This window comes from Camelina sativa, chromosome 7 (assembly GCF_030686135.1).
Source record: "Camelina sativa cultivar CO46 ecotype springtype chromosome 7, ASM3068613v1".
Taxonomy (NCBI): domain Eukaryota; kingdom Viridiplantae; phylum Streptophyta; class Magnoliopsida; order Brassicales; family Brassicaceae; genus Camelina; species Camelina sativa.
In genome coordinates this window covers 6935129-7003503 of record NC_141886.1, presented here as the reverse complement: position 1 = coordinate 7003503, position 68375 = coordinate 6935129, and the positions used below count along the sequence as shown (strand labels likewise).

The window sequence follows — 68375 nt, the reverse complement described above, 5'->3', positions numbered from 1 at the left end:
TTAGAGATTTGGTAAAAGAGAGAAAAAATTAGGGATTTTGGTTTCCCGAGTAAACCAAAATTATTTTGGTTTTGGGGGTAAATCGAAAATTTATGGATTTAAGATTGGTTTCCCTGATTAATTTGGGTTAATTTGGTTTCCCTTTAGAGATTAATTGGTTTCCCAGGTCAAATTAATTCATATTTTCTACATTTAGTCGCTAATTAGTCACAAATTAGTCACAATATTAATTAAACTAAAAGTTTAATTTTTAGTCACTAAATAACAGCTAAACAGTCACAATATATTTATACAGTCACCAATTTGATATAAACACATATTTACTCACTTTGATAGAAGCATATTTACAATTTAATATAAACACATAATTATCTATTTTAATACAATACATATTATTAAAAGTATTTGATACAAGCATAATTACACATATTGATACAAATTTTACACAAGCATAATTAGTTAGGAGGATCTTTGTCTTCATCTAGTTCATCGTCTGAAGATGATAAATTACATTGAAATTCATCTTTTGGTTCTGCATCTCCCACATCATAATCAAGATTTATTGGTTCATTTCTTTCTTCTAAATTATCGAAAACCAGATCTTCAATGGTAGTCACCAATACAACATCATCATTTTCTGTTTGCAAAAGAGTCGGTTCTTTGTTCTCATATTCTCCTGTAATGTTTCCCCTCGGATTACCTTTTAAAACATTGAGTCATTCCTTCCTTGGTTTCTTTGTGTATGGGTAGGGAATATAGCAAACTTGATGCGCCTGGGAGGCTGTTTAGGAATATCAACACAAATATGAGTTACACATATATATATTATCGACATTAAAAAATAATATATATATATATATACGTAATTAGAATAAATGGTTCGTATTTATTATATTTTCTCGATGAAAGAACGTCTACGACGCCACCATTGCTCATCCGAGTGCCTCTACCCATAACAGGGTCATAGCACTTACACTTAAAAAGTGTGATTCTCAAATTGACCATCCCCTCATACTCGAGTTCTATGATATCAGTTAAGGTCCCGTTGAAATCCGCTGCATCGAATGCATCAGTGTAATTTTCACCTTTAACACAAACTCCATAGTTACAAGTCTTTCGTCCAACACCATGATCACATGTATGAAACAAGTAGCCTCTTGTAAAATACATTGGCCATGTTTTGACCTTGTTCAAAGGTCCATGCACTATCTCTTGAACCCATGTAGGAAATGGATTTGTGGCGTTCCAGTAAGAAACCTACATCTATGTCACAATAAATATATATATATATATATATATATATATTTATATTAAAATTATTTATAATACATAATAAAAATATTTTTAATAAGGATTATATAAAGACATACATATTCTTTAACCCATAAATGATATTCGTCAGCTCTTTTGGTGGAGAGTTCTTTTTCCAAAAGTCATGGATATTTTGTCCCAATAAAATCCTCGAACATACTATATATATAAGACCAACACAAATATATGAGATTTTTTTGTGTGGATTATATATATAATAAAGTTTATTTTACTTAATCGATATAAATTGAATTATATACCTCTCAATTGGCTGAAAATAGTCACAATTCCGTAAAACATATGCATCTGTGCATTGATAGTCTCTTTCTGACAGCCATATTTCATTTATTTTTCCACTTGGACGGCCGATGTGAGTAAATATAGGAGGAACTCCAGGGACATGATATTCATGAGCTTCACCTTGATCAAATCGTGTAAACCTGACCGAATGAGAAAAGTAAATGACTTTCAAAATAAATGATAACAGTTTATCTACCTTGATTGAATTTAGAATTTACCTTGATTTTGTTTGTATATTTGCGGCGAAGTAGTGCTCTGAGAAATAAGCAATCTTGTCATTGATATAAGATTCAACAATTGATCCTGCTGCATATCTTTTGTTCTTTGCTTTCCTTTCAGTTTTTTAAAAAACCTTTCAAAAGGATACATCCACCTATATTGGAGAGGGCCTCCTAATTCAGCTTCGTAGGAAAGATGTATAGGCAGATGCTCCATCACATCAAAAAATGATGGTGGAAAGATCTTTTCCAAATTGCATAGGATCAGAATTATGTTATGTTTTAGAATTTGAATGCGACTTTTATGCAAAGTTCTCGCACATAAGTCCCGGAAAAATGCTCCAAGCCCTACAATATACAATGCAAAATATTGGGGTTAATTACTTTAAAATTACTATTAAATGACTTCATAAATATAGGTATATATGAAATTAATTAATACCTGATAATGCAAGGTGGACATTCCGGTCTAGGAGTTCTGCAAAAATAAATGGAAGTAGTCGTTCCATAAAAACATGGCAATCATGACTATTCATGCCTGAAAACTTTCCATTTTCCATATCAGCACAACTAGGTAGGTCTGACGAATAACCATCAGGAAATTTTACCGAATGTTTGACATATTCTAGTAAACTTGTTCTCGCTTCTTCTGTCAAAGTGTAGGGTGGGAAAGGAGCTTTACCATCACTATCAACATGTAACTGAGGCCTAGAACAGAATTTTTTAATATCCAATCTTGACAAGATGTTGTCTTTTGATTTACCCTTCACACTCATAAGAGTATACATGATGTTATCCAAAAAGTTCTTCTCTGTATGCATCACATCAATATTGTGTCGAAGATTGTGGTCTCTCCAGTAAGGCAGCTCCCATAATATGCTTATCTTATGCCAGTTATGTTGCTTTCCATAGCCAGCAGTCTTCTTTTCATGACCATTTCCACCAACGTCCTTGGTTTTTGGTGGTTTTACCTCATCCAAACGTTCGTAATAAACTTGCTCACCGGTCAACGACTGAGGTGGATACTCTTTCGAAGCATCTTCTCCCTTGAGAAAGTCTTTCTTATTCCTCCTTAATGGATGACCGTAAGGAAGAAATCTTCGATGACAATCAAACCAACACGTCTTCCTTCCATTAGGGAGATAAAACGACTTTGTATCTTCCATGCAAACTGGACAAGACAATTTACCATGGGTTGTCCATCCTGATAACATGCCATACGCTGGAAAGTCACTTATCGTCCACATTAGCGCTGCCTTTAGATTAAAATTTTCATTCAAGGACACATCATATGCATCGACTCCAGTAGACCACAACTCTTTTAACTCCTCAATCAAAGGTTGGAGGAAAATATCCAGACTAGCTCGCGGATGATTAGGCCCAGAATTCAAAATTGTAAGAAACAAGAACTCTTTGTTCATGCACATACTAGGGGATAGATTGTATGGAGTCAAGATCACCGGCCACAATGAATGATTACGAGATATGCCAAACGGATTGAACTTATGAGTGCATAATCCAAGATAAACGTTACGGGGTTCTTCTGCAAATCGAGGATTTTGTTCTTGAAAATATTTCCACTCCGCCGCATCTGAAGGATGACACATTTCTCCCTCCTTTGATTTGTGCTCAGCATGCCATCTCATCGCCGTCGCAGTCTTGTGGCTTTGGTACATCCTCTTCAATCTATCAGCAATAGGTAGATACCACATACGACTGTACGGTACTTTGGTTCTATGTCGGGGATCCTTAGGCTTCCATCTTTGAGCACCACAAAACAGACAAGCCTTTTCCTTTTCGTCATCTTTCCAGAAGATCATACAATTGTTAATACAAACATAAATTGTATAATATGGGAGACCTAAATTGCGCATTAATTTTTCCGTCTCGTAATGTGAACCGGTTGCCTGGTTTCCTTCTGGTAAATACTCATTCAACATTTCGCACACCGAATCCACTAACTTTTCTCTCATATTATACTCCGCCTTATTTTGCATGACTCGAGCAGCTAACGATAATTGTGAGTGACCTTCATGGCAACCATCGTATAATGGATTTTTTGCGCCTTCTAACAAGTCGTAGAATTTCTTTGAATGATTATGTATTGGTTCTTCTACATTTTGAGTACTACCCTCATGATAGTTATCATCTAAACCCACATTATAACGAAATGCATCATTCACCATATCCACATATAGATTTTCTACTACATTACCCACATCTACATTATCCACTTCTTGATCACTACCAACATAACTTGTTCCTATATCCATATTGATTTCTTTCCCATGTTTATACCAAATATAATAATCAGACATAAATCCATTGCTAAAAAGATGATTCCAAATTCTTTTTCCCGATATAAATTTATCGTTTTTACAATGACTACAAGGACAGTGTAACATACCCCCATTATTCTGTGCTAGAGTTTGACTATTTGCAAATGCCATGAATTGCTCCATCCCCGTTGTAAACTCCGCCGAAAAATTGCCCGTCACTTCATCGAACCTCTTATACATCCACTCTCGAGAATTACTATAATTGTAATTCCCAGCCATTATATAAGAATAATCAAAATATTTTATTTTATAATTTTTTTTTTCAAGATTTTTTCTTTTTCCTTTGCACAAATGTGTTTGTTTTGATCGAGTGAGAAGAGAAGAAGTGGTGAAGCTCGTATATATAGAGGCAATTTTGGCGACTAACAAAAACAGTCGCATAATACAAGTATACCAACCCCCAAACGAAATAAACGTGATTTTTAATACTGGCAGTTTACGACTACTATACGACTACGTGACGACCCGCCGAAAGTGTCGCGTTGTAGTCGCCAAATAATGACTACTAAGCGACAACCTGTACGACCCGCCAAAATTTTCGCATAATAGTCGCCTAATTGTTGACTTGAATGTGTCTACCGAATTAGTCGTAAATGAGAGACTATATAACGACAAGGCTACGAATGCATTTATAATTCTATATATTTGTCGTAAGGTAGTCGTTAAATGGCGACTATTTGGACGACTAATAAGTGTTTTCGCGATTTACCGACTACGTTACGATTGTTTTTATTTAGTCGTAACATAGTCGTAATATAGTGATTAAATAGTCGCTAAATTTAGCGACTGAATAATAGTCGTAAAATATAGTCGGGAATGGCCGGTTTTCTTGTAGTGAAATTCTGTTGAAATGACAAGAGATCCAGCAAAACATTCAAGGTTTTATTTTTCTTCCCCACAAATCACAACTTGAATGTTTGTGGTTTTATGCTAAGCTTTTTTTTTTTTTTTTGATCTAAGCATAAAAGCTCTGAAAAAAATATGAAGGTTGGAAAAAATTGTTATAACAAGAGGTTTACGGAATTGTTCTCTTGTATTATTCTCTATTCCATATGATACAACATATATATAGGGATACAATATTAGGTGTAGGGTTTACACTAATGGGCCGATAATCATCCATACAATAATACAATTATTCATAACACTCCCCCTTGGATGACCATTATAAAAATGTAGTCCCAAATGCGCATATGAGATGCTGCCTCATTAAAAACCTTACCAGGAAAATCAAGTGGGAAAAACCATAGTTAAGGGAAAAAGAGTGCAACGCGCTTTTACTCCCCCTCTTGAGTACATCACTTGAAATCTTTGAGATGACCGAACCAATATGATGAATTAGCTTCTTGAAAGTAGTGATTGGAAACGCCTAGGTAAATGGTTCACAAAATCTTCACTTTAACAAATTTGTAGGGCATGTATATCACCGTACATCACCATTCTTCTGCAGGTTGTTGGTCTCTTAGATGAGACATCTTGATCATTATCTTCGTCTCTTACGATCTCATCAATGTATGTCAAAGACTTTGAAGATGATAGTCTTTCACCATTGGAATCATAATATTCTTTTTCAGGTGTTTATCTTTCGCGTGTTCTTTGTTGTCTCGTTAAAAACCTTTCATGCAAAAACCCAATGGGATAAAAACCATGATAAAGGAAAAAGAGTACAACCACGCACATAATCATATTTCTTCCCCTGAAAGCATCATCTTCAGGTTATACATTATGATAACTTTCTGAACTGTTATAAACAGCACTTTCAGGTACAAACTCATATGGTCATCATATATTCTCCTGGATCATTGAACTTCAAGTCATTTGAACCCCTTTCATATAGAAGACCTATTTGAACTTTAAGCCCAAATCTTCTTTTACATAAAATCTTCCAAACAATCATCTTATACATAAGATTTATTTGTATGCTCCTTGTAAAACTTTCTCTTTAAACTCTTCTTATGGTACATGTAAGATACTTTTATCAACATACTTTACACTTGTTCTTGTATTCTTTTAACAAGAACCACTTGTAAGTGTAGAAGAGAGAGGAGACACATACAATTTTTCTTTGAACAAGAACAAGGTTGAGCAAATGCCTACATCCTCAAACTTTGTTGAAATATTTCTTGAACATAATTACAACTATTGTTCAATCTCGGATTTACACAACTCTAAGATCTTCTCTTAGCTTGTTCCCGATCTATTTTCAACCCACTATGAGATCACTAAGATCAATAACAATGATCTACACCCATGATTTTCTCATAGAGATAAACTTTCACCATTTTCTCCTCAAAGGTGTCAAAGGTCTAGAAAACTTTTCTCAATTTTACAATGTTCTCGAGAACAATAAAATATTGCTTCTAGCAATATGATCACTTTAAGAGAAACTTCTGATAGTTTGAAAACCTTCTCACTAGACTGAATCAAGTCTTACTCTTATTGTCAAAACTCATAAGGGATCTAAAATAGTTGCTTCCACCAAAAGAGAGTACATTTCTCATAATAAATATCAAGTATTTATGAAAATCATTGTACTACTACATGTAACTTTATTTCTCATAAAGATCCCCTTATGTCCCACTCATTTTACACTTTCAAGTGTAAGGACTACAAGTCCAAATATTATCTCTTCAAGAGATTTGAACTATTTCATAGTTACTTCTTTCAATGATTAACCAATCATTTTTTGTGTACACTTTTCAATAAAACTTTTCTATTAAACAAGGTTTATGATCCTCGATTTTATCCATAGTATCATCAACTGCAACACTGCATGCAAACATATTACGACGTCGATTTGCTTATTGGTTCCTTTTCATTCTAGACATGACTCAACTTGTTGAGATTTCCATTCATTATGATTCTCATGTACCTGAATCTCTTTCTTACTCATGTCTACATCTTTTTTAGAGATTTTTCATAACTCTTTGCTTCCTCGGTGCCATATTAAATTATGCTCCTTTTCTTTTCCAAGGATGCTTATATTTGGAACCATAAAGTCTATCACACTTCATACGATCTTTAGACTTAATAGCAGTTGATCTTATCCTTCTAGGATATTAATTTCAATTGGAGCACAGCTGGTATATGTGACTTTGTCACTCAAGGTCAGAAAATGCCTTCTAGCATATTTGCTAAACTTTGCAAATAATTACCTTTTTCAATTTATAGCGCACATTTCAAAGTACGAGGATCAAGATAATTTCTCTCAATATATATATTTTCCAGCTGTTTATTTTCTTCCCTTCATTTTGGAAAGACTGACTCACTGAAACAGTCTCTGCATCTCGAGAATTTGAGGCTCGAGATATTCAATCTTCAAAAGATATTCGCATCCAACATATTTTCAACATTCTTTCAAATCCCATCTTATATCACTGTGGTGGAGTAACCAACATGTATAACACATTTAGATGGAATAAATCTGGTTTCTAACCCAAACCAATTGTAATGGGGAGTACTCATGATTATTTGTTGGCATGATGCGAATTACTTGACATATAGAGTCATTTATGTCAATTACTTGGGATGGTTTCACCACCATTGTCAATTTACCAAATACTCTCGCAAACTCTATGTTGCATGTTAATAACAAGAATATATGGTGGATGATCAGTCCACAATATCTCTTTTGAAAGCCATGTAAACTCGGCTTGCTTTGTAAAGCAGCACACATAACAAATCACTTAGAAAACTCTTCAGGTTCTCTAGTAAATGTTTTTAGAAATTTCTGATTATTATTTTGCATCATTACTAAACCGGAATGGTTTAACCGGTCATGCCAAACAGTGGGATTTTCACAATGCATTTCATCTTCTAGATAATGCATGTAATCTCTAAAAAACTTTTTTTGTCTTGGGTAATACTTATGATTTCAAAGTATTTTCTTGGCTTATTGTCTCAACATGATTACTTTTCAAATCCTCAAGATTTGCTTTATCATATGAGTGATTAAACTCATTTTGGGTGTGAACATAATCTTATATATGTTCCATCACCTCTAGTGGGATTCACGAATTCTCCCCCTCGAGATGGTGGGATTCATGAATTCTCCCCCTCGAGATGGTGGGATTCATTATGTCTATCAATCTCGATTTGAATCCCACTCTATAATCAATAATTTTCTCAAATTGAGTCATGTATCATATCTTACACCCTTTTTGCTTTGAGACTAATTGGGAGGTTATAACACATTAATATCAAATTGTGTTCCCATAGACAATAGTATATATACTCTTCAAGAGCTTTCAATACTTTTTCTACTACTTCTTATTATTGTAGTAAAATAGTGGAAATTGTCTCACACTAACTTCTTTCATCATCATCATATATAGATGAGATAAGTACCTCATGTACTTATTATTCACTTATAGTGGAGATACTAGTCGACTTAACCGCGACCTTATATATATATCATACCCACATTTATAGCTACTTTTATAGCAACTTTCTTATCATTGACGTGGCATTTTCGTTTTTATTTGTATAAAGTCATATTCAATTCAATGAATAGACCAAGCAAAGAGGATGTGATTTACATACACAGTCACAAAAAAATAAGATTATAATATTTTTTTGAAAAATATTTTTCACTATATTGTGTCTTACATGACAACAATATTTTGTGACAAGTAGAATATATTTTCTCTAATATATTTCCAACAATGATATTATCTTCTATTATAATCTTGGTTATAAATGGAATTAAGTTGTTTATATATATTCTCTTATAGACTTTTAGTCGTTTACTTTCTTTAGATTATTCTAAAGAACTAGTAAATTTTATGGTCATATACTTGGACTTAAACTTCCCCATAGAAGTGATGCCAAGAAAATATAATCAATAATCATTATTTAGTAATTTGTTACTAGATTTTCAATTTATTCACCAAACAAGGTTGGATGACATAATTTAAAATATTTCATCATGATATTATATCTAATTTTATTAGATTTAAATTTGTGATTAAACAAATATAATAAATCACAAACATTATTATTAATAATAATCATATAAATGAGTGCTAAAAATTAAGCATCATTTGTTTATATATATATATATATTTTCTTATTCAAACATTTTATTTTTCTGTTTTACTAAAGATTTATTATAAAATCTAAAACGTTTTACCAAAAATATATAATTATATAATTATTTTATATATATTATATACTTGATCGACTCAAATTGTATTATAGTCCACGAAATAATGATCCGGTTGATCATGTTTCGGTCTTTAAATGAAGTTTTGAGTTTATCGATCAAATCTAAGATATAAATAAAGCAAGTAAGTGAAACTTATCTTTGCGTTTGGTCCTTCGCACTTCTCTGATGAGAGATATGGCCTCGTAACTGAGCTCCTTTTTAAAATTGGGACGACAGCGACGTTAGCAAACGGAGACGCGTCGGTTAAGTACTTGGGTAGAAACATAGCTCATGTTATTATTTCCTATCACCAAGAATATAAAAGTACTAGGCATTAGAGACATCAATAATCAACGATTCAATTAAACAATCAAACTATTAGCATGTGACACATAAACTAGGATCTATGATCAAACGTTGTATTATGAATCAATATCAAAGACATAAACAAACGATAATGATCATTGGGTATATCAAAGCATATATAGGTATGAAGTCTACATGCTCTATTAAGTATTGAATTAGCATAATACGACAACAAATTATTAAGTACTATCAACAAAATAATATGTTTGGTTATAGGTACTTAGCTCGATGATGGTGGCGTTGAATTTGGATAATTATTCAGTTGAGATGATCGGCTATGACATTAACATGATTCACCAATTGTTACACCGATTAACACCATCTCCAGATCTCTCTTAACATTCATTGTATTCTCCTACGAACAGTTCTCCGCTTCATGAAAATTAACCCAACAAATCGACTAACTAAAACATTATTTCATGAACACAATAAAGCATGAATCTATAAAGAATTGAACAAATAATAAAACTTCTAGCATGCGGCAAGTTGGAGATTTATGAATCAAACACGTATTACCAAAGCATATGTTACGGATTCCATAAAACAGTTGAGTGTGGTAAAATAATATATTAGTCAAATCAACGTGATACATAAGTCAATAATGAACACTCCATATATCATCATATTAAATGTTAAACAATATAAATTAATAGAGTATGAATCGATTGATCTCTTTGGACATGAACCAATCAATCAAAGTTATGTAATAGTAAATAATACTTAGGCTGCAAATGGTTGCTTAAATTTGAAGAAATGGATTGAACAAAATTCGATAGAATAATATTCAACTCATTTATCTCCAAAATAGTGGTTGAATAAGTTAAACATTTTTGCTGTAGGATTAGTTTATTTTTTCAATTTTTTAAGTTGAACGGGTTGAATAGTTTTTTCCAATCTCTTCAACATTTTCAATGCAAATGGTGAAAATTGGTTGAACAATTTTTTTCAACCTGTTCAATCTGTTCAATCCTGCAACCATTTGTACCCTTATATTAACAAGGGTGGTAAAGATAATCGGAAAGAAGATGCCATCGAGAACGTCTCGGCTAGGTTTTTTTTTTTTTTTAAAGTTAGGGTTTAGAGCGTGCTGATAACATGTTATAACAAGAGGTTTAGGGAATTGTTCTCTTGTATTATTCTCTATTCCATATGATACAATATATATATAAGGATACAATATTAGGTGTAGGGTTTACACTAATGTACCGATAATAGACATCCATACAATAATACAATTATTCATAACAGAAATAAGAATATTAGCTTGTATGAATGATTGGGCGACACATCTCTCTAACTATTGTGATTTTTCATATAATATACACTGGATAGGCCACCAGTTTGCGGTTCAGTTGGTACAATCCACCTGTCCGGTTATAGTTAAGAAACCACTCATACAAGTTGAAACAACCAGATCCATTTTTTTTTAATAATAAATACAATATATAATTAAGCATCCCATACTACTTAATTAAACCAACCCAAACCAAACTCATCATTAAATCAGCAATAACCATTATACACAACTGAAACATACCAACAATACAAAACCAATACATCATCAATACAACAACGTTCCTAACCATTCTATCCATCAATCTAGCATAACTCTATCCAAAGTTCCAATAACATAACTAACATCACAGAAACGAGACCCTAGATCATCCTCCTCCTCATCGCCATGATTCCACGTCACATACCTGCACACCACAAACAACAATTGAGATGCGTAAGTATTATCATAAATACTTAGTGAGACAATCCTCCCATCTACTGGGCTATACACACAAGCAACTGAGATTCCAATGTTTAACAAACAATAAATGAACACAACAAACCATGAGAACACGCAACAGACAATTGGTATCGACCGACACCAGAGTGGTGTCGATCGACACTGACTCCAACCTAGTGTCGACCGACACTGACCCAGAAGACACGTTCTTCTCGAAGCCGATCATCGATTCTCCGTTTCCAATCATCTCCAATCCGTCCCAAACTCACCCAAAAGCTTCAGGAACCTATTAGAACCATAACACAACCATCACAAGCAAGAACAACACTACAAAACACAACAAATCAAACAAACAAAGGATTCTCAGACTTAGATAAGCCATGGTCATGCACTCACCTCCTTGCAGGAAGATTTTGACCAACATCAACGAATTCAACCCTCCTAGCAAGCTCCTAGCACCTTCCTAGCTCCAAATCTCTCAAGAACAGTCAAGAACTCTCACCGATCCTCCCAAAACCTCAAGAACTCTTCTCCCTTCTCTCTTTTCTCTCTAGAAACGGCAAAAACCCTCTCTTCCACGATCTAGGTCGAGTTCTGCCTTTAAATACCTTGGTTTGGAGATTCCACTTAAACCAAACCGCTCCAATTCGACAATTAAAACAATCTGATCGAACGAGAAATTGCTGGTGTCGATCGACACTACCCTGGTGTCTATCGACACCCATTCCCAAAATCCTCAATTTTAGTTCACGGATGTTACAATTTACTTTCTAGCTAGATCACTTAACCCTCATTAAGGTACGTTTTACTTATGCTACAAATTAAATGAAGATTTTAATTTTATTTTCATGACATTTATATGAAAATAATTTTTTGTTTTGCAAGGTTTAATATTTGGATTTCACATTGAGGGTCTAAGCACAAAAGCGGAACTCAAAATAGGACAAAATAGAACTCAAAAAAATCGCTTTCTCAATATATTTTTTTTGCTTTCACAAACGTCAAGAGTCAAAATCAGATTTTGCTCATCTGTCTCCTTGATATTACCAAAATTTTCATTTATCTTTCATTGCCTTATTAGGCAATTCTTATGCAATCAACAAAAACCACAAATGCATTTTGATTCCACTTGATCAGCGTCGTTATCTCGCCTATTCAAACTTCCTTTTTGGACTTCACCAATATATTTAATTGATGGTTACAATACGGGACCACGTTACAATTTACAAGATAATTGCTTAAAAAAATACAATCTCAAGTTTTAGACACACATATATATATATATATATATATATATATATTCAATTCAAAGAGCAAGTTGAAACCCCTTTAGAAACCAAAATCATTTCCTTCTAGCTATTCAAATAATAATTTTAAACTTATAGTTCCAATACCATTTGTTTTGTAAAAAGAGTTTGGTCAATATATATATATATATATATATATATAATTTGACGCCTTAGTGCAAAAACAAAATATTAAGCCTTCCAATAAAAGAAATGTGAACAAAAATAAAGATATGAGCCTAGCTTTATTTATGTGGTTATGCCTAAAAGATTTAAACATTTGAAATGTGGGTCTATTTTCAAGTACATAATATCTTTTCAAACGAGCTATTTTACAAAAGAGTACTTTGCTGTAATTGTCATGGCTCGGAGACCATTTCACTTATCCTCTACCTAATTGGACCAGACTTCAATACTGTATAAACATGGTCCTTTTCACGCCCACATGCCCATGTATTGGTCATTCGCTTTTGCAATACCAAGCTTAATTATTTACTTAGACATGGTCCTTTTCTTCATGTTTTCTCTTGTCTATCTATGGCTAAAACGATATATTCCACATGAAAATTAGACGCATGAGATGCTTTAATCAATTACTACAAAAAAAACATGGTGAAAACCGACGAAATTTCCAACAGTAACAAATTCGTTAGAAATTTCCGACGGATTGCCGATCAATTTCCAATGAAAATGTATTTATCAATTTCTGTCGGAAATCTGTCAGTAATATATATACTTCCGACAGTTTTCTGATAGATACTATCCCTTGGTGATTTCGTCGGAAATCCGTCAGAAAGTTCCGACAGCTTTCCGATGGATATTGATATTTTCGTTGGTTCTCAAATTTTAAATATATGATACAAAAATTAGCACGTTTTTATATAATCCATTGGAAAACTGTCGATAATTTTCAACGGATATCCGACGGATTTATTACCATTTATGATGATCCTACTAATGTTAGAAAACACATACAAACACACACATACATTAAAACAATCAAATTTAGTGTTTTCCAAATTTGTGATCAAAGTAGTATAAAAGATTGTATAAGTGTAATGTGTTATATGGAGAGATATAGTATGTTACAAGTGATTTTGGTTTTGAAATTTTGTTTTGTTAAAAAATGATACATGAGAAGGTTGTGTACATTCTAACTTGACTAAATAGAATGTTAAATCATCAAATATGGCATTTTACAAGAACCCAATTTGTTTTAAATCCTATACCCCAAAACCGTCGAGAATCCGTCATAAGTGTTTTAACACCAACGGATTTCCGACGGACTTAAAAAATTTCAAATAACCGCGCAAAAATTTTCAAATTTTTTTAAAAAACCGCGCAGATTAATCATGATTACCGACAGATTACCCGTCGGAAATCCGTTAGAACTCCGAATTAAAAGTAAAAACACAACTCTTCTTTTTCTTTTTCTTCTTCATTTTCAGATCCTCTCTCTCTCTCTAAAACTTCTTCATATTTCTCTGGCTTCTCTCTACCAAAAACAACTTTTACCACCCAATCTTTGCTAATATGTAAGTTTTCTTACCATTTTATGTTTATATAAAGTTGTTATATAGATTAGATTTGTAGATATTAGGTTTTGGAATGTAATTTTTTTAGATTATGGGGTTAGATAGGATATGAGTCCCAAGAGAAAAATGTATAATTTTTAGATATTTTAGGTGTGGAATGTAATTTTGTTAGATTAGGTGGTTAGATAGGATATGAAAAGAGAAATGTATAATTGTTAGATTTTAGGTTTTGGAATGTATATGCATATTTTATATGTGTTAGATAAGATTTGTTTAAAAGTTTGTTAAAAATTGTTTCTATTTAATTTTAGCTTGTAAATTAATTTTTATATGTTAACTCATATTTCTAAAATAGGTATTTATGTTTTTATGAATTTTGACATAAGCTTTTGAAACTATTGAATTTATAAATTTATTAAATATTTGGTATATTTTAGGATTCTTATAGAATTTTAATTCAATATTATGAATTTTTAAATATTGTGACTTTTTATATGAAATTATGCAATTTTAATTATATATTTTTTTTAAAATATTTTTTTCATAAACCGTGGGTAATCCATCAGGATATTCATTTAATAAATATATTTTTTTAACAGTTAATTATAAACTGTCGGGAATCCGTTAGATACATATGTCGGAATTCCGTCAGCAATGTTTCAGACGGGAATATTTGTCGGAAATCTGTCAGAAGTTGCTGTTGGAAGTCCATCAGTAATTACTAACGGGATTTTTGCTGTTGGAAATTTCCGATGGAATTCTGATAGATTCTGATTTTCCGACGCTCTAGATCCGACGGAACGTTTTTGTTGAAAAGCTGTCGGTAAATAACCTTTTGGACGGATTACTGATGAAAAGCTGTCGGTAAAGGGACCTTTACGACGGATTACCGATTAAAGAACGTTTTTGTTTATAACAACATATCTTTTTTTATTTCGAAATTTTAGACAACAGATAGATTTCAGAATATTGGACTCTCGATGGTTACCACAAACATATAAATATTCCAAAAGTCTTCCAGAATTAACAAGAAGACAGTCACAGACCCATAACCCGTACGTAGGTTTAATTTATGTATTGAATATATATAATCCGAACTTGCATATATGTGTTTTTAAGGCACAAGCTTGAAGGAGAAACCGTTGATAGTGACACCTCCGTCAACGCAGATGGCTTGGCCTGTAATGTAAGAAGCTGCAGGAAGACAAAGAAATGCCACAAGCGGTGAAACTTCGTTTGCCTCTCCAATACGCCCTACCGCTGTCCTCTTCTCCGCTTCTTTTTTAAACTCTTTGTCATTGAGACACTAAGAAATTTTAACAGTAATTAAGATCAAAATATATTTTTTTCATTTTTATTTCCATTTTCTCGAACTAGGAGAACTTTTTATTTTGGCCTTACATCGTTAACCAAAGGAGTTGTGATGAACCATGGGCAAACAGCGTTAGCCCTTATCCTGTCGCTCGCCCATTCGCAAGCTAAGTTTCTAGCCAGCTGATTCATGGCTCCTAAATGAGTTTATATACTTTTATATGTAAGTATCATAACACAAGGAATAGATTATATATATTTTTAAGGAGGCACAGTACATGTATATATATACCGTACCTTTGGTTGCTCCATAAATGGATCCAACATTATTGATATGCACAATTCCAGCAGTGGACGACATGAGCACGATGCTCCCTGAACCAGATGCTTTCAACAAAGGGTGTGCGAGCTGCGAGAGATGGAAAGCTGACTCGAGATTTGTAGCCATTATAAACGAATAATCTTCTGCTGTATACTCTGTGGTCGGCTTGACTATGAACGTACCGGCATTGTTGACCTATACAAGTATACATAAACACAATAAAAACACAACATCATTTGGTTCTTGTGAATTTTAATCTCAAAGGGGAGAAGCTTATATATGTAATTTTACAAGGATATTGAGTTTTCCTTGGAAGAGAGTGGAAACGGTCTCCATGAGTTTCTCTCGTTGATCACGAGAAGAAACGTCGCAGACAGAAATGGTGACCTGAAACCCTTTTGCTTGCCACTCACGTAAGCGTTCTTGAAGCTGAGTTTCGTCTCTTGCACATGTGTGGACTTTTGCTCCCATCATAGACAGTTCCTCCACCACAGCTTCCCTATTCATGAAACACACACAAACATAGATTCTATCATAATTCAATAAAAGAGCATATCTATGAAAACACGGACTGACCCGATGCCTTTAGAGCCACCAGTGACAAGAGCTGTCATCCCACTAAGACTCCATCTAGAATTCGTTGCCATTCCTAGTTTTCAGCCAGTGATGACTTTTCACCAACGATGATCACGCATCTTATATAGACAAGTCGTGATCGCTTTGAATTTGAAACTTCCCATCTCACGTACAGACGTACTCACATTGCTAACCGGTCGACAGTCGACTCGACCACACGTGTCTACAAGCGGATAGGGTATACCTGGCTATCAATTTCCCTCATCTCAAGGTTCCAGATCATGGATGATGACCGGTCAACCCACAAGTGGATCTAGGAGGAGAGGAGAAAATAATTTAAATGGACAGTCGGCCCACAAAAAAGGGACTTACGAAGACATTTTGGAGAGCTATGAAGATCACATGTTTAAGAAAATAAAATAATTCCAGATCATAGATGTTGACAGCTCCGTATCCACTAGCACATCTTGACATAAGTTCCGGTCGGGTTTGTTAAAATCGTACTATATAATTTGATAACATTTGGTGACCATAGAAATAAAAATAATAAATTGATACCATTAACAGTTTTCAAAAACTCAAAAAAATATTACAAATAAAACCTTTGTAAAATAAAAGGTAAATAATATGGAGTTATGGACCCTATATATATATTTTGGAGAGTTATGAAAGTATTTTAGGCTTCTTCATACTTTTTTCTAGTTTAGGTTTATTCGTATTTTGTTAATAATAATATTTGAATAACATGACCTTTCTTGTAATAATGTTATAGAGTTATACGTTTGGTGGTGTTTCCTACTAACAATCAAAGGTGCTGCTTGTAGACAAGAAATACAAAGGTCTTCTGTTTGATTTTTAAAACCTTTTCGCACAAAAAAAAAAAAAAACACCAATTTGTAGGTTTGTAATTTATGTTTACATGAAAAAGTTCATAAAAAAAAAAATCTTATATAATATTAGAAGGTTTTTGTCTAAATTTGTCTGCCAATGCGATACTTGGCGCTCTATATTTGTGACACATATCTTTCTCACTAATCTTAAATTAAATATTTTTTATATTCTTCATTTTATTTATATCTTATATGATGTATAGTTTGTTTTAAAACAACATTTCACATTGTTACAAAAATATATTGCTTCCAACTTTTAAATATAATATATTTCCTAATGAAAGCATATACCATATAACCTAAATATAAAACTAATGATCAAACCAATTAAAACAAAAAAAAAAGTTTTTTATACTTTTAAAACAAAAATTGAAGCCAAATTAATTTATGACAGACTAATTTAAAAAACTAAAATATGTTCTAAAATATTTAAAAAATCACATTGTATCCAATAATCATATATATTGTATTAAAGACAAAAACTCATATAAAATTAAATTATATTTAATAATCTATAAGTTACAGTTTGACTGTCTTTAAAACGTATGTACTAAAAGAAAATAAAAATAACATAATTGCTTAATCACCCCATGAAATAATAGAAAACAATAGTTTCACAAAATAATTTAATGGTAATTATACTATTTATTTTAAAATGATTAGATAATAGAGATAATATATCGAATCTAAAAAACATTAAATTTGACACAATTTTTTCATGAATTTTATTCAAAATTTAATGCAAGATATAGTATAAAATATTTCATTAATTTTTATGACATGAGCCGTATTTTAATATGCATTATTCCAATTTTTTATGTTAAGGGTGATTACAAGATTAGAGAGTAAACATTGGAGCATATGATTAATCGTGAGTACACTTATTAATTATTCAAAAAAATCTTTGGTGATTCTTCTGTTACCTTGTAAAACATATTGTCCAGATTCATAATCTCATTAGTATAGTACAAAATTCAGGTTTTACAGGTTTTAGAAGTTTAGTTTATTGATTGGATGAATTTGAGTTGTTCTGTTTTTTTTTCTCACATTTAGATGTAAGTTAAAATAAATTAGAAATGTAGTTATGTCAGAAAAAATTGGAATGTATGTATAGTTGATATCATTTTTTCTGATTTTGACATGTTGTAGAGTTCATATTTTTGATAATTAAAAGAACATAATGAATAAGAACAGAGACAAGAATCGAGAAATAAGCCATCATCATAGAAGTATAACACATTTTAAGCATTCATATAGAGTTTCTTATTTACAAGAAATTTGTTAGGAGGCTAACTAAAGAAAATCAAACCTAGCAACATATTGTGGAGTCAAAAAAAAATCAAATATTAAGTTTGAGTTAAAGAATATATAAAGTTGTAAAACCACTTGTAAATAAGATAAATATTTATCAATTATTTTTCTTTACGATTGAGACTAAAATATAATTTTTATTTATTTATTTTCATGGTTAGTGAGTTTCGATAATAATTTTCTGATTATAGAGATCTAGCGAATCATTATATAAGTCTTGATCGCATCCATATATTACAGCTTTGAAAAAGATGTAGAGAAAGATGAGATTTATCTGGTAATATTTGAAAACTATTGTCAGTACTCAATTTTTGTTTCAAATGTTTGATATATGGCCTCTACACAAACAACATGTGTGCTAAGACTATTTTCAATATATATTCTATTTTTTACTCTAAAATAGAGCATAGTTTTTTCAACATATGAATCTATTTTATACTCTAAAATAGAGTTAGTGTAAAAAATTAAAGTGCATATAGAGTAATCCTACTATTTACTCTATTTTAGAGTAAGATATAGAGTAGGGTTAGAGCAAATGTTACTGTATAACAGAGTATTGACTTTAAAATAGAGTGGGGTTCGAGATGCTCTAAGAACCTAACAATTTATCCCAAAACAATAAAATCCAAAACAACAAAACTTTGAGGGATTAATTACTTCAATCTAAAAAATTTCCGATATGTTTTGTTTATTTTATTTTGCGTCCAAACATTAAAAACCATATATATAAAAGAACACATATTAAACATTTAAAAAAAAATACTAAAAATACATTTCAAAAATATATTTCTAAAATTAAAAATATATCATAATTAATAAAAATAAAATTAAATATATCTCGTGCATCGCGCGAGCTTATTTCTAGTAATTATTATAAGATATAAACATTTACATCTTCTTATGAATTACATTATATTTCCATAAATTTATCAAACGTAGACGGATGGCTCTCCGTTCTTTAGTTTTGTTTTGACATGAAAGACATTCATATAGCGAAGCAACCGGTATAGAAGTGCATGCCTTCACGAAAAAAAAAATGGATTGCTCTCCTTTCATTTTTATTCAAAAATAAAACAGGTGTTCTTAAGACGCTAGAGATTGCGAGTTTATTTGAAAATAAATACGCAGTAAACAAATAAACATAGATACAAACCAAAAAAAACAATCAACGTACGCCAGTTAAATCGGAGGCTTGAAAGAGAAGCCATTGACCGTGGCACCTCCATCAACGCAGATTGTTTGGCCAGTTATGTAAAACTAGAAGCGGCTAGGTTTAGAATAAACTTTTCTATCTTTCTTATTGAATCAAATACAATTACAATCCTATATTTATACAAGAGAAACTAACTTGTGTACCAAGCAAAGCTTGGAGATTAAGTTATTCTATTTCCTATTCTTAGTAGATTGATATCTAGAATAAGAAAATATACAATATACTCTACAATACATTCCAATACTCCCCCTCAAGTTGGAGCATGCAAATCACAAATACCCAACTTGGATAGTAACCGTGTAAACGGAACACCTCCCAATGCCTTAGTTAGTATATCAACAAGCTGCTCATCCGTACGAACATGAACTATAGTCAGGACTCCATCTTGAACAGCATCACGGACAACATGACAATCCCGTTCAATATGTTTTGTTCTTTCATGAAAAATGGGATTATTAGAAATATGAATGGCAGCCTGACTGTCACAAAATAGATGTATAGAATGCTTCTGAGGACACCCTAAATCACCAAGAAGTTGTTTGAGCCACAATATTTCATTCAAAGCATTGCGCATCGCATGATATTCAGATTCCGCGGAAGACTGTGAGACAGTTTTCTGCTTCTTCGTCTTCCATGAGATAGGCGAACCACCTAAAAACATAACATATCCACTCAATGAACGACGTGTAAGAGGACATGTAGAGAAATCGGCGTCACAATATGCCGTAAGAGTGAGGTCAGGGTTGGAACTCAATAATATGCCACGACCTGGAGCACCTTTCAAATAATGAACAACACGCAAAGCCGCATCCGAGTGATCAACACGCGGAGACTTCATGAACTGAGAAAGAATATGAACAGAATATGCAAGCTCCAGTCTAGTAGTAAGGAGATAAATGAGACGACCAACCAGACGCCTATAAATCTCGGGATCAGACAAAAAAGCACTCTTACTGAAACCCAATTTGTGATTTTGTTCCATTGGCGTCGCTTCTGGCTGCGATCCAAGTAGTCCAGTTTCACTAATGATGTCAAGAGCATAATTTCTCTGAGAGAGATACATACCTTCTGAGCTCCGAGCAACAACATCCCAAGAATCAAGACCTTCAAGGGCATCGACCTCTGTTCCCATAGCATTTGTCCACCGTGGATTTTTAATAGCTTGTTTATACGTAGTCGGTTCAACAACAGCAACCACAGCGGCTAAAAACACTTGATGAGCAGGTGAGAAAAGATCATCGGATATATAATTAGTGAGAGGATAAGGTGTCTTACCTTGGACCGGTGTCGAGGAAGCTGAATTGGAGTTGGAGAAGTCGTGATGGGGTTCTTCGAGACAACGTGCATTGTAAGTAACATATCCTTGTAACGTGACGGAAGGAAATTTATTTCGTTTACCAACTCCTAATTCTTGGACTTCACTCAACGGAGCAGCCTCGGTAACAGACTGAGAAGATGGTGTTTCATCGTCAGAGGAAGAAACCTCTGTGACTAACGGCGGAGAAGGAGACTCCGCCACAACCAACGGTGTGGAGATCTCCGTTATACTTTCGTCTTCCATAACTCCAACAATAGGAGGAGTGCGATCATCAGTGTCGCTCCCCCTTATGACGGTCATGGTTTTCGGTGGAACAACCCAATCAACATCAAATTGCTGATCTTGACGAGACTAAATATTCTCATGATCCTCTGCAACATACGAGAATACATTTTCTTGAAAAACCACATCTCTTGAAACCAAGAACTCATTTGTCTCAAGATCATAAACCTTCCAACCCTTCTTTCCAAATGGATAGCCAACAAAAATGCAAGAACGGCTCCTATGTCCAAACTTATCTTTATCACGAGACCGTCGATGTGTGTAGCAGGAACAACCAAAAACTTTTAAATCATCATAACAGGGTTTCTTGTCAAAAAGCAACTCATAGGGCGTTTTACCTTTGAGAAGTTTCGTCGGTGTGCGATTATGAGATATGCAGCGGTTAGGATCGCTTCACCCCAGAACTTGGTTGGTAAGCTAGCTTGAAAGAGGAGAGACCTAGCGACGTTTAAAATGTGACGATGTTTTCTCTCCACACGCCCATTTTGTTGTGGTGTATCCACACATTAAGTTTTATGTATAACTCCATTCTCACGAAAATATGAAGATAAACACATAAACTTGGTGCCGTTGTCACTCCGCACCGTACGAACATCCTTCCCAAACTGTTTCTTTGCATACATGCAAAATTTTTGCAGAACTTGCTTAACCTCTGATTTTTCAAGCAACAGATAGGTCCATACTGCTCTAGAATAATCATCAACAATGGTCAAAAAATAAACTGCTCCACAGGATGCACGAATTGGATAAGGACCCCATATGTCAACATGTATAAGTGAAAAGCATTCCATTGCTTTATTTGAACTATCATAAAAAATCTCTCTTGTTTGCTTTGCCTTGAAACACACATCAAAATGGTGGTGATTGGCAGAGTTTTTAAAACCATAAAACATAGGTAAACTAGAAATAACTATAGAAAAGGGTGCCCAAATCTTCGATGCCACAAAGTTGAATCACACTGCAGTCCAACCTTGTTAACTCGCACAACATCCGCATCTTGAAGATAATAAACCCCATCACGCTCTTCACCTCTTCCAATCAGCATCCTCGAAAAACGGTCCTGAAAAACACAAAAATCATCTGTAAACATTGCCACACATTGTATTTGTTTGAGTAACTTAGAGACTGAAAGGAGTGTGCAATCAAGAGCAGGAACGTATAACACATTATCGAGTACTATGTCAGCGGAAACACGAAGCATCCCCATACTCGTTGACATTGTTTTACTACCATCCGCAAAACCAATTGAACATGGCGGTGTAGAGATTACATCTACTAGTAACGAAGAATTTCCCGTCATGTGGTGAGATGCTCCTGTATCAATAATTATATCCTTATTAATCTTACCAGAAAGCTTATCGGAAGTGGTTGTCTTCTTGTCTTTCACCAACTGTTCCAAAATCTTCCATTGTTCTGTTGTAAAAGTCGGATAAGTGGAGGCATGTGGACTTGTTGCATGAGCAACTGTAGCATAACCACGACCTCAACCCGTAACACCATTGTTCGGGTTACGACCTCCGCCACGTCCGGAGCCACGACCTCCTCCTCTACCTAAACGTTCTGTCCACCATTCCGGGTATCCATTCAATTCCCAACAAAAATCTTTTTCATGCCCAGTCCGACCACAATGAGAGCACAAACTTCTTTCTCTACCCTTATTGTAACCTTGTGCAGGTTTCAGAGGAGCAGATCGTGTCACATAAGCAGAAGCATCGGTGAGCTCAAGTCCGTTGTTCTGAACACCGTCTGCTTGTTGAACGGACCGTGTCGTGAATCCCACGACATCATGTGGCTGCTCTCTCTTCTTCGCAGCGACAAGCCTTTGTTCTTCTCTAATTACTTTAGCATAAGCTTGTGCTAAATCCGGCATCGGGTCCGCATCAGTGATTTGGCAAATCACATTGCCAAACCGAGACTCATCAAGTCCCATGACAAACTGATGAACTTTCTCTTCTTCTCTCTCTTGTGCAATACGTGCACCAGCTCCACATGTACAAACCGGAATTGGGCGATACCCATTCAACTCATCCCATAACACCACAAGACGACCGTAATAATCAATCACGGTTTGTCCATCTTGTCGACATGATGCCAACTGACACATGATCTGATGGATTGGTACTTTATTCCCAACAGAGAAACGTTCTCTCAAATTTTCCCATAACTCTGCAGCATCGGAGACGAACGACACCGTAGAGCGTACTCGAGGGATGATAGAAGGTCTCAACCATCCTACCACCATTGAATTCACACTCGCCCACGATTCCATCTCTGTACCCGCAACTGCCGGCTTCTTGATTGAACCATCGATGAAACCAGTCTTTCTTTTGGCTTTGAGGGCGTTCATCATCTCTGTTGCCCACTCTGCGTAGTTGTCTCCGGTCAACTGAACGGAGGAGATCATCGAACCAGGGTTATCACCGGAGAACAACGTGTATGGTGATACATCCGATGGTTCAGTGGGCTTAGCAACAATAGCTTTTTCTTGACTCGACATCGTAACTGTGTTTGGATCTTAATCAAAGATCAAAAGAGAAAAAAAAAAAAACTTTGAACGAAGAAGAAACGAAGAAGAAAGAAGGAAGAAACGAAAAAATCAGGCTTTTAGCTCTGCTACCATGTAAAACTAGAAGCGGCTAGGTTTAGAATAAACTTTTCTATCTTTCTTATTGAATCAAATACAATTACAATCCTATATAAATACAAGAGAAACTAACTTGTGTACCAAGCAAAGCTTGGAGATTAAGTTATTCTATTTCCTATTCTTAGCAGATTGATATCTAGAATAAGAAAATATACAATATACTCTACAATACATTCCAATAAGTTATATAAGAAGCTGCCGGAAAACAAAGAAATGCCACAAGCGATGATACTTCATTTGGTTTACCAGCACGTCCCATTGGTGTCTTCTTCTCCACTTCTTCTTTGTACTCCTCATCATCGAGATACTGATTAAAATTCACAAGTTATTATATTTCTTATATTTATATCTAGTATATAAGGAGATGATTGTTATTAATTTGTATTTATTTCTTATTTTATTACCTTACATCTTTAGCTAAAGGAGTTTCAATGAACCATGGACAGACAGAGTTAACCGTTATGTTGTCATTTGCCCACTCGCATGCTAAGTTTCTTCCTAGCTGATTCATAGCTCCTAAACACGTAGATTTTTGTATATTCATGTTTATGTTAGTCTCATAATTCCCGTGAACGATCATGTTTTTTGAGTATGTATATACCTTTAGTTGCTGCATAGATAGAACTAATATTGACATGCACAACTCCTGCTGCGGAGGACATGAGCACGATGCTCCCTGAACCAGAGGCTTTCAACAAAGGATGTGCGAGCTGTGAGAGATGAAAAGCGGACTCGAGATTTGTAGCCATCAGAAACGAGTAATCTTGTGATGTGTACTCTGTGGTTGGCTTTTCTATACACGTTCCCGCATTGTTGACCTATACATATTTGTATATATATACCCAAACAAACATAATATATAAATACAGAACAAAATATCACTTGATCTGGATCAAAATCTTATTGATCCTGCTCTTATACTCTAACTTACAAGGATGTTGAGTTTTCCTTGGAAAAGAGAGGAAACAGTTTCCATGAGCTTCTCTCGCTGTTCACGAGACGAAACGTCGCAGATAGAGATGGAGACCTGAAACCCTTTTGCGTGCCACTCACGTAAGCGATCTTAAAGCTGAGTTTCGTCTCTGGCACATGTGTGGACTCTTGCTCCTAACATGTCTAGTTCCTCCACCACAGCTTCCCTATTCATCATACACATGAGTTGAAACATGGAGATACAATCAAAGACCATATGATAAATATATACACGGGAAATTAGGATAGTATATATGTGAAGGTATCATGAAAATTCTCTGTTCATATATCAGAGTGGAAAATCTGACACAAAATTGAAAATTCCACAGTTAAAAACCGTTTAAAAAGTTGCACACTATGATAATAATGATTTCTAATGTTTAATAAAATATCTTAAACATTAATATATGAACGTTTTAAAGATATTTTCGTCACATTTGTCAATATAGTGAGCCTTAAAGTCGGATCGATAATGACTATAGTTTTTGGGATTGTAGAAACTTTAACAGTAAAACTAAAGCACTTTGGTTTAAAAAAATTATGATATGGATTTTGGTTCTAGAGACTTTTGACTAATAAAAGAGAACATTTCGTTTATATTTATTACATTCTTTGGTTGGGTCTATTAAAATTCATTGTTACAACAAAGATACATTACTTTTATTCATCAAATTCACCTCATGTAAGACTTTATGAGTTTGACTTCATGTAAGGAAGACTTTAAAAGGCATGAACGGAGAGAGCTCCATCAACACATATTGTTTGGCCTGTAACGTAAGAAGCTGCAGGAAGACACAGAAACGCAGTCATTAAGCCTTCCAATAATTAAAAGAAATGTGAACAAAAATAAAATATGAACAAAATATTAAGCTAAAGCAATTTTGTTAATCGATATGAACAAAATATTAAGGCCTCTAATAAAAGAAATGTGAACAAAAATAAAGATATGAGCCTAGCTTTATTTATGTGGTTATGCCTTCTAAAAGATTTAAACATTTGAAATGTGGGTCTATTTTCAAGTACATAATATCTTTTCAAACGAGCTATTTTACAAAAGAGTACTTTGCTGTAACTGTCATGGCTCGGGGACTGTTATGTTGTGATCCAATTCAACTGGTTAGCTTGATGTCGACTTGGTTAGCTGGTTTAATGATGGTTCATTATTCTTTGGCATCGGTTTTGGAAGTCCAAAAATGATTTGGTTTCGAAGAAATTGGAATTGCAGAAGGATTAGGATTTATCCTTTTGTGTTGATATATATACACCATCTCTCCTGTTAATCTCTCTGAAGTTCTGTTCTTGAGCTTGAGAGAAACACTTGAATTATTATAGTGAATTGCTGGGTTGAATCCAGCTCCAGATGTAGATTCATCACATCGGTGAATTGAACTGGGTAAACAATTCCTTGTGTCCTTGCTTTCTTATTTCGGTTTAACTTTTCTTTGATTCTGAGATTATGTGTTGGTTGAGCTAATTTGTGTTGAGTTCTTGAGAGGTTATCGCCATTAAAACTTAACAGATTGGTATCAGAGCCAAGGTTCCATTGGTGATGGCGAACGACGCGAACACGAACACGAATTCGAAGGCTTCGTTCCAAGTCTTTAAAGAGAACTCAGATTTCTTGTTATGGAAGATTAAGATGCAAGCTCATCTGGGTTTAGCTGGGCTAAAAGGAATCACAGAAGATTTCTCTCTGACAAAGACGGTTTCACTTACTAAAAGTGAAAGAAAGAAAGCTGCAGAAGGTGAAGAAGATTCAGAATCTTCTCTATCAAAGGAAGTTTCTGATCCTGACAAAGTTGTGAAGTCAGAACAGGCTATGAATCTTATAATTGCTCATGTTGGTGATGCTGTTCTGAGGAAAATTAATCATTGTACTAGTGCTGCAGAGATGTGGGAGACCTTGAACAAGTTGTACATGGAGATGTCCTTACAAAATCGGATCTATGTGCAACTTAAGTTTTATTCATTCAGGATGAGTGAATCAAAGACGATTAATGAGAATGTGAATGATTTCTTGAAGATTGTTGCAGAGCTAGGTAGTCTGGATATTTCTGTAGAGAGGAAGTACATGCAATTCTGTTCTTGAATGGTCTACCTGGTAGCTACACTCAGCTGAAGCATACCTTAAAGTATGGGAATAAGAAATTGTCACTACAGGATGTGTTCTCGTCTGCAATATCTTTAGAGAGAGAGTTGGATGAGCTAAAGGTGAATGAAAGAAGCTCATCAACTGTGCTCTACAGAAGTGAAAGAGAAATAATCAGTAAGGAGGACAAGGCAGGGGTAGAAGCAGGTCTAATTCTAAAACAAGACTTACCTGCTGGTTCTGCAAGAAAGAAGGTCACTTGAAAAAAGACTGTTTTGCTAGAAAGAAGAAGATGGAGAGTGATAGTCAGGGTGAAGCTGGTGTCATCACAGAGAAACTAGTGTTTTCTAAAGCACTAAGTGTTAATGATCAGATGGTTAAACATTTGTGGGTGCTTGATTCTGGGTGCACGTCTCACATGACGACCAGAAGGGACTGGTTCTGCAGTTTTCAAGAAGGAGGATCATCAACAATCCTTCTTGGTGATGATCATTCAGTGGAATCACAGGGACAGAGTTCCATTAGAGTTAACACTCATGGAGGATCGATCAAAGTTCTGAATAATGTCAAGTATGTGCCCAATATGAGAAGGAATCTCATCTCCACAGGAACTTTAGATAAGTTGGGATATCAACATGAAGGTGGAGCTGACACGGTTAGGTATTTCAAGGATAATACTACTGCATTGTGTGGAAACTGGTGAATGGATTATACATTCTTGATGGTGAGACAGTAATGTCTGAGAATTGCAATATAGTAGAGACAAAGCAGATAACAACTTTGTGGCATAGCCGTTTGGGACACATGAGCATTAATAATATGAAGGTACTAGCTAGAAAGGGTTTACTGAATAATATGGAAATCAAGGAGTTAGATTTTTGTGAGCATTGTATAATGGAAAAGTCTAAAAGGCTGAGTTTCAATGTGGCAAAGCATGGAGCAACAAAAGCATTGAGCTATGTTCATGCAGATTTATGGGGATCATCAAACGTGTCTCCATCTATGTCTGGTAAACAATATTTTCTTTCTATCATAGACAATATTGATCATAGATGACAAGACTAGGAAAGTATGGATATATTTTCTTAGGACTAAGGATGAAACTTTTGAGAAGTTTTGTGAATGGAAAGAGCTAGTAGAGAATCAGGTTGATAAGTGATTGCTCGAGTAATTACCCGATACACTTAACCGCAAGGCAGTATATACGGGGTCGAATCCACAAGGACCAATGGTACACTAAAGATTTGCGAGAGTCGTAAATAGCTAAAGCGGACGAATGTTTGTTTGTTTGGTTTTCAAGTTTGTAAATAAAAATGCAAAGAAATAAAACTGATTAACTTATAAGATTTAAAACATTGGGCAATAGGGTATTTTAGAGATCAATGACTAATGAGAAAATAAAATATGGAATTCAATAATTAAGAACCGTTCTAGAACATAAACACTATAATAGACTAACCCTCTTTCAAGGCATTAGAAACTAAATTTGACTATTAGTTTGCTAAACTTTCATTTGCAACCTCCTAGCCAAATTTGCATTACAATCAAGTTCATTAAGTTCACAATGCGTCCTAACATCAACTTTTGCAGGCTAGAAATACATTGCTCAATTCACACTCATTCAGGCATTCTATCGAACACTTTTGATGCATAGAAAAATCTAGTGTCTAAAACAAGGTGATCAGTCCTATTTTAGCATTAAGATCATGTGAATCAAAGAACCTAAGGACTAAGAACTCCAATAAATAATTAAAACAACAATTCATTGAATCTTCTAATTGGAACCCTAAAACCCAATTGGAGAACTACTCACACATAGCAAAAGAGAAAACAAAAATCATAGATGAAGAAAACATGATTAAATTGCATAAATAATAAGAAAGGGTTTAGAAATCTTCTCCAAATTGTCAGTGAGGATGAATTTCTAGAATCGCAAAAGAACGGCTAACAAAAAGTCTCAAGTTGCAGAAAAGAAAGCGTGGAATAAAACTTAGAATAAAACTTAGGGTTTTTCTCCCAACAAATAGAAAATATTTATAGAGTTCTAAAAATAAGGTAAAAAGGTAACGGCCTAGTTAGGACATTTTCTCAGCCAGGCAGGTATCTCAGGTAGGTGGGTTTTGGCGTGAAACTTGTCGGGTTAGACTTCGCTTCTCATCCAGGCGGGTTTCTTAGATAGGCGGGTTTTGACGTAAAACATGTCGGGTTAGACTTCGCTTCTCAGCCAGGCAGGTTCCTCAGGTAGGTGTGTTTTAACGTGAAAGTTGCCATGTTAGACTTCGTTGCTTAACCAGGCGGGTTCCTCTGGTAGGCGGGTTTTCACGTGACCCAACATTTATCTCATATGCTTGTTTGTATCCCGAATAGCTCATTTTCCTCCAATTTCCTTCAAAGTTTCCTAAAACCTGTAAAGACTCGATAAAGAACCAAAAGACTCCAAAAACAAACTTTGACTCAATAAAAAGTATAAAATAAGAGAGAAAACAAAGACTCAAAACCGATAAAAAACACCATATATCAATAAGAAAGTTAAGTGTTTGAGGACAGATAATGGCTTAGAGTTTTGTAATACAAGGTTTGATTCTTATTGCAAAACTCATGGAATAGAAAGGCATAGGACATGTACTTATACACCACAACAAAATGGTGTAGCAGAAAGGATGAATAGGACCATTATGGAGAATATTAGATGTTTGTTGAATGAGTCTGGTCTAGATGAGAGTTTCTGGGCTGAAGCAGCGGCTACAGCTATGTATATCATAAATAGGTCTCCATCCTCGGCTATTGATCACAATGTCCCAGAAGAACTATGGTTGAACAGAAAACCAGGTTATAAACACTTAAGAAAATTTGGATCGATAGCATATGTTCATCATGATCAAGGAAAACTGAACCCGAGAGTTTTGAAAGGCGTTTTCTTAGGTTATCCTACAGGCACCAAGGGTTACAAGATTTGGCTGCTGGATGAAGAAAAATATGTAATTAGTAGGAACGTGGTGTTTCAGGAAGAAACAATGTTTAAAGACTTAGAAGGGAAAATCAGATGACAAAGCTTAAGAAGTTACAGAAGCTTCAACTTCAAATTCTGATATTATTACAAAATTAATCCAAGAACAAGGAAGTTCTAAGCAAGGTGGAGTTATCTATGAACCTGAAGTTGTAAGCGAAGAATCTGAAGAAGAATGTGGTGAAAAAACAGAGAAAGTTCAGTCACCAGAAAGAAGTGGGTTGACAAACTATCAATTAGCGAGAGACAGACCTCGCAGGCAGATAGTGGTTCCAGTCAAAATGAAGGATTATACTCAATTTGCTTTTGCATTGATGGCATATGAGGTTCTGAATGCTGAAGAAGAACCTCAATGTCTCCATGATGCTCAAAAGGATAAAGATTGGATTATGTGGAATGGTGCTATGGGAGAAGAAATGAACTCATTACTTAAGAATGGAACATGGATCCTAGTAAATAGACCCACATACAAGTAGGTAATAAGGTGTAGGTGGATATACAAGTTGAAGCCTGGAATACCTGGTGTTGAATCCAAAAGACACAAAGCTAGACTTGTTGCAAGAGGATTCACACAAAGAGAAGGTATAGACTACCAAGAGATATTTTCTCCTGTGGTGAAGCATGTTTCAATCAGAATACTATAGTCAGTGGTGGTTAATCAAGACCTGGAGTTAGAACAAATTGATGTTAAAACAGCTTTCTTACATGGAGATTTGGAGGAAGAGCTGTACATGGAGCAACCAGAGGGTTTTGAGTCAACTGACGGCAAAGACAAGGTTTGTCTACTTAAGAAATCTTTACATGGCTTAAAGCAGGCTCCGCGTCAATGGAATAAAAGATTTGACAGGTTTATGACAGAAGAGAAGTTTATAAGGAGTAAACATGATCAATGCGTATATGTGAAGATGATCAATGAAGGTGATTTCGTTTATCTTCTATTATATGTGGATGATATGTTGATTGCAGCAAAGAACATGTCAGAGATTAACAAAATAAAACAGAGACTTAGTGAAGAGTTTGAGATGAAAGACATGGGAGCTGCTAGTAAGATTCTTGGAATAGAAATCACAAGAGACAGAGATCAAGGAGTTTTGTGTCTGTCTTAGTCGGGATATTTGAAGAAGGTTTTGAAAAGGTTCAATATGAGTGACTGCAGGCCTGCAGATACTCCTATTGGGACACACTTCAAGTTATCTGCAGTTCGGAATGATACAGAGTGTATTGACACAGAAAATACTCCATACTCAAGTGTTGTTGGGAGTGTAATGTACTTAATGATTAGTACACGATCTGATCTTTCCTATGCCATAGGTTTGGTTAGTTGCTTTATGAGTAAACCTGGAGCAGTGCATTGGGAAGCTATGAAATGGCTATTGAGATACATTAAGGGTTCTCAAGATTTAAGTTTGGTATACACTAAAGAGAAAAATTTTAGTGTGATTGGATATTGTGATTCAGATCATGGAGGTGATTTGGATAGGAAAAGATCAACTAGTGGATATATTTTCACAGTGGGTGGTAATACGGTGAGTTGGAAATCAAGTTTACAAAAAGTTGTGGCCTTATCATCTACTGAAGCAGAGTATATGGCTTTGACTGAAGCAGTGAAGGAAGCTATATGGATTAAAAATCTGTTGGAAGATCTTGGTTTGAAGTAGAAAAAGGCGCAAGTTTGGTGTGACTCTCAGTCTGCAATTTGCTTGTCCAAGAACAGTGTTTATCACGAGAGGACCAAGCATATGGCAATCAAGAGATCTTTTCTCAGTGACGTTATTGAAAAAGGTGAAATAGAAGTATCCAAAATTTACACTTTAGAGAATCCTGCGGATATGCTAACAAAAAGTATCCTTATTAACAAGTTTGATTTAGCTTTGGATGTTTTGAAGCTGATCAAATGGGAGTAAGTGTTAAAGCTTACAATGCTGGAGGTTAAACCCAAGTATGTCAGTTCACTATGGAGGAGAAGAATTGTATCAAGGTGGAGAATGTTATGCTGTGATCCAATTCAACTGGTTAGCTTGATGTCGACTTGGTTAGCTGGTTTAATGATGTTTCATTATTCTTTGGCATCGTTTTTGGAAGTCCAAGAAGGAAAATGATTTGGTTTCGAAGAAATCGGAATTGCAGAAGGATTAGGATTTATCCTTTTGTGTTGATATATATGCACCTTCTTATCCTCTCCTATATCTTAATTGATCTCTATCTTGTAATCTCTGTGAAGTTCTGTTCTTGAGCTTGAAAGAAACACTTGATACATTATAGTAAATTGTTGGGTTGAATCCAGCTCCAGACGTAGATTCATCACATCGGTGAATCGAACTGGGTAAACAATTCTTTGTGTCCTTGCTTTCTTATTTCGGTTTAACTTTTCTTTGATTCTGAGATTGTGTGTTGGTTGAGCTAATTTGTGTTGAGTTCTTGAGAGGTTATCGCTGTTAAAACTTAACAAGGACCATTTCACTTATTCTCTACCTAATTGGACCAGACCTCAATACTGTATAAACATTGTCCTTTTTACGTCCACATGCCCATGTATCGGTCATTCGCTTTTGCAATACCAAGCTCAATTATATACTTAGACAATCCTTTTCTTCATGTTTTCTCTTGTCTATCTATGGCTAAAACGATATATTCCACATAAAAATTAGATGCATGAGATGCTTTGTTTATATTATCAGGCTATCGATTCCCTTAAAATGTTTTAATCAATGTTTTCTTTATAACAACATATCTTTTTTTATTTCGAAATTTTAGACAACAGATAGATTTCAGAATATTGGACTCTCGATGGTTACCACAAACATATAAATATTCCAAAAGTCTTCCAGAATTAACAAGAAGACAGTCACAGACCCATAACCCGTACGTAGGTTTAATTTATGTATTGAATATATATAATCCGAACTTGCATATATGTGTTTTTAAGGCACAAGCTTGAAGGAGAAACCGTTGATAGTGACACCTCCGTCAACGCAGATGGCTTGGCCTGTAATGTAAGAAGCTGCAGGAAGACAAAGAAATGCCACAAGCGGTGAAACTTCGTTTGCCTCTCCAATACGCCCTACCGCTGTCCTCTTCTCCGCTTCTTTTTTAAACTCTTTGTCATTGAGACACTAAGAAATTTTAACAGTAATTAAGATCAAAATATATTTTTTTCATTTTTATTTCCATTTTCTCGAACTAGGAGAACTTTTTATTTTGGCCTTACATCGTTAACCAAAGGAGTTGTGATGAACCATGGGCAAACAGCGTTAGCCCTTATGCTGTCGCTCGCCCATTCGCAAGCTAAGTTTCTAGCCAGCTGATTCATGGCTCCTAAATTAGTTTATATACTTTTATATGTAAGTATCATAACACAAGGAATAGATTATATATATTTTAAGGAGGCCCATGTATATAAATACGGTACCTTTGGTTGCTCCATAAATGGATCCAACATTATTGATATGCACAATTCCAGCAGTGGACGACATGAGCACGATGCTCCCTGAACCAGATGCTTTCAACAAAGGGTGTGCGAGCTGCGAGAGATGGAAAGCTGACTCGAGATTTGTAGCCATTATAAACGAGTAATCTTCTGCTGTATACTCTGTGGTCGGCTTGACAATGAACGTACCGGCATTGTTGACCTATACAAGTATACATAAACACAATAAAACGCAACATGATTTGGTTCTTGTGGATTCCAATCTCAAAGGGGAGAATCTTATATATGTAAACTTACAAGGATGTTGAGTTTTCCTTGGAAGAGAGTGGAAACGGTCTCCATGAGTTTCTCTCGTTGATCACGAGAAGAAACGTCGTAGACAGAAGTGGTGACCTGAAACCCTTTTGCTTGCCACTCAAGTAAGCGTTCTTGAAGCTGAGTTTCGTCTCTTGCACATGTGTGGACTTTGGCTCCCATCATAGACAGTTCCTCCACCACAGCTTCCCTATTCATGAAACACACACAAACATAGATTCTTTAATAATAAATTATCATAGTTCAATAAAAGAGCATATCTATGAAAAGAAGGACTGACCCGATGCCTTTAGAGCCCCCAGTGACAAGAGCGGTCATGCCTCCAAGACTCCATCTAGAATTTGTTGCCATTCCTAGTTTTCAGCCAGTGACGACCTTTCATCAACGAAAGATCACACATCTTAAATAGACTAGTCGGCATAGCTTTGAATTTTGAAACTTGCCACCTCACGTACAAGACGTACTCACATTGCCAACAGGCCGACAGTCGACTTCGACCACACGTATCCATGATAGGGTATTCCTGGCTGTCAGTTTCCCTCATCTCAAGATTCCAGATCAGGGATGATAACCGGTCGACCCACAACCGGATCTAGCCATAAGTTCTCGTGAGGAGATCAGTCGTACTGTCGGCGCCCACAAGAAAGGACATACGAGTATATATTTTGAAGAGTTATCAAGATATTTGATGCTTGCTCGTACTGTATGTACGTAATTTTCTATGTGTTCATAAAACAACGCATATAACTTGTGTAAAAGTAGGAAAATCACTGTGTAACTTTTGTTTACCTTAACAAACGGACCATATACATATAAGAACAATAATTATCAAAATAGTAACAACTGACAAACAATACTCATAAACGTTATAATAGAAGGTTACACTCATAAGGTTGCTAGTTGATACGATATTTTCTTATTATTTAAGGTTATAAAATAATTTTAAATATTTCAACTATTATTGGGAATAACTTTGCACCTTTCTACAATCTGACGACACATGGACAACAGTACTAGGTCATGGCAACTGACTTAGGTTGGAGTCTCCAACCTCCTGAAAAAATACCTTCCAGCCGGTATTCAAAGGTAACCTAAAACACCTATGAAAACAATATTTGGTGGCGCCGAGTAACCGATTCCAAAAAGGAGTTTTACTGAAGGTAAAATATTAAACGATTTTTTTCTTTATTTAAATACCATTGTCATCACAAAATTTCACGATAATTTTCTATGATTTTTTTCTCTTTTTTGTTGTCTTTTTTTTTTTTGATAAAGTCTTTTTTGTTGTCTTTGAGTTTACGGATAAAATTATTAATTTGTTGCAACGAAGTTGTAATGAATCTTATGACAAATAGAAAAATAACTATATCAAGAATAAAAAATAGTTACCAACTCAAAAATAATTTTAAACTTTGAGATGTGCAAATACTTATTTTGAGATGTTCACTAAATATATCTATGTTGATAATCGAATAAAATTAGTAAACAAATGTAAGTATGAGAAAAGTATAGAAGGTATCAAATTTTAAATCCACTTCCGCTAGATTGATGAACATAATCCAATTTATCTTAAAATAATTCAATGAAATGGGTAATAAAATAATCAACGGGAGCAAATTTGTATAGGGGGCATTACATCATATCTTTATTTCTTTACCAGTCACCCCTTATGACGCTTAGTCCCCCTAGCATCGATGTTATAGCACTCAAACATTTTGCCATCACTTGAGTTCTCTAGAACAATAAAAGAGAATATAAAACTCTATAAAACTGGGGACTGACCCGATGCCTTTAGTGTCACCAGTGACAAGCGCGGTAATGATGCCTCCAAGACTCCATCTTGAGTTCTCTCAATCTCTCCCAAGCTTCCCCCTTCCTATGCCATACATAGTTATCGGACCGCGAGGATTCTTTTCTTCAACGAAGATCAAAGATCTCAAAGAGAAGTGATCGATATAAGTTGATAGTTTCAAAATTTAGAACCTCTCATCTCAAAGTATATACACATTGATGACCGTACACGTATACTCATAAGCCATATAATACATTAGACGTTCGGCACCTGCGACGGAAGCTTGAATGGAGTAGCACATGTTCAATTAGTCATATAAATACTCTTTGTTTGTTGTTGTTGGAGATTATGTTGTTTGTTGTTGTAAACAGAGTCGTGTAAAACTACTGTGGAGTGAGAGTAATGCTCTAGTTGTATCTAGAGGCTTTTACGGTTATGGTTACAACTTTGTATCATTCTGATATAGATAAGAGGAGCGATTCGTAGTTTCATTCTTATCATATACGTGATAGGATTTTCCTGGCTAATAGTTACTTAACGAATAGCACATGTTTAATTAAGAAAACAAAATAATTCCAGATTATGGATGTTGACAGCTCCGTATCCACTAGCACATGCATCTTGACATAATTTCCGGTCGGGTGTGTTAAAATCGTACTATATAATTGGTAACATTTGGTGACCAAAAAAATAAAAATAACAATTGGTAACATAAACAGTTTTCAAGAACTTAAAAAATATATATTACAATATCACGTGTCATCATAACATGGACTGATGGACAGTTGGTAAAATAAAAGGTAAATAATATGGAGTTATGGTTTATGGACCCTATAAATATATTTTGGAGAGTTATGAAAGTATTTTAGGCTTCTTCATACTTTTTTCTAGTTTAGGTTTATTCGTATTTTGTTTATAACAATGTCTGAATAACATGACCTTTCTTGTAATAATGTAATAATGTTATGACGTTTGGTGGTGTTTCCTACTAACTTGATTATAAATTCAGCTTACCTTCTAGTGTGTATCAGGAAAACAATTACTGAAATTAAGTGTTGCTTCATTGCTTGTAGACAAGAAATACAAAGATCTTATGTTTGATTTTTAAAACCTTTTAACAAATAAAAAAAACACACCAATTTGTAGGTTTTGTAATTTATGTTTACATGAAAAGGTTCAAAAAAAAAACAGAAAAAATCAAAAAAAAATTTACAAAAAGAGAAAAATTTTAGTGTGATTGGATATTGTGATTCAGATCATGGAGGTGATTTGGATAGGAAAAGATCAACTAGTGGATATATTTTCACAGTGGGTGGTAATACGGTGAGTTGGAAATCAAGTTTACAAAAAGTTGTGGCCTTATCATCTACTGAAGCAGAGTATATGGCTTTGACTGAAGCAGTGAAGGAAGCTATATGGATTAAAAATCTGTTGGAAGATCTTGGTTTGAAGTAGAAAAAGGCGCAAGTTTGGTGTGACTCTCAGTCTGCAATTTGCTTGTCCAAGAACAGTGTTTATCACGAGAGGACCAAGCATATGGCAATCAAGAGATCTTTTCTCAGTGACGTTATTGAAAAAGGTGAAATAGAAGTATCCAAAATTTACACTTTAGAGAATCCTGCGGATATGCTAACAAAAAGTATCCTTATTAACAAGTTTGATTTAGCTTTGGATGTTTTGAAGCTGATCAAATGGGAGTAAGTGTTAAAGCTTACAATGCTGGAGGTTAAACCCAAGTATGTCAGTTCACTATGGAGGAGAAGAATTGTATCAAGGTGGAGAATGTTATGCTGTGATCCAATTCAACTGGTTAGCTTGATGTCGACTTGGTTAGCTGGTTTAATGATGTTTCATTATTCTTTGGCATCGTTTTTGGAAGTCCAAGAAGGAAAATGATTTGGTTTCGAAGAAATCGGAATTGCAGAAGGATTAGGATTTATCCTTTTGTGTTGATATATATGCACCTTCTTATCCTCTCCTATATCTTAATTGATCTCTATCTTGTAATCTCTGTGAAGTTCTGTTCTTGAGCTTGAAAGAAACACTTGATACATTATAGTAAATTGTTGGGTTGAATCCAGCTCCAGACGTAGATTCATCACATCGGTGAATCGAACTGGGTAAACAATTCTTTGTGTCCTTGCTTTCTTATTTCGGTTTAACTTTTCTTTGATTCTGAGATTGTGTGTTGGTTGAGCTAATTTGTGTTGAGTTCTTGAGAGGTTATCGCTGTTAAAACTTAACAAGGACCATTTCACTTATTCTCTACCTAATTGGACCAGACCTCAATACTGTATAAACATTGTCCTTTTTACGTCCACATGCCCATGTATCGGTCATTCGCTTTTGCAATACCAAGCTCAATTATATACTTAGACAATCCTTTTCTTCATGTTTTCTCTTGTCTATCTATGGCTAAAACGATATATTCCACATAAAAATTAGATGCATGAGATGCTTTGTTTATATTATCAGGCTATCGATTCCCTTAAAATGTTTTAATCAATGTTTTCTTTATAACAACATATCTTTTTTTATTTCGAAATTTTAGACAACAGATAGATTTCAGAATATTGGACTCTCGATGGTTACCACAAACATATAAATATTCCAAAAGTCTTCCAGAATTAACAAGAAGACAGTCACAGACCCATAACCCGTACGTAGGTTTAATTTATGTATTGAATATATATAATCCGAACTTGCATATATGTGTTTTTAAGGCACAAGCTTGAAGGAGAAACCGTTGATAGTGACACCTCCGTCAACGCAGATGGCTTGGCCTGTAATGTAAGAAGCTGCAGGAAGACAAAGAAATGCCACAAGCGGTGAAACTTCGTTTGCCTCTCCAATACGCCCTACCGCTGTCCTCTTCTCCGCTTCTTTTTTAAACTCTTTGTCATTGAGACACTAAGAAATTTTAACAGTAATTAAGATCAAAATATATTTTTTTCATTTTTATTTCCATTTTCTCGAACTAGGAGAACTTTTTATTTTGGCCTTACATCGTTAACCAAAGGAGTTGTGATGAACCATGGGCAAACAGCGTTAGCCCTTATGCTGTCGCTCGCCCATTCGCAAGCTAAGTTTCTAGCCAGCTGATTCATGGCTCCTAAATTAGTTTATATACTTTTATATGTAAGTATCATAACACAAGGAATAGATTATATATATTTTAAGGAGGCCCATGTATATAAATACGGTACCTTTGGTTGCTCCATAAATGGATCCAACATTATTGATATGCACAATTCCAGCAGTGGACGACATGAGCACGATGCTCCCTGAACCAGATGCTTTCAACAAAGGGTGTGCGAGCTGCGAGAGATGGAAAGCTGACTCGAGATTTGTAGCCATTATAAACGAGTAATCTTCTGCTGTATACTCTGTGGTCGGCTTGACAATGAACGTACCGGCATTGTTGACCTATACAAGTATACATAAACACAATAAAACGCAACATGATTTGGTTCTTGTGGATTCCAATCTCAAAGGGGAGAATCTTATATATGTAAACTTACAAGGATGTTGAGTTTTCCTTGGAAGAGAGTGGAAACGGTCTCCATGAGTTTCTCTCGTTGATCACGAGAAGAAACGTCGTAGACAGAAGTGGTGACCTGAAACCCTTTTGCTTGCCACTCAAGTAAGCGTTCTTGAAGCTGAGTTTCGTCTCTTGCACATGTGTGGACTTTGGCTCCCATCATAGACAGTTCCTCCACCACAGCTTCCCTATTCATGAAACACACACAAACATAGATTCTTTAATAATAAATTATCATAGTTCAATAAAAGAGCATATCTATGAAAAGAAGGACTGACCCGATGCCTTTAGAGCCCCCAGTGACAAGAGCGGTCATGCCTCCAAGACTCCATCTAGAATTTGTTGCCATTCCTAGTTTTCAGCCAGTGACGACCTTTCATCAACGAAAGATCACACATCTTAAATAGACTAGTCGGCATAGCTTTGAATTTTGAAACTTGCCACCTCACGTACAAGACGTACTCACATTGCCAACAGGCCGACAGTCGACTTCGACCACACGTATCCATGATAGGGTATTCCTGGCTGTCAGTTTCCCTCATCTCAAGATTCCAGATCAGGGATGATAACCGGTCGACCCACAACCGGATCTAGCCATAAGTTCTCGTGAGGAGATCAGTCGTACTGTCGGCGCCCACAAGAAAGGACATACGAGTATATATTTTGAAGAGTTATCAAGATATTTGATGCTTGCTCGTACTGTATGTACGTAATTTTCTATGTGTTCATAAAACAACGCATATAACTTGTGTAAAAGTAGGAAAATCACTGTGTAACTTTTGTTTACCTTAACAAACGGACCATATACATATAAGAACAATAATTATCAAAATAGTAACAACTGACAAACAATACTCATAAACGTTATAATAGAAGGTTACACTCATAAGGTTGCTAGTTGATACGATATTTTCTTATTATTTAAGGTTATAAAATAATTTTAAATATTTCAACTATTATTGGGAATAACTTTGCACCTTTCTACAATCTGACGACACATGGACAACAGTACTAGGTCATGGCAACTGACTTAGGTTGGAGTCTCCAACCTCCTGAAAAAATACCTTCCAGCCGGTATTCAAAGGTAACCTAAAACACCTATGAAAACAATATTTGGTGGCGCCGAGTAACCGATTCCAAAAAGGAGTTTTACTGAAGGTAAAATATTAAACGATTTTTTTCTTTATTTAAATACCATTGTCATCACAAAATTTCACGATAATTTTCTATGATTTTTTTCTCTTTTTTGTTGTCTTTTTTTTTTTTGATAAAGTCTTTTTTGTTGTCTTTGAGTTTACGGATAAAATTATTAATTTGTTGCAACGAAGTTGTAATGAATCTTATGACAAATAGAAAAATAACTATATCAAGAATAAAAAATAGTTACCAACTCAAAAATAATTTTAAACTTTGAGATGTGCAAATACTTATTTTGAGATGTTCACTAAATATATCTATGTTGATAATCGAATAAAATTAGTAAACAAATGTAAGTATGAGAAAAGTATAGAAGGTATCAAATTTTAAATCCACTTCCGCTAGATTGATGAACATAATCCAATTTATCTTAAAATAATTCAATGAAATGGGTAATAAAATAATCAACGGGAGCAAATTTGTATAGGGGGCATTACATCATATCTTTATTTCTTTACCAGTCACCCCTTATGACGCTTAGTCCCCCTAGCATCGATGTTATAGCACTCAAACATTTTGCCATCACTTGAGTTCTCTAGAACAATAAAAGAGAATATAAAACTCTATAAAACTGGGGACTGACCCGATGCCTTTAGTGTCACCAGTGACAAGCGCGGTAATGATGCCTCCAAGACTCCATCTTGAGTTCTCTCAATCTCTCCCAAGCTTCCCCCTTCCTATGCCATACATAGTTATCGGACCGCGAGGATTCTTTTCTTCAACGAAGATCAAAGATCTCAAAGAGAAGTGATCGATATAAGTTGATAGTTTCAAAATTTAGAACCTCTCATCTCAAAGTATATACACATTGATGACCGTACACGTATACTCATAAGCCATATAATACATTAGACGTTCGGCACCTGCGACGGAAGCTTGAATGGAGTAGCACATGTTCAATTAGTCATATAAATACTCTTTGTTTGTTGTTGTTGGAGATTATGTTGTTTGTTGTTGTAAACAGAGTCGTGTAAAACTACTGTGGAGTGAGAGTAATGCTCTAGTTGTATCTAGAGGCTTTTACGGTTATGGTTACAACTTTGTATCATTCTGATATAGATAAGAGGAGCGATTCGTAGTTTCATTCTTATCATATACGTGATAGGATTTTCCTGGCTAATAGTTACTTAACGAATAGCACATGTTTAATTAAGAAAACAAAATAATTCCAGATTATGGATGTTGACAGCTCCGTATCCACTAGCACATGCATCTTGACATAATTTCCGGTCGGGTGTGTTAAAATCGTACTATATAATTGGTAACATTTGGTGACCAAAAAAATAAAAATAACAATTGGTAACATAAACAGTTTTCAAGAACTTAAAAAATATATATTACAATATCACGTGTCATCATAACATGGACTGATGGACAGTTGGTAAAATAAAAGGTAAATAATATGGAGTTATGGTTTATGGACCCTATAAATATATTTTGGAGAGTTATGAAAGTATTTTAGGCTTCTTCATACTTTTTTCTAGTTTAGGTTTATTCGTATTTTGTTTATAACAATGTCTGAATAACATGACCTTTCTTGTAATAATGTAATAATGTTATGACGTTTGGTGGTGTTTCCTACTAACTTGATTATAAATTCAGCTTACCTTCTAGTGTGTATCAGGAAAACAATTACTGAAATTAAGTGTTGCTTCATTGCTTGTAGACAAGAAATACAAAGATCTTATGTTTGATTTTTAAAACCTTTTAACAAATAAAAAAAACACACCAATTTGTAGGTTTTGTAATTTATGTTTACATGAAAAGGTTCAAAAAAAAAACAGAAAAAATCAAAAAAAAATCAAAAAAAAAAAATCTAAGATATAAACATTTACATTTTCTTATAAATTACATTTCTATAACATTATCAGACGAAAACGATGGCTCTCCTTTCTTTAGTTTTGTTTTGACATAAAACACATTCATATTATTCAACTATAGTTGATATAGCGAAGCAACCGGCATAGATTGCTCTCCTTTCATTTTTATTCAACAATAAAACAGGTGTTCTTAAGACGCTAGAGATTGCGAGTTTATTTGAAAATAAATACACAGTAAACAAATAAACATAGACACAAACCAAAACAAACAATCAACGTACGCCAGTTAAATCGGAGGCTTGAAAGAGAAGCCATTGACCGTGGCACCTCCGTCAACGCAGATTGTTTGGCCAGTTATATAAGAAGCTGCCGGAAAACAAAGAAATGCCACAAGCGATGATACTTCATTTGGTTTACCAGCACGTCCCATTGGTGTCTTCTTCTCCACTTCGTCTTTGTACTCTTCATCATCGAGATACTGATTAAGAGATTTGGGCATAAGTTAAAATTCACAAGTCATTATATTTCTTATATTTATATCTAGTATATAAGGAGCTAGATAATTGTTATTTGTATTTATTTCTAATTTTATTGCCTTACATCTTTAGCTAAAGGAGTATCAATGAACCATGGACAGACAGAGTTAACCCTTATCTTGTCATTTGCCCACTCGCATGCTAAGTTTCTTCCTAGCTGATTCATAGCTCCTAAAGCACGCAGATTTTTGTATACTCATGTTAATGTTAGTCTCATAACTTAAAGGATCATGATTTTTTTGAGTATGTATATACCTTTAGTTGCTGCATAGATAGAACTAATATTGACATGCACAACTCCTGCTGCGGAGGACATGAGCACGATGCTCCCTGAACCAGAGGCTTTCAACAAAGGATGTGCGAGCTGTGAGAGATGAAAAGCGGACTCGAGATTTGTAGCCATCAGAAACGAGTAATCTTGTGATGTATACTCTGTGGTTGGCTTTGCTATACACGTTCCCGCATTGTTTACCTATACATATTTGTTTATATAGGCCCAAAACAAACATAATATATAAATACAGTTATACAGAACAAAATCACTTGATCTGGCTCAAAATCTTATTGATCCTGCTCTTATACATTTACTTACAAGGATGTTGAGTTTTCCTTGGAAGAGAGTGGAAACAGTTTCCATGAGCTTCTCTCGCTGGTCACGAGACGAAACGTCGCAGACAGAAATGGAAACCTGAAACCCTTTTTCGTGCCACTCACGTAAGCGCTCTTGAAGCTGAGTTTCATCTCTGGCACATGTGTGGACTCTTGCTCCTAACATGGCTAGTTCCTCCACCACAGCTTCCCTATTCATCATACACATGGGTTGAAACATTGAGATACAATCAAAGACCATATGATAAATATATACACGGGATATTAGGATAGTATATATGTGAAGTATGATGAATTGGAACTGACCCGAGGCCTTTCGAGCCACCTGTGACGAGAGCAGTCATGCCTCCAAGGCTCCATCTAGATTTGTCGTCTCTCAAGTTTTCTTCTATCTTAGCCATTTCCGGATATCAGTTTCTTTAATGAAGGTCACATATATATACTAGTTGTGAGGATGGACAATAAGAAATTACGTGATTGTTTTGAACTTTGGAAACCCTTCATCTCAAAATCAACGTTATGATAAATTTGATAATGATTTGTTTTCTTTTTTCAATGAAACTTCCACATTATAATCATGAAAATTCTCTTTTCATATATTAGAGTGGAAAATCTTAGACAAAACTGAAAATTCCACAGTTAGAATGATGACTTTTATGTTAGTTAAAAATCGGTTTAAAAGTCGGACACTATGATAATAATGGCTTCTAGTGTTTAGTAAAAATCTTAAACATTAATATATGAACATTCTTAAGATATTTCTGTCACATTTATCAATATAGTGAGCCTTAAAGTCGGATCGATAATGACTATAGTTTTCTGGGATTGTAGAAACTTTGACAGTTAACTAAAGCACTTTGGTTTTAAAAAATTATTATTATGGATTTTGGTTTTAGAGACTTTGATTAATAAAAGGAAAAAATTTCATTTATTTTCATTACATTCATTCCCTACAAGAATTTTGAGTTTTAATAGCACAGCAGTATAGCGTTTATGGCAATAATGCTATCGTTATTAGACCTTTACTTTTTAAATAGCGTTTGTGTATATGTAAACATTATGTTATATTGTATTAAAAATTAATTTTTTTTTTCTGTATTTTTGGGCTATATTTAATAGCAACACCAAATAGTAAACGCTATGATAGTGTTAGGCGGTAAACTAAAAATTAGATCCCGCGACAATTAGAAAAATTTGAAGGCTAAAACTTTTCACTTTTCGACAAAAATCCCCAATTGCCTAGGAACCCTAAATTTTCATTTCTTCTCTCTCTCTTTTTTTGCTCGATTTTTACTGTCTTTTTGTGAAATCCGACTGTGTCCCACACAAATTTTACTCTCCCAAATAGATCTTTGTCACATTACCTAAAATTTCACTCTCCGAAACAGATCTTAGTCACAGTCTTTGCAAAATCGGATTGTCTCCCGAGTCTTTCCAGCTTCTCCTCGCTCAATTGTGGTTTTATTCTTCTGGTAAATCTCACTCTTTTATACGAAATCTCATTCTTGTTCATTCTTTCGATCTAGGGTTTTATTCTTCTGATTCTTCTGATCTGTTTCTAATTGATTATTTTCGTTTTTTTGTCGGTCAATTTAAGGAAAAGTGAAGACAAATTTAGAAGGTATCTCACTCCAACTTGATTCTTCTAACATATCTTGTTCTTTTGTGTTGTGACTTAACGTGAGTGTCTCTGATTACTTGTGTGCACATTTGGTCGGAGCTGTTGTAACATGAATAAAACTTGGGTCTGGTTACCAAGGTATTAACTTAAATGTTCTTCATCCATATCATTTCAGAGTCGGGTTTCTTAGTTTTTATTTGTCTACCTTTATTACTTACAGGAATAGTCTTGAGTATGAGCTAGGAGCAACTAAATTTGTGTTTGATTCAGCAAGATGTTTGGGTAATCTATCAAATATGTTCTGTCCTTTCGTTGACTGTCGCAATGTGGTTCATCAGTCAAATGAGACAGTGTTGGAGCATCTGGTTATTAGAGGGATGGATCTAAAGTACAAGAGAAGTAAATGTTGGAGTAAACATGGGGATATAAGGATTGAAAAGACAGCGGATGCTGATACGTCTGAGTATGAGGCTTATGAGTTGATTAGGACAGCTTTCAAGTCGAGTGAAGTCAAGAAATTATCTCAGAATCACAATGTAGAAGAGTTGGAGGGTATCGACAGTAAAGAGGAAACCGAGTTTAGGAAGAAGTTAGAGGATGCAGAAACTCCCTTATACTTGACGGCTGCGAACTACACAAAGGTTTCTGCAATCATGGGACTTTACCGGATAAAGGTCAAGAGTGGGATGTCAGAGAATTTTTTTGATCAGCTACTGACAATAGTTCATGACATGCTACCTGGAGACAATGTGCTGCCTAAGTCTACAGATGAGATGAAGAGATTCTTGAAGCTTTTTGGTTTTGGTTATGAGTCCATTCACGCCTGCATAAATGATTATATCCTTTATCGAAATCAATATGCAGAGTCAACAAGTTGTCCAGGATGTAATGAATCAAGATGGGAAACAGATAATCTCACCAGTGAGGAGAGGAAAGGGATTCCAGCAAAGGTGCTACGGTACTTTCCAATAAAAGATAGATTTAGGAGGATGTTTAGATCAAAACGGTTGGATGAGGATTTGCGTTGGCACTTCACTAATGCTAGTGAAGGTGGTACAATGCGGCATCCAGTGGACTCCTTGACTTGGATCCAGGTAAACGATAAATGGCCAGAGTTTGTTGGGGATGCTAGAAACCTTAGACTAGGAATTTCTACTGATGGGATGAATCCGTTCGCTATCCAAAACACCAAGTTCAGCACATGGCCAGTGTTCTTAGTCAATTACAATATGGCTCCAACGGAGTGTATGAACGAAGAGAACATCATGTTGTCAATATTGATACCTGGGCTAACCGCACCAAGCAACAATATTGATGTATATCTACAACCGTTGATAGATGACCTAAAAGACTTATGGAATGATGGTATGGAGGTTTATGACTCGTTTAAGCAGGAGATTTTCACTCTAAGAGCTATATTGTTGTGGAGTATCACTGACTATCCAGCATTAGGTACATTAGCTGGATGTAAAGTGAAAGGGAAGCAAGCGTGTATTGTCTGTGGGAAGGATACACCTCATAGGTGGTTAAAGTTCAGTCGTAAACATGTATATATGGGTAACAGGAAGCGTTTGAGACCTGGGCATCCTTATAGACGTAGAAAAGGGTGGTTTGACAACACGGTGGAGGTTGGTACTACAAGTAGAATTCAGAGTGGAGCAGAAATACTTGAGAGCCTTAAAGATTTTAGGAATGAATTTGGTAGACCTTTAGATAAGAAAGGCAAGAGAAAAAGAGTTGAAGCAGATGATGATGATGTGAGTTCAGCTGATGAATATGAAGAAGGCAACGATAAATGGCGGTGGAAAAAAAGATCAATCTTCTTTGACTTACCTTATTGGAAGGTTAGTAGATATTATAATGAAAATTGAATTTGGTTCTGAATTTTAACTACTATAGTGTGTTTCTGATTTTCACTTGTTGAATGTTGCAGTATCTGCATGTGAGGCATAATATTGATGTCATGCACGTGGAAAAGAATGTGTCTGATGCACTATTATCTATTCTAATGCATAGTGGAAAATCCAAGGATGGGTTGAAAGCCAGGAAAGACTTAGAAGACATTGGTATTCGAAGAAACTTACATACGGAGATACGTGGGAAGAGAACCTACTTACCTCCAGCTGCGTATTGGCTTTCTAAGGAAGAGAAACGTAAATTGTGCAGAAGGTTATCCAAATTCAGAGGTCCTGATGGATATTGTGCCAACATCTCCAATTGTGTATCAGTAGATCCTCCCAGCATTGGTGGTCTGAAGTCACATGACCATCATGTCATAATGCAGAACCTGTTTCCGGTGGTATTGAGAGGTTTACTGCCTAAAGGACCTCGTATAGCAGTGAATCGTGTATGCAATTACTTTAACAGGTTTGCCAACGTGTAATTGATCCAGAGAAGCTAATTACACTAGAGTCAGAGTTCGTGGAAACAATGTGTCAGTTGGAGAGATACTTTCCACCTTTACTTTTTGACATTATGGTTCACCTACCAATACACCTAGCAAGAGAAGCACGATTGGGTGGCCCTGTACACTTCAGATGGATGTACCTTTTTGAGAGGTAATTTTTATGTTCTATATATTTAAGATGTTAACATACGTGTAACTATATACATCATAACGAGTTTTCTTATGTACATGTAGATACATGAAGACACTAAAGGCATATGTGAAGAATTTTGCAAGGCCAGAAGCTTGTATGGTTGAGGGCTACTTGGCTGGTGAATGTCTTGCGTTTTGTTTAGAGTTCCTTCAGAAGTTTGTTCCAGTTGAAGAAAAACTTGCTCGCAATGAAGATGTTGAGGCAGATGATCATGTCCTTGAAGGTCGACCACTGCAGAAAGCCACAGAAAAGATTCTTACAGATAAAGAGCGAGACATAGCTCATCGGTATATTCTCATGAATACAGAAGTCATGGAACCATATATTGAGTAAGGGTAAATCTGATTGAGTTTGTTCTTTACAAACTTGGACTTTTACGAAATCTGAGTCTAACTACATGGAAAACATGTTGCATTTGGAAGAACTGCAAGCTAAAGATGTAAGATGCGCAAAAAATTCAACTCTATTGTGGAAATATCATAATGAAAGGTTCCTACAGTGGATCAAAGAAAAGGGTTAGAAGAATGTCATATATCAATTTGTTAGTTATAAATTTGATTGTGGTTGTGTTCATGACAAATAATTGTTTTTGTTAAACTGTTAGATACCAAGTAACTCGAAGGAGCATTCTAGTAGACTGATATGGCTTGCTTTTGGACCAAGATATATCACTCAAACTTACAAGGGTTTTTTAGTAAACGGCCATCTCTTTCAAACAGATGATGTCAAGAGGAAGACTCAGAATAGTGGAGTAACTTATGAAGCATTCTCTATGTGTAGAGCTAGTGCTAAAGATACGAGACAAATGGCAGACATTGTAGCATTCTATGGAGTGATAAAGGAGATCGTATTGATGGACTACCACATGTTCCAGGTTCCACTATTTAGGTGTAGTTGGGCTAACAAAGAGAATGGAGTGAAAGAGGAAGACGGTTTACACTTGCCAGTCTCCATATGAACCAGACATCATTCTTAAATGATCCTTTCATTCTAGCATCGCAAGCTAAACAAGTTTTTTACTCCAGAGATGATGAGAACTCACCTTGGTATGTTGTCATGCGGGCACCACCAAAAGGATACAACATGATGGACACTGTAGAGGAGTTAGTTCCTGCACAATCATCAGTCCAGCCAATTGAAGATTTAGGAGATCATGAGACTGATGATGACAGTTTTTGTGTTAGGGATGATTGTGAAGGTGTTCTAGTGTAAGATTTAATTAAAAACTTGATTGTGTTTCAGGTAACCAAAGAAGATGAAACCTGTAGCTGCTAAAGTAGTTCGTCGCAGTAAGCGCCAGGCAGGAGTTGAAGTGAGTCCTGTATTATCCTTGAGGAAGAAGAAAAACAAGAAGGCTCATGTAAGTGAAGGAGATAATAGTGCAGAGGAACCATATCAGAGTGTTGAGATGATGCAAAATGTAATTGAAGAAGATAAGAACGCATAGGAACCAGATGTTGGAGAAAGAGATGAGACTAAAGCAAAAGAAGACTCACCCCGTGTACAAGAATCCAACACCTCTGAAACACAAAACACAACAATCAGATAACCAAAAGAGGAAGTCAAGAGGTCCAACGAGAATGCGCAAAGTGGCAAAGCATGATGACGATAAGGTGGATTTGGAATTTAATGCTATGGGTGAGCATGTTGGCAGTGGATCAGTGACACTCTCCTCTTTCCTTGGTCCTCTTGTGAGAGAGCATGTGCCAGTACTGCTAGATGACTGGAGACATCTCGATGAAAGGAAAAAAGACGTAATGTGGGAAGAAATTCAGGTAAGCTTGACTACGTGTATATCTATTAATAATCTGTAAATATTTTTAATGTTTTTAATTTGACAGGTGAGGTTCAATTTGAAAGAAGATTGGCAAAAAGATGCACTCTTAAGGCAAATGGGTGGTTTGTGGAGGGCTTCTAAATCTACGCTGGCTAGAAAAGTTTGAACTACTAAAAGCAAGGTTAAATTACAGGAACTAAAGCCTAGCAACATCCAATGTGCATCAGCTTGGAACAGTTGGGTGAATAGCAGGAATAGCACAGCTTCTAAGGTTATTTTAAAACTTCCCATTGATTATTTAACTTTTTTTTATGTATATTACTTATGGGCATATCTTTGTGTCAATAGGAAAAAAGTGAAAAATTCAGACGTATGAGGAAGGGTCAAATTTTCTCACACCACCAGCCGCAAAGGAATGTCTCGCTTAGCTAATGACATGGTATGTGTGCCTCTGTATTGAATTGGTTGGTTGTATGACTAATTGAGGTATTTTTGATAAAATCTACATCAACTTGTAGAAAAAAAAAGAGTTCTGATCCTAGGAAAGTTACTAGAAGTAAGGTGTGGCTAGCAGGACATACACATTCTGATGGAAGACCTGTGAGGGAAAAATTTGCAGAAACTATTGTAAGAATTTTCTAAAATCATAATGTTTGTTCTTTAAGTTATTTGAAAGTAGTTTCTATATGTTGTGTATCAATTTTGAATTCAGGAAAAGATCAAGACAATTGATAGTGAAATGGACTCCACAACCACGGATAATGTTAGAGACGATGTTGTGAGTCAGGTAATTGGAAAAGACAAACCAGGAAGACTTAGGGGCATGGGCAGAGGCGCTACTGTTACCAAGATGGCATTCTTACAGACTAGAGACTCCCATGTCCAGAAGCTTGATGCTACTCAAGCAGAATTACTTACCAAGATTGCGGATTTGGAGAATGTGGTTAGTAACTTAGCTGGTAAAAAGGTAACTATTTTAAACTGGTTCTGTCATGATGTGAAATTTTAAGGTGTAATTTCGAATTAGATACCAACTTATATGCATGTTTTGGTTATCATGTCCTTGCAGAGTCATGATCGGGTTTCACAGTCTGACTTAAGCGATGCTACCAAAGGAGGAATTAGATGCCAGCTATTGGATTGGTGTTCGACTAATGATGTGGTTGTTGGTGAAGGAGAATACTGTTCAAATGAACCTACATATAAGATTGGTCGCATTCCATTGGGTCCTAATGCAGCAGCTGTAATTGTGAAGTCTGCATCAATCCCAGAAGCATATATCTTGAGACATACTCCAACCATTGTCTCACTTAATCAAGCTGTAGGAGGTGAAATTGCATGGCCCACTGACAAGATAATATTGGACGATTTCCTATCCCAACCTCCTAACACTGCTAGTGAAGAGGTAAATTACGACTGCTGTGTTTCTCTCTAGAATAATGTGAATTAGATTACTAATATTTGATTGTATATTTTTTGCGACTTGTTAGCAACCGGATGCATCACTAGGAAGAGTTCACATCTTTGATTATTGGAATGGAAATGGTGATTTGATTGCTGAGGGTCTGTTGTTGTCAACTGATCCTAAACATTTGGTGAACGATATTGCACTAGGACCAAATGATATAGTTGTTAAGGTCCAGCTAGTGGTAAACTCTGATGCTTATTTATGGAGACCAATGCCTGAATACTCAATCATGGGTGATGCACTAAATGAGACCATAGCATGGCCTATTGATAAGATAAACCTAATCGAAACACTTCCAAGAGATGAATCAACCAGGAAATCAAGTCAGGTAAGTTTTTGCAACTAGTTTTTTGAATGTTTGATTGGTTGAAAATTTGATTGCAATTGTTGTTCTGATGATGTGTTATAATTTTTGCTTATAGAGTGCTAGTCCCAGTACTGGTAGTAGCAGCAAATGTGCTAAACATAAGTGTATTTTGTTGGATATTGATAACTCTAGACAGAGAGTTGCAACCGGTCGTTTATCTTTAACTGATCCAGCAGAGAAGGTTCATTTCGTCCTTTTAGGTCCCAATGCTAGCAAGGTATGGGTAGAGGTTTCAAAGGTTGATGGTGCTAGAGTATGAAAAGCAAATTCTGAAGTTGAATTCATAGCTGATGTTGTAGGAACCACTGTGGCTTGGCCTAATGACAATATTATATTCATTTGAGGCTGACTTTGAATGAACTTGTATCTTTAGAATGTTTGTGGCTTGTATGAACTTGTATCTTTAGAATGTTTGTGGCTTTGTGGCTTTCAATCTTATTGGATATTTTAAATTTTTTTTAAACAAATCACAATTTTTACCCAAAAAAAAAAAGAATAAAAAAAAAAATTTTAAAATTAAAACAATTACATTTATATAAATGCTATAGTAATATTTAAAACAACATTTTAAAAACGCTGTTATAGAATATTTTATTGCAGATGGACAAACGCTATTATAGCCGCAAATACGATAGCAGAATAAAAAAACGCTATATAAAGTGTCTGACTTATAATGATGGGCGCAGATATAACGTTTGTTAAAACGCTATAGTATTGATAGATAGCGTTATTCCGATGCTATTAAAACTCAAAATTCTTGTAGTGATTCTTTGGTTGGGTCTAGAAAATCCATTGTTACAGCAAAGATACATTGTTTTTATTCATCAAATTCACCTCACAAGGTTGAAAACAAAACATTTAATGGGAAGACTTTATGAGATTGATCACTTCATGTAAAGAAGAATTTAGAAGGCATGAACGGAGAGAGCTCCATCAACACATATGGTTTGGCCTGTAACGTAAGAAGCTGCAGGAAGACACAGAAACGCAGTCATTGCAGCCACTTCTTCTGGCTCTCCAGCACGCCGCATCGGTATATTGGGCGCAATGCTCTTTGCAAACTCTTCTCCTTGTATAAACTAAACAAAAGAGAAACTAATTAATTTTTATGATCAGATAACATTTTGTATAAAAGAGTGTATTTAAAGAGTTTACAGTTTTAGCTGGAGGAGTTGCAATGACTCCAGGAGCAACAGAGTTAGCCCTAATGTTGTCTCCAGCCCATTCGCACGCTAAGTTCCTCGCCAACTGGCAGATAGCTCCTTTGGTTGCACCATAGATGGATCCAACGCTACATGAGACAACTCCAGCAGCAGAGGAAATGAAGACGATGCTTCCAGATCCAGAGGATTTGAGTAGAGGATGAGCAAGCTGACACAAATGGTATGCAGACTCCAAATTTGGTGAGATTTGATATGAGAAATCCTCAGCTGTAGATTCTGTGGTTGGCTTTGTCACACATGTCCCTACATTGTTTATCTATATATACCAAATATTTAGTATATTTATCCTAATTTTGGTGGTGAAACAGAGAAGAGAAGACATACGAGGATGTTGAGTTTGCCTTCAAACAGAGAGGAGACATTTTGCATCAGTTTCTCTCTATCGGTATGGGATGATATATCATAGACTGATCCTGTGACTTTGAAGCCCTTCGTTTCCCATTCTTTTAAGCATTGGTTAAGCTGAGACTCGTCTCTGGCACACGTATGTATCGTTGCCCCAAGGCCTGCAAGTTCCTCTAATATAGCATGCCTAGAGATTCATCAATGTGTAAGCAAAATAAGGGTTTATGTTGCTTGTAACTAGTGATGTTAATATGGGTCTTAAGCCCACGAGTGTAAACGGGCCTAGCTTATTTTTTTAGACCCGAACCCACTTAAAAAACACAAAATCATAAATGGACTTAAAAGGGCAGACCCATTAAGACCCGAATACTAACGTGTTTGAGCAAAATATTATCAGGTAGCCCGTTTACTTCCAGCTCCTGTTACGCCACCGTCGCGCCACTGTCAGATTCAGAAGAAGAGAGTCGTGTCTTCTTCTTCCAGCTCCTCTTTCGCTTGCTCTTGGATCTCGGTTTGGCCGGTGTTCAAATGGGTTCACATGGGTTCCCCTGAAGAATTTGCTACAGATCTCAAATCTCTCAATCCTATGTAAGAATAGGATTGAGCTGTCGTCAATTTAGTCGCCGCCTCTGTTGCGATTAGCAAGGTAGGTTTTTTCTTTGGGTATTGATGATGAGAATAGGACGTGGTTTTACACTCAAGCTTTCTCATCAGATTTGGATTTGATTAGGGCTAACATTGGATTAGGACAAGGCCATTAAGAGGTTCATTGTGAGGAACATTGTGGAGCAGGCTGCTATCAGAGATGTTCAGGAAGCCAGTGTCTACGATGGTATCCTAATCCTTTTCATTCATTCCTCTCTTTTTGTTTTTTTCAATCTACATTACATTTCCTTATAAAGTTTTGATTTTTTGGATTGTCCTGAGATTTGTAACTCTTGATTGAATATGTCTTATAGGATACATATACCTTACCTAAGCCGTATGCAAAGACTCAGTACTGTGTCTCTTGTGCTATCCACTCTCATGTTGTGAGAGTTCGATCCCGCACCAACCGTAGGGTCCGTACTCCTCCACCCCGTTTTGTCAGACGCAAGGTAATCCTCTCTCTCTCTCTCTCTTTCCTCAACTCAATGATCCTTGATAGTTTTAAGCTTCATTTCTCAATTTTTGGTTAAAAGCTTACTTCATTTGTGTTAGGATCAGAAATGTGTAACTTGTCTCCGAATACGAAGATAGTTTGAAGTAAATCTAGTTACTAAAGACTTGTATTGTACAACGTGTAGTTTTGAATTTTGCATTATCAAATTCAAAACGGGTCTAAACGGGTCAAATAAATGGGCAGGGTTCTAAACGGATACAGGATCTAAACGGGCAGGATATAAACGGGTCCAAAACGGGCAGGGCTTAAATGGGCAGAGTCTAAATGGGCAGAGTAGTCCCATTTTAACATCACTACTTGTAACGCAAGAAAATATAACTTGGAAAATGATGGTAGAAGACAATCCCAATGCCTTTGGTTCCGCCAGTGACTAGAGAGGTCATGCCTTGAAGACTCCATCTGCTGCTCTGTTCTTCTCTAGCCATTGTTGTGTGATGATTTATGTTCTTGTTTGATGAGAATTGATAATGAAAGTAATGGCTATATATAACGAATAAACTGATACGAGGTAATGAGAATGTTCAAAGTAATTATGCAAAGCTAACGTATCTACTGACGTTGTGACTGGTTTGTGGTAGGGAAACAAATTAAAGATCAAATCCATAAGACAAGACTGGATTAGGTTTGGTTTTAAATATTTAATTGGGAAAGTGATGATTACGTAACTAGTGATGCCTCTTCCAATAATTTACTAAAGATGGTTTGGTAGTGATTAGGACAGTTTATAAAGCCAACAATATAAATTATTGGGCTTTCTTCGGCCCATTTATAATTATCTCTCAATCTCAAGAAGACATGAACCGTTGGATGTAAAAAAAAAAACTAAAACTGAGTTATGTGTTCAGCCAGTATCTGAAGAGATAGGATCTCGGAGTGGACGAACCATGTCTGCGACAACACCATCTCTATCTTTTTCAAATTTCAGACCAAGATTTCAAAATCCAGTTAAAACCCTCCATTTATCTCCACTCTCTTGGTCTGTTTCAAGAAGAAAGATCTTGTCTTCTAGGAATCTTCGTCTTCAACAGGAAAAAAAAACCCAACTATGGAGTCTCTCTGCAACTCCAGAAAAAATATCTCAAGAGATCGTTTCTTCTGATTCTTCTTCTGGAGCAATTGTGCCAAGTGGTGACCAAGATGGTGTTGCTTTGATTATACAAGTGCTTCTCATTGTTGCTTTTCTTGCTCTCACTGTTCTCACCATTGGTGTAAGTTTTATCCACACAAACCAAATCTTATCCATAACTTATCAAATCAAAATTAGGACCCGGTTTGCGAGTTTTTAAACTGGTTTTGAGATCATGTGAATGAATTTTTACAGGTTGTGTACATTGGAGTGACTGAGTTTCTTGGGAAGAGGGAGAGAGAGAAGTTTGAGAAGGACGAAGCAGCAAAGAGGTCTAAGAAAGGTGGGAAGAAGAAGGCAATGAGAGCCAGAGCCAGAGCTGGACCAAGAGGTTTTGGTCAGAAGATTGAAGATGATGACTTTGACATTGATCTTGAATGATTTTGTTCCATTGTTAGTAGAGAGAGACAAGATTGATTTTGTTTGTAAGGTTGATCTGTAATTGTCGGAGCTATGTTCTGTTTCTTGTGTACCAAGGAGCTTGGTCGATATAAACAACAAGATTGCAAAGTTACAGAAATGAAAAAGTTCATCGTGAAATAGGAAACAAGAGTTTGATGAAACAAATTACATAGATGGAGAAAATAAGAAACACTAAAAAATGGGATTGTCCTAAAAGCATGAACACATTCTCACTTCTACACATTTTGGCAATGAAACAGCCATTCTCTTGTGTGAAGGAAACCCTAAAATCCTCAACATTTATCAACCCATCTTTACACCATTTCTCTGCATTTAATCTCTCTCACTCATCAGCCTAAAGTGGGATGTTTGGTTCTATGTATCGAAAACCGTAAGCAACTACACAATTTTACAGATTTTGCAGAGAAAACAAAGCTCTCCTTCACAATTTCCCCGCAGATTATTTCCGGTTTAGATCTTACCTAATTCTCAAAACGCTATGGCAGAGCCATCCACCCTAGTTAAGCTGTACAACACTTGCGGCCTTACGCCATCTGAGGCTGGGTTAGGGACTGCAAAGCCATTCTCCTCTCTGCATATAAGAAAACAAAAACACAGACATTGAAATACTTACAGACACCTCTTCAACCAATTAAGGCGAGACAAATAAAAGCAGCAGAAACAATTTGGGAGTTCGTAGTAGATAAAGGTTGAAACTTTAGACACAAAGAACATACTATACATACCTCCAGCAGCAACGAGTTTTTCAACACGAGCAACGATATGCTTTCCATAAGTGTATTTCTTTAAAGCATTAAGATGCACTTTAATACGAGTAAGTATCAGCTCACGCTGTTGGTCATCACATGTCTCTAAAACTTTTTGCACTACATAGTTGGCAAACTGATCCTTCATCATCGCCTATATATAAAAGATGAAGAAGCTTATGAGCTAAAAGTTTCTTTATTTACCCCAACCATCATCTGAAAGAATGTGTTTGACAAACCTGAAGAGGCTCGTTTTCGTCAGTTGTGCCCAGCATTTCATTCACCAGCAATTCCCGTTCTTCTGGACCTCCAAAAGTCAAACATTTCTCAACAACGTTTGATGCAAACTTCTGCTGGCTCATCTGAACAATCTTCCCCGCTAATTCCTTGATTATTGCAGTGCGCTCATCAGGCTTTCCATGCTCCAATACATGCTGTCAACAAACGTGTTTTAGTTTTGAGCAAACTGTATAAAATAACCAGTTGCAGTATAACTCTTATTTTTTACAAACCTGAATAACATAGTTTCCATACTGATCTTGGGCCAGCATACTAACAGTGGCCATGATTTCGTCCATAACCTTACTCTGTGTATCAGGCTCATGGCAGTGTTCCAATACCCTCTGCAGCATAAGACGAGAAGAGTTATACTTAGAGCATAAGATCAAGAAATGAATAATCTTTCTTTATTACTAAGAGCAAGAACCTGAATAACACGACACCCGTATGGGTGAGTGGAGAGGGTCACAACATTGCCAAAGAAAGTGGAAATAATAAATTCAATGTTTTCTTCAGGCACACATTCAATGCACTTTTGAACCACATGGTTCCCATTCTGATCGCGTACGCATCGCATCACATGTCCATCAAGTTCTTTTACCATTTTAATTTTCTGGTCCAGATCAACTACCTCAATTGCCTAAAAAGGTAAACACAGAAATGAAAATAAAACTCTTAACAGTTCTTGAGGATCGAATATAGACTTATAGAGAACAGCAAAACAGGTGACAACTAGACTTTACCTTCTGGATAACACGACAACCATACATCTGTAAGCTAAGAGGCAAAACATTGTCAAAGAGTTTATCTGCCAATTCTCTCCTCTGAGGCGGGAGTCCATGCTCAAAGAACTGTAGGAAATAAGCAAAGTCAGGAATCACTAATGTTACAATATCTTAACCCAAAGTAAAACAAAAGAGGAAGACTAAATAAATCTACCTTCTGAATCACATAGTTGCCAAAAACGTCAGTCATCAGGGCAAGAGCTTGTGGCATGATCTCCTCATAAACCATGGTTTTCTCATCAGTTGTTGCTGTCTCAAGTTTCTGCTGAATAAACCGGCTTCCATATTGATCCGAACTGGTCAAGAAAACTCCAAGTACGTGTTAGCTTGGGACAAATTGTACATAAGAGAAAAAGGTAGAGAACTTTCCAAGTAATACCTGAACTCTACAACATGGCTAGCTATTTCAGAAAGTTCGAACCCTCTTGTTTTGTTACTTTTGAACTCTTCAAGCATTGAAGATCCAAAACCTTCATCCAAACAAGTATCCATGTGCCAAGAACCCACTACCCCACCGGCATAGTTTCTTGTTGCAGACGGGTATCGCATATTAACTTCACCTCGTCTCATCGGGCTACAAGGTGATACAAGAGAATTTGGCAGAAGATGATGAGCCAATGGGCTGCCAGGATATGACATATTAGACGCAAATGTTGGACTCCCATAATCGCTATGGCTGTTAGGGCTACCGGATTTGTAAGGGACACCATACTGTGATTTCTGAGCTCCGAGATAAGCCCTCTGGAGTTCAAGCATATTCATGTATGAATTACCCATAAAGTTCCTGTCCATTGACGGATCATTCAGAAGATCAAGAGAATCAGCATACTGATGATACATTGGGTCTGCCATATGTGACTGCAGACCAGCACCTCCTCCCATCATTCGATTACTGAACCTGCCAAGATTACGTGATTCAGAGAGGTTTTGGCCAGAAGATACATAACCTCCGCCATGAAGTCTGGAATCCATTCCAGAAAATCCCATAGCAGATGCTGCAGAAACATTTTCATACATTGGAGAATAGTTATTAGTTCCAAGTTGGCTAGCCATCATAGAAGCTACAGCTGGATTTAGTGCATAATTTTTCAAACAATAGTTTGCGCTATCAAGATGCTGGTAAGGAGTAGCAAGTCCACCCAGTCCACCTCCATCATTATAGGCAGACCCCTGTGACCCTCGCAATTGTGGATTCTTCCAAGAACCAGTACCGTTGTGGGCTTGGTCAGATTTGTTTGGAAAAACGTGTTGATTGACATCATTGTGCCCACCTTGCAGTCCAAACATATAGTTCCTGACCTTTTCGACATCTTGCTCAGCCTGATCCCGTTCATCTAACCCGCCACCGCCTGACAGGTTCATGCCAGATAAAGCATTGACAAGATCAGAAGACTCGTTGAGACCAGTTGTGACACCGTTGAACGGGCTATGGTTACTTGTGTTCCTCTTATCATTTGAACTCACTCTCCCACTCCCAATGGGAGTAAGGCAGGGACTAGGCACCCTAGCAATGGCCTGTGGATCTGGAGTTCCATTTCTGGACAAAGAAGAGCCCAGTACAGCTGCGTAGCTGTATGGAGATGGTGCACCAATGCCGCCTTGTGATGCAGATGGAGACAGATTATTCTTAGAGTCAGCATTTTCATCAAAGGCATTACGACTTGCAGGACGGGACGGCTGCTTTGCGGGAGGATTTCCATGCCCCATATCAGCCTGCACAAAAGCAATCCACCAATTTTACATAAGCAAAAATATCTGCATAGAGAAATATACACATACAGAGAGAATTATCTGAGAGAGAACACATTAACAAAGTATCAAAGCATAATGAACAGTAGACAACCAAAAGAAGCTAACAAGAAGAGATGTTGTCCTAAGAAGAGGTATAACCAACCTGAAACATATCAGCAAAGCTCTTCTGCTTGCCTCCAAGCCCCAAACCCGGCAAACCAATCAATCCGTTAGCATCCCACTCAGAAGAAGAAGCACTAGTTTTCTCAGGCTCGAAGTCACGCTGCTTCATCTGATCAAAACCAGGTGGCTTAGAGAACAAAGATTGACTATCATTAACTTTTCTCCTATCCCCAACACCACCTATCACGTTGCTACTCCCTTTAAGCCTCTGAGCAACCCTCAAATCCTCCCTAGACATCAAAGGCGGTGGCAACCTCGGATTCAACTTCATATTAGCATAGTAATAAGACAAGTAAGCCGGATCTTTCCTAAGCTCCTCATCATCACAACCAAACCCATTACCCTTATTCCCTCCACCAAACTCCAAAAAAGGAGCCCCACCTCCGCCGCCGCCGCTAAAAAGCCCTCCAGCAGCACTAACAGAACCATCTACAGTCGGTGGAGCAGAGCCACTTCTATACAAGTTAAGGTCTCGCTCAAGCTCATCAGCTTCTTCTTGGCGTCGCTGCTGCTCACCGAGCAATACACCAATCTCTTGCTCATAATCATCCCCAAAAGATGAATCTTCGTTACCTCTATGCATCGGTCTTCTTCCCAGTTCCGGTATCATTATCACCTAAACAACAAAAACCCCCAAAACCAATTTATCAGATTATACTCATATACGCTGAACTCTTAAAAGAAAAATCATAAAGATCAAACCTTTATACCTTCACAGTATATACAATCCCCAAAAGTACTCTGTTTAGAGCTAAACCAAAGATCAAAACTTTATCAAGCAATACTCAAATCCGTTCCTCAGATTGTATCGATGATTTGATATTTCAAGTTACAGCTTGTTCTAAAGTAAAGAACCCTAACAAAGACTTAAGATTGAAAGATAGAAAAATGGGTTTTAGTTTTATAGTGATGTCAGGAAAAAAGAAAACCCTATACTGAGCCTATCGATAGAAGGATTGAAGAAGATCGAGAGAGAAAGAGACTGAGAGAGATAGATATAGAAGGAACTTTGAGATTAATAATTGTTGTATTGTATTCTTTTGCATAAGGAAACCCTAACATATCGGAGTCCCTTTAAATACAGACACACACACACATTCTTGTTAAACGACAACACTTAAGGCAGTGTAAGAAAAAGATACTTTCATTGGTCTCTTTCTCCCTTGAGACCCTCTCTCCGCTTAAGAGTCTTCATGCCACTTTGTCTTGTTCTATTAGCTGTGAAGTCCCCCAAGGTTTTAAAATTTGTTCATCTTCTCTACATCTGCAGAGATAGAGAATCTCAAAGTGGACGAACAACACCATCTCTCTCTCTTTGAAATTTCAGACCAAGAAACCAAAATCCTCCTTAAACCCACCATTTATATCCATTGTCTTCGTCTGTCCCAAGCTAAAAGATCTTGTCTTATACAATTCTTTGTCTTCACCAGGAAAAAAAACAAACTTTAGAGATTCTCTGCAACTCTAGAGGGTATTTTACAAGAGATCGCGTTTCTTCTGATTGTTATTCTTCTGAAGTAATTGTGTCTAGTGGTAGTCAAGATGGTGTTGGTTGGATTATACAAGTGCTTCTCTTTGTTGCTTTTCTTACTCACAGTTCTCACCCTTGGTGTAAATTTTATCCACAAAACCAATCTTATCCAAATCTCTTTGTAACCAAACCTGAAACCCGGTTTGCAAGTTTCTAAAACCGGTATTTGAGACCCTGTGAAATTTTGGCAGGTTGTGTACACTGGAGTGACAAAGTTTCTTGGGAAGACGAAGCAACAAAGAAGAATAAGAGAGGTGGGAGTAAGAAGGCAATGAGAACAGAAGCTGGACCAAGGGGTTTTGGTCAAAAGATCCGAAGACTGAAATGATGACATCGACATTGATCTTTGAAGATCTTTAATGATTTTGTTTGTAAGGTTGCTGTCACATCAATGATAACTTGATCGATATAAACAATAAAGATTGCAAATTCCAAAAACGAAAGAGTTCATCGTGAAATAGGAAACAAGAGTTTGATGAAACAAATTACATAGATGGATAAAAAAAGAAACTCTAAAAACTGGGATTGTCCTAAAAGCATGAACATAATCTCACTTCTACACATTTGGCAATGAAACAGCCATTCTCTTGTGTGAAGGAAACCCTAAAATCCTCACCATTTCTCAACCCATCTTTACAACATTCTCTGCTCACTCATCAGCCTAAAGAGGGATGTTTGGTTCTATGTATAGAAAACCGTAAGCAACTACACAATTTTACAGATTTTGCAGAGAAAACAAAGCTCTCCTACACAATTTCCCCGCAGATTATTTCCGGTTTAGATCTTACCTAATTCTCAAAACGCTATGGCAGAGCCATCCACCCTAGTTAAGCTGTACAGCACTTACGACATCTGAGGCTGGGTTAGAGACTGCAAAGCCATTCTCCTCTCTGCATTATAAGATAACAACCATTTACAGACAACGAATAGCCATAGAAATGCTTATTTTGTCTCTCTTTCTCAAACAATTATAGGAACTCTCTTCAGACATCAAGTATAACAACAGAAATAAAGACAGTTTGGGAGGTTTGTAGCAGAAAAAAGAAGAGGAACAAATGCTTACCTCCAGCAGCAACGAGTTTTTCAATACGTGCAACGACATGCTTTCCATAAGTGTATTTCCTTAAAGCATTAAGATGCACTTTGATGCGAGTAAGTATCAGCTCACGCTGTTGGTCATCGCAAGTCTCCAAAACTTTCTGCACTACATAGTTTGCAAACTGATCTTTCATCATCGCCTGTATATACACAATAAAAAGAAGCGTATGAGCTTAGAGTAGTTTTTTTACTTTCCCCCACAATCATCTGAAATATGTGTTGGACAAACCTGAAGAGGCTCATTTTCATCAGTTGTGCCCAGCATCTCATTCACTAGCAATTCCCGTTCCTCAGGACCTCCAAAAGTCAAACATTTCTCAACAACATTCGACGCAAACTTCTGCTGGCTCATCTGAACAATCTTCCCCGCTAATTCTTTGATTATCACAGTGCGCTCATCAGGCTTTCCGTGCTCCAATACATGCTGTCCGCAAAACGTGTATCAGTTCTGAGCAACCAATAAAAAATCAAGAGTTGCAGTAAAACTCATGTCTTTTACAAACCTGAACAACATAGTTTCCATACTGATCTTGGGCCAGCATACTAACAGTAGACAGGATCTCTTCCATAACCTTACTCTGTGTATCCGGGTCATGGCAGTGCTCCAATACCCTCTGCAACAGAAGATAAAAAAAAACGTTTTACACAGAAGCATAAGATCAAGAAAAGGTTACACATTTCTTATTACTAAAAGCAAGAACCTGGATAACGCGACACCCATATGGGTGGGTAGAGAGGGTCACAACATGGCCAAAGAAAGTCGAAATAATGAATTCGATGTTTTCTTCAGGCACACATTCAATGCACTTTTGAACCACATGGTTACCATTCTGGTCGCGTACGCATCGCATCACATGTCCATCAAGTTCTTTCACCATTTTAATTTTCTGGTCCAGATCAACCACCTCAATTGCCTACAAAGGTAAACACAGAAAAATAACGAAACTCTTATCTGTTCTTGAGAATCGAATATAGACTCATAGAGCACAGCAAAACAGGTGAGAACAAGAATTTACCTTCTGGATAACACGACAACCATACATCTGTAAGCTAAGAGGCAAAACATTGTCAAAGAGTTTATCTGCCAATTCTCTCCTCTGTGGCGGGAGTCCATGCTCAAAGAACTGTAGAAAGATAAGCAAAAGTCAGGAATCACTAATACTACAAGACCTTAATCCAAAGTAAAACAAAAGAGGAAGACTAAGTATATATACCTTCTGAATCACATAGTTGCCAAAAACGTCAGTCATCAGGGCAAGAGCTTGTGGCATGATCTCCTCATAAACCATGTTTTTCTCATCAGTTGTTGCTGTCTCAAGCTTCTGCTGAATAAACCGGCTACCATATTGATCCGCACTGATCGCCCAATACACAAAAACCCCCAAATACGCGTTAGATTTGGAACAAATAAAAACAAGCAAAAACAAAACAAAAAAAGACAGTCAAGGATATACCTGAACTCCACAACATGCCCAGCTATTTCAGAAAGTTCAAACCCTCTTGTTTTGTTACTTTTAAACTCTTCAAGCAATGAAGATCCAAAGCCTTCATCCAAACTAGCGTCCATGTGCCAAGAACCCATTACCCCTCCTGAATAGTTTCTTGTTGCAGAGGGATATCGCATATTAATTTCACCTCGTCTCATAGGGCTACAAGGTGACAAAAGAGAATTTGGCATAGCATGATGAGCCAATGGGCTACCAGGATATGACATGTTAGACCCAAATGTTGGACTCCCATAATAGCTATGGCTGTTAGGGCTCCCGGATTTGTAAGGGACACCATACTGTGATTTCTGAGCTCCGAGATAAGCCCTCTGGAGTTCAAGCATATTCATGTATGAATTACCCATAAAGTTTCTGCCCATTGCAGGGTCATTAAGAAGATCAAGCGAATCAACATTCTCAGAGAACCTCCCGTACTGATGATACATTGGATCTGCCATATGTGACTGAAGACCAGTACCTCCTCCCATCATTCTATTACTTACCCTGCCAAGATTACGTGATTCAAAACCTCCCCCATTAAGTCTGGAGTCCATTCCAGAAAATCCCAACGCAGAGTAATTATCATACATTGGGGAAAAGTTATTATTCCCATTCCCAAGTTGGTTAGCCATCATAGAAGCTACAGCAGGATTTAATGCGTAATTGTTCAGACAATAGTCTGGGCTATCAAGATGCTGGTAATGATTAGCTGGTCCACCTCCTCCATTATAGGCAGATCCTTGTGACCCTCTCATTTGTAAATTCCTCAAAGAACCAGTTGCCTTAAGGGGTTGATCAAATTTGTATGGGAACCCGTGTTGATTGACTTCGTTATGCCCACCTTGAAATCCAAACATATAGTTCCTGACCTTTTCAACGTCCTGCTCAGCCTGACCACGATCATCTAACCCACCACTGCCTGACAGGTTCATTCCAGCCTGACCACGATCATCTAACCCACCACTGCCTGATAGGTTCATTCCAGATAACGCATTAACGAGATCAGAAGACTCGTCGAGACCAGATGTAACACCGTTGAACGGGCTTTTGTTACTTGTGTTCCTCTTATCATTTGAACTCGCTCTTCCACTCCCAATAGGAGTGAGACAAGGACTAGGCACCCTAGCAACGGCCTGTGGATCTGGAGTTCCATTTCTAGACAAAGAAGAACCAAGAACAGCTGCATAACTGTATGGAGATGGCGCACCAATGCCTTGTGAAGCAGATGGAGACTGATTATTCGTGGAGTCCGCATTTTCATCAAAAGCATTACGACTAGCAGGACGTGAAGGCTGTTGTGTGACAGGATGCCCCATATCAGGCTGCACAAAAGCAATCCACATAAACAAGAATATTCAGGAGAAATATACACAACACATACAACAATCATTTTGAATGAAACACCATACATCTATAGACATTCAATGACAAGGGAAAAAGGTCAAGCATCATCGATAAAGAGTAAGGTGTCACCAACCTGAAAGATATCAGCAAAACTCTTCTGCTTGCCTCCAAGCCCCAAACCAGGCAAACCAATCAATCCATTAACATCCCACTCAGAAGAGGAAGCACTAGTTTTCTTAGGCTCAAACTCACGCTGCTGTTTCATCTGATCAAAACCAGGTGGGTTAGAGAACAAAGATCGACTGTCATTCACTTTTCTCCTATCCCCAACACCACCTAACACGTTGCTACTCCCTTTAAGCCTCTGAGCAACTCTCAAATCCTCCCTAGACATCAAACGCGGTGGCAACCTCGGATTCAACTTCATATTAGCATAGTAATAAGACAAGTAAGCCGGATCTTTCCTAAACTCATCATCATCACAACCAAACCCATTACCCTTATTGCCTCCACCAAAATCCGAAAAAGGAGCCCCACCTACACCGCCGCCGCTAAAAAGCCCTCCAGCCGCACTAACAGAACCATCTACAGTCGGTGGAGCAGAGCCACTTCTATACAAGTTAAGCTCTCGCTCAATCTCATCAGCTTCTTCTTGCCTTCGCTGCTGCTCACCAAGCAATACACCAATCTCTTTCTCATAATCCTCCCCAAAAGATAAATCCTCGTTACCTCTATGCATCGGTCTTCTCCCCAGTTCTGGTATCATTATCACCTACACAACAAAAACCCCCAAAATCAATATATCATACGCTAAACTCTACAAGAAACCCAAAAAAACATAAAGATCAAATCTTTATACCTCTCAATATATACAATCCCTAAAATTCTCTGTTTTAGAAACTAAAACGCAAAAGATCAAAACTTTATTTAAGCGATACTCAAATCCATTCCAGAGATTGTATCAATGATTTGAGTTTTTCATGTTACTGTTTGTTTTTAAAATAAAAGAACCCTAAACAAAGACTTTTAGATTTTGAGAGAGAGACAAAAAAAATTAGCTCAACTGGGGAAAAAAGTGGGTCTTTATAGTGTTGACGGAATAATACGACGGCGATGCCAAGAACCTTAGGGTTTTTGTGCTTTTTTATGATTTTTAAGTTTTTTAAACTATCGAAATTAATTACGGCGAATTAATAAAATTAGGGTTGGTTTGACTTAGCGATTGGATAAAGGGATGAGAAAAAGCATTAATTAATTAGAAAAAGAAAAATGAAAGTTTTGGAAGGTAACTACGAACCTTTTTTTTCTCGTTGGAACTGTTTTTAAGATCTTTTGAGTTTTGTCTTTTATGTTTCAGTTTGGGTCTTAAGACTTAGAGCAAGTACAGAACACTTATGTTACAGGATTTTTAAGTTCAAAATTAGTAAAAAGTACCTTAATTTGGTGTAACTCTTTTTTTTTTCTCAAGGATATTGCAATTTTGGATGAAAAAAATTTGTGTCATAAGTTTAAAGTTTATGAAAAGTTACTAATTTTGATTTTGGAATGTTCTTGATCAAATATGCGCGGGTAATTTTTTTTCGTCAACAACTTTATGCGCGGGTAATTTTTTTCGTCAACAACTTTATGCGCGGGTTGTTGTAAAATCAGTTACATTAACTAATTTTTAATTTAGTTAATAATTATAAAATTATTTTAAAAAGAAATATTTCCTAGGTCCCTGATTTTTGGGATAATTGAAAAAATACTAATTTTCTAATATCATTTTCAAAAATGCTCCATTTGTAATACTTTATTAGAAATGGCACTAAAAATATGATAAATATCCAAAAGTGTGTATTTAAAGTATGGATTAAAGTAATGAGTGAGAAACAAATTTTTGTCAGAGTTTTAGAAAAAAAAATCCACTTTAATTTTGAAAAAAATTACAGTTAATATTTGTGCATAATTTTTGTCTAAGTTTTAAAAACAAATAAATAAATCCATTTTAATTTTGAAAAAAAAAAATAAAAGGTATTTTAAAATAGTATAAGCATTCATTATATCCTTATTAATATAAAGTTAATTAATATATAAGATATGTGAAATTAAATAAAAATCAATTCAAATTTATTTTAATGGATATATAAAATATATCTAAAATCAACTATTTGTAATTACTCTCTAAAACACAAGATATGCAACAAATATCATTAAAAAGATCTTATGTAACTAATATATTTTGTAATCATAAATAATAATAATATCTATTTATGAAAATAAACTATTTTATGGATTACATTTATTGTTTAAGAAAAATTATTAAAAATTCATTTAGAAAAAAGAAACAAAGAAATTTCAAATTATATTTGTATTTCTAAATATTAATTACCCTAAAATAAGTATTTAAAACTCTAAACTTCAATAATTATAATTGATTGACTGTATTGTATTATTATATATTTATGAAAAATTGAATATTAATAAGTAGCTTTTTAATTTATTTACTATGAACAAATCTTCTATTGCAGAAGGAAATAAGTTATATGTCAGAAAATGTGAGAAAAACATAAAATTTAGTTATGTTTTTATCCAAAATTTTTAGACGATAAAAATTCTCTAATAGTTAATTATTTAAAAGACAACAGTTATGGTACATAAATTTTTTTACGGGTAGGAACGAGAAGAAACAGCACAGGACAGGACAAGACGGGATGGGACGAGATGTATTTACCATTCTAAAATAGTTACGTGTATGTTATATATGTGCAATAGTTTAAACTAAAACCAAATTAAAATATGATATTTGGATTTAACACTATTAAGCATACCGCTACCGCTTAACAAAAATTGCAAAACGATTATTGTAAATCTGTTACCATGCAAAGGATCAACGATGTCTAAACAACGTACTTATCTAAATATGTTTTAACATTTACCATGTAAGTAAACTAAATATACTACTCAATACTATTTAAAATTTTCAAATTATAATAAACACATAAACCAAAACATTTTATGCATTCAAAATATAAATAAATTAATTACAACATGTGTCATCCCGTGTTGTAGCACGTGTATCATCTACTATTAATTGAAAGATCTTTCAAAAATCATGAACTCATATAACTTATTTGGATTAATTATAGAATTATGCATTTTTCCAATGAACTTCCAATGTTATTCATGAACTTGTTTATGGTTGCATTCAAGATAAATTGATGAGATCTAGTGACGATGATGAGATCATGTGAACGAAATGGTGGTGATGATTATGAAATCCGGGTGAAAGAGACGGTTTTGAAGATAATTGGAATTTTTGATTTGATAATTGTTTGTGATTATAGTTCATGTGTTCACAATATAATATCCTCTTAGGTTTAGATATCTTAATCCAAAATGAAATAAATTGATCCATTGAATTCATTAGATCTGAGATGGTGTTGGTGGTGCAACGGTTTTGTATTTTGGAGACAAGGAGTTGGGGTTGTAAATGACTAAGATGATGGTGATGAGCCATGATGGTGAGGAGGCGATGGAAAGGAAAAGAAATAAGGAAAGGAAGAAAAAAATAGAATGCCAAAACTGTTTTTTGCCTTCACAAAAAAATGCCTAAATCCAATATGACCGATAAAAATGTCCAATTTTAATTTTTTTTGGAAACAAATGCCCATTTAGATAAAAACAAAAAA

General features: G+C 35.8%; 8 protein-coding genes and 3 pseudogenes across 10 annotated transcripts; 4 read left to right on the top strand and 7 right to left on the bottom strand.

The window, feature by feature from the left end:
• Nucleotides 1-15139: 15139 nt before the first annotated feature.
• On the bottom strand, nucleotides 15140-35931 carry LOC104700590 (senescence-associated protein 13). Of its 2 annotated transcripts, XM_087458006.1 has the most exons (6): nucleotides 35696-35931; nucleotides 16446-16758; nucleotides 16161-16368; nucleotides 15845-16064; nucleotides 15638-15744; nucleotides 15140-15542 (listed from the first exon to the last, which is right to left on the bottom strand). In XM_087458006.1, the coding sequence occupies exons 2-6, from the start codon at nucleotides 16514-16516 to the stop codon at nucleotides 15351-15353; spliced, it is 798 nt and encodes a 265-aa protein (XP_087314132.1). In that variant the 5' UTR covers nucleotides 16517-16758; nucleotides 35696-35931; the 3' UTR covers nucleotides 15140-15350. The 2 variants fall into 2 exon arrangements, with proteins under 2 accessions (XP_087314132.1, XP_087314131.1); XM_087458005.1 differs by lacking the exon at nucleotides 35696-35931 and having other exon boundaries at nucleotides 16446-16802.
• Nucleotides 32883-34552, bottom strand: LOC104700588 (senescence-associated protein 13-like). The gene is made up of 5 exons (XM_010416117.3): nucleotides 34194-34552; nucleotides 33896-34103; nucleotides 33581-33800; nucleotides 33380-33486; nucleotides 32883-33284 (listed from the first exon to the last, which is right to left on the bottom strand). Exons 1-5 carry the CDS (start codon nucleotides 34262-34264, stop codon nucleotides 33093-33095), a joined length of 798 nt encoding a protein of 265 aa, XP_010414419.1. The 5' UTR covers nucleotides 34265-34552; the 3' UTR covers nucleotides 32883-33092.
• A 2282-nt stretch (nucleotides 35932-38213) lies between the features above and the next one.
• On the bottom strand, nucleotides 38214-39883 carry LOC147940977 (senescence-associated protein 13-like). The gene is made up of 5 exons (XM_087459270.1): nucleotides 39525-39883; nucleotides 39227-39434; nucleotides 38912-39131; nucleotides 38711-38817; nucleotides 38214-38615 (listed from the first exon to the last, which is right to left on the bottom strand). The coding sequence occupies exons 1-5, from the start codon at nucleotides 39593-39595 to the stop codon at nucleotides 38424-38426; spliced, it is 798 nt and encodes a 265-aa protein (XP_087315396.1). The 5' UTR covers nucleotides 39596-39883; the 3' UTR covers nucleotides 38214-38423.
• A 2459-nt stretch (nucleotides 39884-42342) lies between these two features.
• Nucleotides 42343-43816, bottom strand: LOC104700589 (tropinone reductase homolog At2g29170-like). Its single transcript, XM_019227529.2, has 5 exons — nucleotides 43715-43816; nucleotides 43392-43599; nucleotides 43055-43271; nucleotides 42864-42970; nucleotides 42343-42741 (listed from the first exon to the last, which is right to left on the bottom strand). Exons 1-5 carry the CDS (start codon nucleotides 43807-43809, stop codon nucleotides 42550-42552), a joined length of 819 nt encoding a protein of 272 aa, XP_019083074.1. The 5' UTR covers nucleotides 43810-43816; the 3' UTR covers nucleotides 42343-42549.
• A 1322-nt stretch (nucleotides 43817-45138) lies between these two features.
• Nucleotides 45139-48841, top strand: LOC147940976 (uncharacterized; annotated as a pseudogene).
• Nucleotides 48842-48884: 43 nt separating this feature from the next.
• On the top strand, nucleotides 48885-51584 carry LOC147940975 (uncharacterized; annotated as a pseudogene).
• A 527-nt stretch (nucleotides 51585-52111) lies between these two features.
• LOC104704402 (tropinone reductase homolog At1g07440) lies at nucleotides 52112-54396 on the bottom strand. The gene is made up of 4 exons (XM_087457940.1): nucleotides 54318-54396; nucleotides 52789-52997; nucleotides 52397-52720; nucleotides 52112-52320 (listed from the first exon to the last, which is right to left on the bottom strand). The coding sequence occupies exons 1-4, from the start codon at nucleotides 54394-54396 to the stop codon at nucleotides 52147-52149; spliced, it is 786 nt and encodes a 261-aa protein (XP_087314066.1). The 3' UTR covers nucleotides 52112-52146.
• A 35-nt stretch (nucleotides 54397-54431) lies between these two features.
• LOC104700584 (uncharacterized) lies at nucleotides 54432-55637 on the top strand. Its single transcript, XM_010416111.3, has 2 exons — nucleotides 54432-55179; nucleotides 55293-55637. The coding sequence occupies exons 1-2, from the start codon at nucleotides 54856-54858 to the stop codon at nucleotides 55476-55478; spliced, it is 510 nt and encodes a 169-aa protein (XP_010414413.1). The 5' UTR covers nucleotides 54432-54855; the 3' UTR covers nucleotides 55479-55637.
• Nucleotides 55609-60773, bottom strand: LOC104704401 (pumilio homolog 2). Of its 2 annotated transcripts, none has more exons than XM_087457938.1 (10): nucleotides 59955-60773; nucleotides 59225-59860; nucleotides 57710-59043; nucleotides 57485-57626; nucleotides 57289-57396; nucleotides 56973-57185; nucleotides 56779-56889; nucleotides 56506-56700; nucleotides 56246-56420; nucleotides 55609-56091 (listed from the first exon to the last, which is right to left on the bottom strand). In XM_087457938.1, exons 2-10 carry the CDS (start codon nucleotides 59852-59854, stop codon nucleotides 56045-56047), a joined length of 2955 nt encoding a protein of 984 aa, XP_087314064.1. In that variant the 5' UTR covers nucleotides 59855-59860; nucleotides 59955-60773; the 3' UTR covers nucleotides 55609-56044. The 2 variants fall into 2 exon arrangements, with proteins under 2 accessions (XP_087314064.1, XP_087314065.1); XM_087457939.1 differs by having other exon boundaries at nucleotides 59947-60332.
• Nucleotides 60438-61213, top strand: LOC104704399 (uncharacterized; annotated as a pseudogene).
• On the bottom strand, nucleotides 61185-65891 carry LOC147940974 (pumilio homolog 2-like). The gene is made up of 10 exons (XM_087457937.1): nucleotides 65564-65891; nucleotides 64838-65476; nucleotides 63328-64682; nucleotides 63088-63229; nucleotides 62890-62997; nucleotides 62575-62787; nucleotides 62377-62487; nucleotides 62103-62297; nucleotides 61839-62013; nucleotides 61185-61665 (listed from the first exon to the last, which is right to left on the bottom strand). The coding sequence occupies exons 2-10, from the start codon at nucleotides 65468-65470 to the stop codon at nucleotides 61619-61621; spliced, it is 2979 nt and encodes a 992-aa protein (XP_087314063.1). The 5' UTR covers nucleotides 65471-65476; nucleotides 65564-65891; the 3' UTR covers nucleotides 61185-61618.
• Between the last annotated feature and the right edge of the window lie 2484 nt (nucleotides 65892-68375).

What these genes read in the sequence shown, in the direction of transcription:
- LOC104700590 (XM_087458006.1), bottom strand. Translation starts at nt 16,516, where the DNA reads ATGGCAACGAATTCTAGATGGAGTCTTAGTGGGATGACAGCTCTTGTC. An exon ending in CATTTATGGAGCAACCAAAG is followed by an intron (nt 15,745 to 15,844) that starts GTACGGTATATA and finishes AAACTCATTTAG; the next exon opens with GAGCCATGAATCAGCTGGCT. An exon ending in CAACTCCTTTGGTTAACGAT is followed by an intron (nt 15,543 to 15,637) that starts GTAAGGCCAAAA and finishes AAAATTTCTTAG; the next exon opens with TGTCTCAATGACAAAGAGTT.
- LOC104700588 (XM_010416117.3), bottom strand. Translation starts at nt 34,264, where the DNA reads ATGGCAACAAATTCTAGATGGAGTCTTGGAGGCATGACCGCTCTTGTC. An exon ending in GGGGGCTCTAAAGGCATCGG is followed by an intron (nt 34,104 to 34,193) that starts GTCAGTCCTTCT and finishes TTTCATGAATAG; the next exon opens with GGAAGCTGTGGTGGAGGAAC. An exon ending in AAGGAAAACTCAACATCCTT is followed by an intron (nt 33,801 to 33,895) that starts GTAAGTTTACAT and finishes ATACTTGTATAG; the next exon opens with GTCAACAATGCCGGTACGTT.
- LOC147940977 (XM_087459270.1), bottom strand. Translation starts at nt 39,595, where the DNA reads ATGGCAACAAATTCTAGATGGAGTCTTGGAGGCATGACCGCTCTTGTC. An exon ending in CATTTATGGAGCAACCAAAG is followed by an intron (nt 38,818 to 38,911) that starts GTACCGTATTTA and finishes AAACTAATTTAG; the next exon opens with GAGCCATGAATCAGCTGGCT. An exon ending in CAACTCCTTTGGTTAACGAT is followed by an intron (nt 38,616 to 38,710) that starts GTAAGGCCAAAA and finishes AAAATTTCTTAG; the next exon opens with TGTCTCAATGACAAAGAGTT.
- LOC104700589 (XM_019227529.2), bottom strand. Translation starts at nt 43,809, where the DNA reads ATGGCTAAGATAGAAGAAAACTTGAGAGACGACAAATCTAGATGGAGC. An exon ending in GGTGGCTCGAAAGGCCTCGG is followed by an intron (nt 43,600 to 43,714) that starts GTCAGTTCCAAT and finishes TATGATGAATAG; the next exon opens with GGAAGCTGTGGTGGAGGAAC. An exon ending in ATACTCCTTTAGCTAAAGAT is followed by an intron (nt 42,742 to 42,863) that starts GTAAGGCAATAA and finishes TCTCTTAATCAG; the next exon opens with TATCTCGATGATGAAGAGTA.
- LOC104704402 (XM_087457940.1), bottom strand. Translation starts at nt 54,396, where the DNA reads ATGGCTAGAGAAGAACAGAGCAGCAGATGGAGTCTTCAAGGCATGACC. An exon ending in TGGCGGAACCAAAGGCATTG is followed by an intron (nt 52,998 to 54,317) that starts GGATTGTCTTCT and finishes GATGAATCTCTA; the next exon opens with GGCATGCTATATTAGAGGAA. An exon ending in CAACTCCTCCAGCTAAAACT is followed by an intron (nt 52,321 to 52,396) that starts GTAAACTCTTTA and finishes TCTTTTGTTTAG; the next exon opens with TTTATACAAGGAGAAGAGTT.
- LOC104700584 (XM_010416111.3), top strand. Translation starts at nt 54,856, where the DNA reads ATGTCTGCGACAACACCATCTCTATCTTTTTCAAATTTCAGACCAAGA. An exon ending in TCACTGTTCTCACCATTGGT is followed by an intron (nt 55,180 to 55,292) that starts GTAAGTTTTATC and finishes GAATTTTTACAG; the next exon opens with GTTGTGTACATTGGAGTGAC.
- LOC104704401 (XM_087457938.1), bottom strand. Translation starts at nt 59,854, where the DNA reads ATGATACCGGAACTGGGAAGAAGACCGATGCATAGAGGTAACGAAGAT. An exon ending in GCTTTGCTGATATGTTTCAG is followed by an intron (nt 59,044 to 59,224) that starts GTTGGTTATACC and finishes GCTTTTGTGCAG; the next exon opens with GCTGATATGGGGCATGGAAA. An exon ending in ATGGAAACTATGTTATTCAG is followed by an intron (nt 56,701 to 56,778) that starts GTTTGTAAAAAA and finishes GTTTGTTGACAG; the next exon opens with CATGTATTGGAGCATGGAAA.
- LOC147940974 (XM_087457937.1), bottom strand. Translation starts at nt 65,470, where the DNA reads ATGATACCAGAACTGGGGAGAAGACCGATGCATAGAGGTAACGAGGAT. An exon ending in GTTGTCGTGTTATCCAGAAG is followed by an intron (nt 62,788 to 62,889) that starts GTAAATTCTTGT and finishes TTACCTTTGTAG; the next exon opens with GCAATTGAGGTGGTTGATCT. An exon ending in ATGAAAATGAGCCTCTTCAG is followed by an intron (nt 62,014 to 62,102) that starts GTTTGTCCAACA and finishes GTGTATATACAG; the next exon opens with GCGATGATGAAAGATCAGTT.